General features: G+C 44.7%; 2 protein-coding genes across 2 annotated transcripts in view; both read right to left on the bottom strand.

Annotated features, from left to right (window-relative positions):
• Positions 1-17,772: 17,772 nt before the first annotated feature.
• On the bottom strand, positions 17,773-45,255 carry LOC146348439 (pepsin B-like). Its single transcript, XM_084848327.1, has 9 exons — positions 45,194-45,255; positions 31,985-32,138; positions 26,883-27,000; positions 23,589-23,707; positions 21,565-21,770; positions 20,847-20,969; positions 20,046-20,193; positions 19,042-19,140; positions 17,773-18,110 (listed from the first exon to the last, which is right to left on the bottom strand). Exons 2-9 carry the CDS (start codon positions 32,099-32,101, stop codon positions 17,958-17,960), a joined length of 1,083 nt encoding a protein of 360 aa, XP_084704453.1. The 5' UTR covers positions 32,102-32,138; positions 45,194-45,255; the 3' UTR covers positions 17,773-17,957.
• Positions 45,256-60,158: 14,903 nt separating this feature from the next.
• Positions 60,159-72,089, bottom strand: part of LOC146348440 (pepsin B-like) — a 14,565-nt gene continuing 2,634 nt past the window's right edge. The window contains exons 4-9 of the mRNA XM_084848328.1: positions 69,325-69,443; positions 66,685-66,881; positions 66,005-66,127; positions 64,182-64,329; positions 61,920-62,018; positions 60,159-60,409 (exon numbers count right to left, since the gene is read on the bottom strand). Coding sequence (XP_084704454.1) covers positions 60,257-60,409; positions 61,920-62,018; positions 64,182-64,329; positions 66,005-66,127; positions 66,685-66,881; positions 69,325-69,443 — 839 coding nt within the window. The 3' untranslated portion in view covers positions 60,159-60,256. The remainder of the gene's footprint in view (positions 60,410-61,919; positions 62,019-64,181; positions 64,330-66,004; positions 66,128-66,684; positions 66,882-69,324; positions 69,444-72,089) is intronic.

Here is a 72,089-nt window from a genome sequence, read left to right on the forward strand (position 1 = left end):
GCTTTTTTCCAGCTTAACGATGTGCCGAGGCGGTCCTGCAAACTTCACCAGTCCTGAGCTAGTCAGCATTGGGGGCAATGTCGCAGGGGTCCCAATTGCTCCAACAGTTTCCTATTGGGTAGTGGATGGTGAGGAAGGCAAAATAACCACACAGACTCAAATTCTATGGGTTAGATATGGACACAACTTTATTGGTTATAGCTTACAGAGTCTGGCATGGCATAGGGCATGGATCAGGTAATCAGTAAAGGGATGGACAGGCACCTCCCCATCTGGGTTCTCTGGGCGCTCGCCCAGCCCCTGCCCCACTAACGCACCCCTGGACCCACACTTGAGCCCCACGCTCACTTGCCAAGCTGCCTACACTCACCTGGGCCCTGTCTTCCTGTGCCACAATCACTATGTTGTCCCCCCAATGGCAATCCCAAAAGTGCACACACTGACTTATACATGAAATGGCGCCCTGAGTTGCCCATATACACAATATTACAGGCATAAATACCCTATTTATGTCTGTAATCTTGTGTATATGGGTGATTCATGGTGCCATTTTGCATATATGTGCGCATTTTTGTGATGGCCATGTTTTTTCGTAATATGGCAATCACGGCGCAGGAGGGCAGGACCCAGGTGAGTGCAGACGGCTCAGCGAGCATCGGGGGGGGTCGAGCAGGGGCAGGTGCTCGGTGGGAATGGCTCAGGGGCATGGGCATTGGACTCCCTGACTGAAACAGCCACCCACGCCATCCTGAATTGGTAAGCCTGCCTGCTGACCAGTTGTCCTCCCAGTCCATGTGCTGGGTCACATAATGGGAGGCAGGAGAGTGGGGTCCTGTTACAGTGTGGACCAGTCACATGGCCCCCTTTTTCCAGTGCTCTGGGTGGGAGCAGCAAACAACCCCTGAGCTGGCCAGTAACTTTGTTTCCTCCCCTTTAGGTTCCTGCATGCCCCCCTTTTATTGTGGTTGGGGTGACCACCTGTGGCTTGTCGCCAAGACTGAATCTGGCCCAATGCCTACCACAGCCCTTCTAAACTCTTGTGATGGTGGAACAAGCCAACAACAAATAAAACAGTGTAACATTTTGACAACATATTCGCCAGTTGTGCACCTCAGTGGCTAACCAATAGTCCATAGCAATGGAACATTTCTGGAACAAGTGGGAGCATTTCTGGGAGAGTGGCTTGGGGATATCCAAAACTGCTCTGCCAGGAGACACACAGAAGCCTGCCTTTTATTCCCTGGGCATGGAACAGAGAGGAGATTTCCTCTCTCTGGTTCTCATCCCAGAGCTCTGCCCATCAGACCTAACCAGTGATGCTGATTGGCTCCTCCAAACCTCCATGCTTGCAGAGAGCCTGTGTGGCATATTGTCAGGAATGCCTCTGCTGCCTTCTGAAATCCTCCAGTAGCCAGGATCAACACGCAGACAAAAGGGCTCCTTTCCAAGGCTTTATTTCCATTCAACCTAATGAGGCTTACAGATGCTAATTGCCTGAGACTGAGAAATACAAAGGAACAGCCTACCAGGGGAATCTAAGAGTAGGACATCAGTTGGTCTCCATTTGGAGAAAAGCACAGCAAGTCTCTGAACTTAAGGAGTAGGAGGGGAGAGTCCCCCCCATCCCGTGGGGCCTCGGGGCGCAGCTGTTGTTGTCGTACCAGTCAGGCTGAGCACCTCCTCTCGGTGCCTGCAACCTCTCGCTTGTCTCTGCACCTGCGCCTCACATCTAGAAGCTCAAGTCATCCCTCCCTCTCCATGCCAGGGTTACTGTCGCTCCCAGGAATGTGAGCAGGGGAGCTCTCCCTCCAGCTGCGCCTCTGAAAAGCGAGCAGGTTCCTCTCTCATGGATTGTATCTCTTCCTCAGAATCAGAGCTGCTTTGGGACTCTATGGGCTCAGATCCAACCCTGACACATATCAGAACTGCCATATGGTCTACTAGACAGCCACATGGCCCCAGATGCACAGCAGTCTCTTCCTCCTGGCCCAGTCTCCTACGCATTGGTGGAAAGAGGGTCCCAGGTAAGCTGGGACTTGGGCTAGTATGGAATGCCTACATACATACAGCTGCCCCTTTGCAGATGTTCTGCTCTGTAAATGGATGTGTTGGGGGGGGAGGTGAGGCCAGCATGGTGTATAATAATAGAAGCAAGGCCAACAGACACAATCCCCTTGCATATGTTCCTAAACACATGGTGGGGATGGGAGAAAAAACTTCTGAATAAGGTTTGTGTAGCTATGGCTGAAGTAGACAAGACAAGGAAGATCTGTGATTGGATCTCACATCCAATGTGCTACCTCCAGTACCAGAGGCTGTGAGCCTATGTACACCAGTTGCTGGGGAACATGGGTGGGAGGGTGCTGTTGTGCTCATGCCCTGCTTGTGAGTTCCCAATCAACAGCTGGTTGGTCACTGTGTGAACAGAATGCTGGACTAGATGGAGCCTTGGTCTGATCCAGCATGGCTCTTCTTATGTTCTTAATTAGAAACAGCTGCTGCTCTTTCTTTCTTTCTTTCTTTCTTTCTTTCTTTCTTTCTTTCTTTCTTTTCTTTTCTTTTTACAAATTTACATGTGAAAGTGGGAGCAGAGTAGTATTATCCATCCACAAACTGGCTTGTAATCTTGCTTAAGTTGGCAATGCTTATGGATTGATTGATTTGAGTGAAGACATTCTTCACAGGAATGGAATTATTTCAGCTCATACCAACAAACTGTCCTCTCTAGAGGACAGATGGTTTGGGGCATAATTGTATTATGTTTGATTGGGCACACTGACAGGATATTGTAACTTGGGCCAAGGATCATGGATTTACATCTTATCTTGTGCCCTGTAGCATTTAGAAATGTTCCCTTAGTTGGGACAAAGGTACACACACACACACACACACACACACTTTCCCAGTCAAAGCACTGGTCTACAGAATAGATGATTATGAACTGATTATTATCTCACAAGCCAAAAGCAAGCTAAAATGCTGGTATGGAACGCCCCAAATTTATCAGCACTGCTGTTGTTGTTGTTCAGTCGTTCAGTCGTGTCCGACTCTTCGTGACCCCATGGACCATAGCACGCCAGGCCTTCCTGTCCTGCGCTCTCTCCCGGAGCGTGCTCAAGTTCATATTCATTGCATCGGTGATGCTATCTAGCCATCTCATCCTCTGCCGTCCCCTTCTCCTTTTGCCTTCAGTCTTTCCCAGCATGTGGCCAAATTTTATGTAACCACTGAAGAAATAGTGAAATTCTGCTGTAAAGCTTCATTTTGAAAACAAGTGTAACATATAGGTTGGATTCAGACTTAGAGTAAATCGATTGTAATCCATGGAAATTAAATTAGTCATGGCTAACCTAAGTGTCATTTATTTCAGTGGGTCTGCTCTAGGTGTGACTAAGTCTGGATCCAACCCTATATATTCATTGAGTACTTTAAAACAGTGATCTCAGTCTGACTAACAGAGAATCATCAATACTGTCTCATTTGAACAGACAGTGTACATTTGACCTGCACCTTGGATAGCTTCTTTAGAGTCCTGACTGGTTCTGACTGAATCCGGGAGCAGATTCACAGCCCCACTGACAGCAAAGCCACCAGCCTCCCCTGCTTACAGGGGATTTGTAAGGCTGTTGGTTCCTTCCAATATTCTTGTATCAACTTTGCATCGTTGCATTGTGTTTCCACACATAGTTGGATTATTCACTGATATCCTGTAAAGATGTTTATTTATAGTTCGTAAGAATTGCATAATTGCTTATTCCGGTTAGGTGTAAAAACGTCAGGCAATAGGCAGTACAAACTTGCAGCTACCATCCTGAGCCATATTGTGCGTGTGTGCTGTGGCTTAGTAGTGGTAGAGCACATCCCTTGAATGCAGAAGGCTCCGAGTTTAATCCCCAGCATCTCCGGGCAGGGCTGGGAAAGAATCCTGACTGAAACCTGGACAGCAGCAGCCCATCAAAGTAAACAATACTGAGTTAGAGAGATAAATGGTCTGACTCAATGCAGACAGTTTCCTATGTACCATATCTCTAGGGATAATTTCAGACAAAGGGAAAAGTAAGTGCTATCTTAATATTCTTTAATCTTTAGCGGAGGTTCAAGGCCATCAACCCCATGATACTTTTATAAGATATAATCGCCAGTTATGGTTTAGAATGTATCATCTAGTTTTCTTCAGTCATCACACACACACACTTTCCCCTCTCAACTGTGTTCAGTGCAGAAAAAAAATGTGTTAAATCTACTTAGGGGAATCATGAGAGTAAGAGTGCATTTCTGCTCACTCAGCATCTTTGTACAAGTTGCTTAGGAATGAGCTGATAACAGATTTAGCCTGTGGATGCTGCTTAAAATGTGTGGTGGCCTTCTTCACACAGTTGCCATCGCAGGTAGCACAACTTGTCGTGTGATTCTTCCTTATCATATAGAATGTTTCAGCACCAGCACGGAACATTCAGAGTGATGGTGCCAGTATGAGAAAAGACCCAGTTCACATGTAACAACAATTCATGGGTTGTCTAACCCATGGGTTGCCAGGGCTTCCCAGCAGCAAGTAAGCACAATGCATCCCATCAACTTGCCACTTGTGCTTTCTATCCAGCTAACAAAACAACACAGGGATGCCCCATTCCTGGCTTGTTTGGTGGGACTTGCAAACTGAGAATTCTGGGTTGCTGAGGAGGAAACAACCCAGAGTTTTAACCCAGAGTTTCTTGTTGGGTTAAAACTCTCAGTTGTTTCCCCCTTGCCAACCTAGGGTGCTGGATTCTCATGTCCCATCAAACAACCCCAGAAGGGAGCATTCCTAGGTTGTTTTATCAACTGGATGCAGTGGTGAGTGGGCAGGAAGCAGGATACTTGTTTGCTCCCATGCAGCCCTGACCAACCATGGGGTAATTAACTCAGGATTTGTCATTACATGCAAACTGGGTCAATGTGGAAGGAGTTGTGCTACACATTGGGTGGGTGACATGAAGAAGACATCATGTGGATGACATTTCAAGTGGCATATGTATTAGGGGATTTGGAGCTAAATGCCATCAGTATGCTGATGGCACACAGCTCTATCTCCCTGTGATATCTGAATCAGGAGAGGCTGTGCAAGTCCTGGATCAGTGACTAGACTCAGTAATGGGCTGGATGAGGGCCAATAAACTGAAGCTGAATCCTGGCAAGATGGAAGCCCTGTGGGCGAGTGGTTCCAGGGTCCAGGAGATAGGCGCATTACCTGTTCTGGATGGGGTTGCGCTCCCTCTGAAAGATCAGGTCCGTAGTCTGGGGGTGCTCCTAGATCCATCATTGTCGCTGGAGGCCCAAGTGGCTGCGGCGACTTGGAGTGCCTTTTACAAGCTTCGGCTGGTTCGCCAGCTACGACCACGCCTGGACAGGGACAGCTTGACCATGGTGGCACAGGCATTACTAACCTCAAGACTGGATTACTGCAATGCGCTCTATGTGGGGCTGCCCTTAAGGCTGGTCCAGAAGCTGGAGCTCATGCAGAATGCAGCAGCTCAGCTGTTGTCGGGAGCTGCCCCTGTTCAGCATGCAACTCCTTTGCTGAAGGAACTGCACTGGCTGCCTTTTCAATCCCCGGCCAGGTTTAAGGTATTAGTACTAGTGTACAAAGCCCTAAACAACTTGGGATCAGGATACCTGAGAGAGCGCCTCCTTCTTTACCAACATGCCCAGTCACTGAAGTCATCAGAGGGCATTTTCCTGGTGGTTCCACATGGACCTCTGGCCCAGCTGGAGTCCACCAGGAAAAGAGCCTTCAGTGTGGTGGCCCCATTCCTGTGGAATTCCCTGCCTTTGGAGGTCAGGCAGGCATCAACATTTGTGTTTCCTTCTGGTGCCTCCTGAAGACGTTGTTATTTCAAGAGGTCTTCCTTGCATGACCAGCCGCGGTTTATTAAATTCCACCATATTGGGATTTGTCTTTTTAAAAAATGTTTTAACTCTTTTAACTTGCTGTTTTATTCTTTTACCTTATTGTTCACTGCTCCAAACTCTTCTGATGTGGAGCAGAATATAAATATTGCAAATAAATAAATAAATGATAATTAATGCGTAGACAGCCTCACAATCCAACTCATGACACAGCTCACTCTGTCAATGGATACAATAGTCCTGTCTTCTCCTAGCAGAGGACTTTGAGGTGCTCAGAGGTAGCATCAAAAATGCATGATTTTTATAGTGTGTTTTATCTTTGCAGCCAGTCAGTTCCGTTATCTATACACTTGCCCTGAAGAGGAGCCAGTAGAAAAGGGGAAAGAGGATAATGTGGGCTGAGGAGAATGGAGGAGGAAGGAAAGAAAGGAGTGGATGGGGTTGTTTCTTAATAAAGTTCTTAATTACAATGACACCTCATATTTTATATTTGTATGGGATGCAAGATACAAAATGGTGGTTTAGTAACAAACTGGGAATTTGGTCTGCACATATCAGTTGCATTGAATAAAGTTGTCTGATCACTAAAAAAGGGGGTTTTCCACCAGCGGTTTACTCTGAGCTGGCTGTGCACTGAGGCTGTTAGGGATACATGACATCATGGCCATCCAGCAGCCACCTTGGAGCTTATCAGGGGAAAAAATGGATTTCCTGAGACTGCTTAAAGTCTGATTCTTCTCCTTAAGTCAGGTTCCCCACGGTATAGTTGCTGTGTGCCCCAACCCCCGCATTTACCTCGGGTATGCTAGCCCTGCCCAGGGGTGTGCCTGTCACTGTGACCCCGGTCAAGGGGTGTTTCCTGTCTCCGGTCCCTGTGTTTCCCAGCACAAACCAATTAGTGTCTACTCAGAAATAACACCCATTGTGTTCAATAAGGCTTGGGGCTTGTTGGGGGGGGGGAATTGTCTCTCCGTTAATGCGATCAAGCACAGCAATGGGCTACAAAGGGGCTCGTTGGGAGGCTTGTCTTACAAATGTGCACAAGGGGAAGTAACTAGTTTGCACCTTCCTTACAGAGCCTGGAGGGTGGGGGAGCCTCTCTTATTGGTTGAGCAGCCCCTGCCACTCAGACGATGTTCACTCCAACCCCCCCTCCCCCGGAAGTAAGTTATATGAAGCCACTTAGAACAGTGCGATGTACACCCTTGTGGAGCCCTGCCTGGACCAAAAGCGGCTCCTACAAAAATGGGGAGCCACTCTTCCCTTCTCCTTCTGTTGTCGTGGAAACAGGACCAAAGGTATTCCACAGGTAAGCTGTTTTATTCTCAGTTGGATCTACTTACTCATGCTTAGTGCAGACCCATTGAAGCTGATGGGTCTTGAGTTAGTCATGCTAACATAATTCTTATTCATTTCAATAGGCGGCTCCCACCTTGCCCAGCCTGGTGCTCTCCAGATTGTAATGATATGTGTTTGTATCTGGTTGTGCTGTATGGGGGACACATTTGAGTGTTGCACTGATTGGTATAAAAGGACTCACCTGATACTGTAACATGTAATGTAAGTTTGCATTGTGACTCACTCAGTAAAAGCTGTTTTTGCAACCTTGTATTGGAGTGTTCTATTTATGCCCAAGAACACCAAACATTACATGGTGTCAGAAGTGCAAGGAAATGGATCAGTTGAAGAAGTCTCCAGAAAAACTGTTATTTGAAGGTGATGTGGCTGAAAACTGGAGAAAACGAAGGCAAGGATTTGAATTATATTGTATAACAAGTGAAGCTGACAAGAACAGTGAGAAGCTTCAAGCTGCTTTATTTCCACAAGTGGCAGGAGAAGAAGCCAGAGATATATATAAAACCTTCCATTTTGATGATGAAGCAGATAGGCATAAGATACAAATTTTGCTGAATGTTTGAATTATATTGTGCTCCTAAAAGAAATGTTACATATGAGAGACATAAGTTTTTTTCAAGAGCTCAGAATGAGGAAGAACCTATTGACTCTTATGTGACTGACTTAAAGTTTTTGGCACAGTCATGCAAGTTTAGCCAAGTGTGTGAGTCTTTGATTAAGGATAGAATTGTTTGTGGAATAAGATCAGATAATCTCTGGGCATGGCTGCTGAGAGAAGCTGATTTAACCTTGGAAAAAGCTGTGGACATTTGTAGAGCAGAAGAAGTGACTGTAAAGCAATTAAAAGGACTGGGATCTGCTGAGAAACAAATGGATATTTTGAAAAGCAAAGACAGTGTTAAAAAGAAAACTCAGCTGCATAATGAGAAGGCTGTGAAACCTGTTTGAAGTTTTGCTTCAAGCTCAAAGTTTTGTTCTAGATGTGGTAACAACCATAAGATAAGACAAAGTCCTCCGTATGGAAAAGATTGCCAAAAATGCGAAAGACCAAATCATTCTGCAAAGATGTGTAAAGTCATAGATGCCAAGTTTGTCCACAAGAAGATGCATATGCTGGAGGAAGAAGATTTGCAACATATGTTTATTGGGACCTTAACATCTAATAATGTAGCAGCCATGTCGGGGGTCAGACTAAGTGGTCTCATGTTCTTGCTGAGCTAGCATAGTTTGGCAGGAACAGCAATGTAGAGACTTCCCCTGTCAGCAAGCCGAATTGCACAACACAGTCATGATTTTGCCTTTTTGCTTACTGCAAGACTGTATCCTTGTTCTCAAGATAGAATGTCCTATGGCCCATTTCCTGTACTATAAACAACTATACCAACTGTAAAACCACAGGAGAGAGAGTGGGAGAAAGGGTCGCTTGTGTGTCATCATCTCTATAAAAGTAATGTGTGGCTATCCCTCGGGGCTTTTGGCTCTTTGGAAAAGATTCCAGCCTTAAGCCTGCGCGTTAAATAAAGAATACTCATTTTTCTTTACTCCGTGGTCTCTCTGACTCTGATTTCTGCTACAATAAGATGGAAGAAGAGTGGACTGTAGATCTCAAAATAAAGGATAAGGATGTGAAGTTTAAGACAGAGACTGGCGCACAAGCTAATGCTATTTCCTTAAGAATTTATAAGAGTCCTCAAAGTGAACATTCACAGAAATCAAATATAAGATTAGTTACTTATTCAGGTACAAGGCTGAAAGTAGGGGGGAAGTGTGTTATGAAATGTACATATAAAGGGAAAGAATTTAAGATAGAATTTCAAGTAGTAAATTTTGAAGTACAAGCAATCTTGGGTTTAAAAACAGTTACTGATTTAGAATTAGTGAAAAGAGTAAATTAACTCAGTTAACTTCTGTAAACCACCCAGAGAGCTTCAGCTATGGGGCGGTATAGAAATGCAAAAATAAATAAATAAATAAACAAACAAACAAACGTGTTAGAAAGTAAGGAAGGAAATATATAATCATTATGAAGAAGTGTTTCAGGGATTAGGATGTTTGCCAGGTCAGTATGTAATTAAAATGGATCCACAGATAACACCAGTAGTGCATGCTTCTCATAAAATTCCTGTTATGTTAAGAGAGAAGGTAGAAAGAGAATTTAGAAGAATGGAGCAAATGGGTGAGATTATTAAGGTGGAAGAACCTACAGAATGGGTAAATTTAGTGGATAAACCTAGCAAAGATCAAATAAGAATTTGTCTGGATCCAAGGGATATGAATGAAGCCATTCATAGAAAGTATTTTCAGTTATCAACAGTAGATGAAATCACTAGCAGGTTGGCAGGTGCCCAAGTGTTTCTTTGTTAGATGCTAGTAATGGATTTTGGTGGGTACAGCTGGATGAGAAGAGTTCCAGGTTATGTACTTTTAATACACCTTTTGGTAGATATAGATTTACTAGAACGCCTTTTCATATTTCATCTGCTCCTGAAGTATATCAACGAGCAATACAACAAGTATTTGAAGGATTATATGGAGTTATGTGTTATATTGTTGATATCCTGATATGGGGAAAGACACAACAAGAGCATGATGGAAGAGTTATGCAAGTTTTAGAAAGGTGTAGAGCAAGGAATTTAAAAATGAATAGAGAAAAGTGGAAATTTTTTATGACTGAAACAAATTATCTGGGACATGTCTTCACTGCAGGATAAGATATTATATTGGGATAATAAAACCCGAAAGAACTAAAATCGAAGCAATTGTTGAAATGCCAAGTCCTCAAAATAAAGGAGAGTTAGAGATTCTTGGGCATGGTGAATTATTTCGCTAAATTTATTCCAAATCTTGCAACATTGACAACTAATTTGAGACAACTTTTAGTCCAGGGGGTGGAGATTGAATGGACAAAGGTCCATGAGGAAGCATATTATGAATTAAAACAGATGTTAACAATAGCTCCTGTGTTGAGAGATTATAGTGTTGAAGAACCTGTAGTTGTATCAGTTGATGCCAGTGGTACTGGATTAGGTGCAGGAATCCAAGTCAGAGCATCTCTGACAGGTAGCTGTCCAGCCTCATCATGAATGCCTCCCGTGTGGGAGAGCCCACCACCTCCCTAGGTCATTGGTTCCATTGTGGTATTGCTCTAACAGTCAGGACGTTTTTCCCGGTAAAGGAGGTTTACCAGTGGCATATGCTTCTAAGGCTATGAATGAGTGTCAGCAATCATATGCACAAATAGAAAAAGAACTGTTGACCATTGCATTTGGTTGTACTAGATTTTATCAGTATATATATGGCAGAGAGATTATAGTTGAAACTGATCATAAACCATTGGAAGTTATTTTAAAAAAATCATTATATAACACTCCTCCAAGATTCAGAGATGGTTGTTAATATTACAAAAAATCATCTGAATTTAATATATAACCTGCTAAAGAGTTAAAAATTAATAGCTGATGCATTATCAAGGGTTTATATGAAGACAGGAGAAGTTTTCAATACTGAAGAAGCTGAAGTTGCTGTGAATTTGGTGGTGTCATGTCTAGGTATGTCAGAGAATTCCACCACGGACTGAAATGGGATCAAATTCCCTTCAGTCCGTGCCACAAAATCCTCTGCGTAGCGGCACCATGAGGTCCTGCGGAGCCAGCGATCATGCGGCTTTTTTGTTGTCATTTGCAAAGAGTCATGAAATTTTCATAAATACGCAGTATAATTCATAAATTGGAAGGATTATATGATAATAATATGATAATAAATACGTAAGTTTTCTTTTAATGAATTGTGCTTACCACCTCGTGGGTGTTTTTTTAAATTGAAATCCTCCTTCTCAGTTGGGGAGTTTACTTTCAGCCAAAACACTTCCTCTTCCTTGTAGGGGCTTCCCAAAAGAAGGCTGTCTTAGGTATGCCTGATAAACTATTTGTTTAAAGCAATGCTGTTTTAAAGAAAGAAAAAACCTTTTTAAATGACCATGCACGAAGTATTATTCTCTCTGCTAAGCTTTATATTTCCACATCCAGCATTGTTGTTGACGTTGTGAGGCTAAAATGGGGAGTAGAACCAACTCTGTGCATGTCTACTCAGAAGTAAGTCTTATTGAGTTCAGTGGGACTCCTACAGGGACCTATCGTGGAGAGCCAGGATCTGCAGGAGAAGCCACCACCCAGGGAAGAGGGCATGCCTGCTGCTGCCGCCACTGCTCTCCCTGTGGACTTCTGCTGGGCAGACCACCAGTCCCTGCAGGACCAGGCCCCCAGGTACTGAGCCAGCTGTGCTGACTACTTCCACCTGTCCCTTCCTGGAGAGGCTATATAAGCTGGCTGGCTGAGGTGACCTGGGAGATCTAGGATCTGCAGGGGAAGCTGATGCTACTACTACTGCGGGAAGAGGGCATGCCTGCTGCTTTCTGCTGCCACCACCGCTCTCCCTGTGGACTCCTGCCTGGCAGTACTTGTGAGGGGATGTATTGCTTTGATTTTTGTTTAACTGTTGGGGGGGTTGGGGGATTCTGTTGTGTTTTTAGTGGTGGGTAGCCTACCTGATAGGTGGGAATGAGGGGGCATGTGTAGGAGGCAGTGGGGGGAGTGTTGGGGGCCAGAATACATAGAGGCTGGGCGGCAGGTGCTGGTGTAGTGCTAGGGGCAGGCCATGTCAGGTAAGGGGAATAAGGGGAAGATGTGTAATATCTGTCCCCTGCTCCGGGCCTGTCCAGAGCCAAAGGATGGCTTGGGGAGGTGTGACTCCATCTTCTGGCCTTCGTCTGCTGCTCTGCAATGCTAGGTCTGTTACCCACTAAACATCCCTCATCCATGACATGATCCTGGATGAAGGTGCAGACCTGGCATGTATTACAGAGTCCTGGCTGGCTGAGGCCGCTGCTCCAACTCTGGCGGCCATGTGTCCAGCCGGATTTTTGTACGCACAGCAGCTGAGGGCTGGGGATCAGAGAGGGGGAGTGGCTATTATCTACTGGGAGTCCTTGGTCTTCACCAGACCTCCTCTCTGGGAGACCAAGGTTGCTGAGTGCATGTACTGGAGGTTGGGCCCGAAGGGCAGCCTGGGGATTCTGCTCGTGTACCACCCTCCCCGCTGCACGACAGTCTCCTTGGCTGAGGTGCTTGAGGTGGTCTCCGATGTGCGTGTACAATCCCCTAACTTATTGGTGTTGGGGGACTTCAATGTACATTCAGAGGCTGTCGTCACGGGGCCACCTCGGGACTTCATGGAGACCATGGCTTCCTGGGAGCTGCACCCTATTCCAACTGGGGCCCCCCATGCAGCCGGTCATGCGCTAGACCTTGTTTGTTTCTGGAGAAGCGGGTAGTGATCTGGAAGTCTGCGCTATATCCAACACCACCCTTGTCATGGTCAGATCACTATCTGGTGACGTTGGACTTCTCAGTTCCACAACCCCTCTGCAGGGGTGGAGGACCCATTGAAATGGTCTGCTCCAGGCGTCTTATGGATCCGAATGGATTCCTGAACGCGACTGGGGATTCTCTGGAACATGCAAACAGCCACTCAGTTGAGACCCAGGTGGGTGGAATGCTGCAATCACTGGGGCATTAGATCTGGCTCTGAAACACCCTCTCTCCCTGAACGGGGCTCGGACTGCGTCATGGTTTAATCCATGGTTACAAGCTCTTAAACAGGAGGTGAGATGGCTAGAGTGCTGGTGGAGGAAGTCTCACTCCAAAGACAATCAGACATGGGCTAGAGCTGTATCTTCAGCCTATCGTGTGGCGGTGAAGGCAGCAAAAAAGGAATATTATGCTGCCTGTATCGCATCTGCAGAGTGCTGTCCCAGGAGGCTGTTCCAAGTTGTCCAGAGCCTGGTCAGTCCAGTTGCTCCGGAACCGCTGGAGCATTCTAAGGACTCCTGTGAGGCCTTGGCAAGGCACTTTGCAGATAAAATTGATCGGATTAGGAATGTTATTCCATGCGCTGTGGATACAGTTAGCGAGCAAGAGGCGGCCTATGGCAAACCAGTTTTGTGGGATCGGTTCCAGCTTCTTCCTTCTGATGAAGTGGACAAGGTGCTTTCATCTGTAAGGCAGACCACCTGCTTACTTGATCCTTGCCCATCTTGGCTCATTATGGGTTGCAGAGAGAGGCTGGGTGAGGGGATCAGGGCGGTGGTGAACGCCTCCCTTGAGGAGGGAGTGATGCCATCAGCTCTCAGGGAGGCAGTGATAAGACCGCTTTTAAAAAAGCCCTCCTTGGATCCCCAAGTTTTGAACAACTTTTGCCCAGTTTCGAATCTGCCATTTTTGGGCAAGGTGATTGAGTGGGTGGTGGAGATGCAGTTGAAGGCACACTTGGAAGAAGCCGATTATCTAGATCTATTTCAATCGGGCTTCAGGCCTGGGCATGGGACAGAAACGGCCTTGGTTGCCTTGGTAGATGATATGGGGAGGGCTTTGAATAGGGGTCAATGGTCCTTCCTTGTTCTCCTCGCCCTCTCAGTGGCTTTTGAATTTTGATACCATTGACTATGGTATCCTCCTGGGCCGCCTGGATTGTATTGCGGTGGTTCTGATCCTTCCTCTCCAGCAGGTACCAGAGGGTAGGATTGGGGGAGGAGGTTTCAGACCCATGGCCGCTCACTTGTGGGGTGCCACAGGGTTCCATCTTCTCCCCAGTGCTATTTAACATCTATGTGAAGACGCTGGGGGCTATTAACAGGAGGTTTGGGGTTTGGTGTCATCAATATGCGGATGACACACAGCTCTACCTCTCATTTAAATCATCACCAAGGTTGGCCGTAGAATCCTCGTCCAAATGTCTGGAGATGGTGAGTGGCTGGATGGGGAGGAATAAGCTGAAGCTGAACCCTAACAAGACCAAGGTACTTTTGGTGGGAGACAACAGGAGGTTGGGGGATGTTGACCTGGTGTTGAATGGGGTATGGCTACCCTTGAAAGACCAGGTCCGCAGCCTAGGGGCCATTTTGGACTCCCAGCTGTCCATGGAGGCTCAGGTGTCAGCGGTGAACCAGACAGCACTGTACCAATTCCATCTGAGACGGCAGCTGCGCCCCTACTTTCCCGACCATCTGCTCCCATCATTGGTACATGCCCTGGTCTCCTCTTGTCTAGACAACTGTAATGCGCTTTACGTGTGGTTACCCTTGAAGACATTTTGGAACCCGCAGCTGGTACAGAATGTGGCGGCTCACCTGATTAAAGGCAGCTGCTGGTGTGATCACATCACTCCAGTGCTGAAGGAGTTGCACTGGCTACCAGTTGTTTTCCAAGCCAAATTCAAGGTGTTGGTTTTGACCTTTAAAACCCTATATGGTTCCAGCCCAGCTTATTTCAAGGAGGGCCTCCAGCAAAACCAGATAGGCCGCTCAACAAGTCCAGTCTCATATGGCCTTCTTTCTGTCCCATCAGCTAGGACAGCCAGGCTGGTGAGGATGAGGGAGAGGGCCTTCTCTGTGGTGGCCCCCGCTCTGTGGAACTCCCTCCCTAGGGAACTCCATCATGCCTCCTCTTTAATGAACAATGTGGTTGTTCAGGCAGGCATTTGGGGTGGGTTAGGGTATTTTTAGAAATATGATGTTTTAAAGTAGAATTTTATTGTTTTAAAATTGTATTGCTGTACATTGCCCAGAGTGGCCGGGTGACCAGCCAGATGGGTGATTAAGAAATTCAATAAATAAGTAAGTAAGTCAGGTCCCCACTTGCCCCCAGCTCCACTTTGTATTTCCACATCCAGCTCATTATCAAGCCTCCTGTTAGTTATCTCAGAAGACCCTTGGGTGAATGGGGTTTTTTTCCCCCCCAGGGAAACAGCTGGTTTGGGGGAGAAGCTCCCCCCAAAACACCCACATACACACACATAATGGAAGAATATAGTTTTTCGTATTCCCTGGCTTCTCTTTGTTTGAATGAAAAGCACACTCTGCACATGCTCAGGGAATGGACAAAACGAGGAATAAGCTCCTTACCTGGGTCCTCTGGATGTGCGCTGGCAGCCATCTTGTTGTTCCAGAGGGGGGGAGCTATTTTTAAAATGGCAACTCCCTGTATTTCCAGAAATGCAGGAGTTGGCATTTTAAAAATGGCTCCCTCCCGTTCCCCGGAACACGAAGATGGCTGCCAATATGTGTCCAGAGGGCCTAGGAACTGGCAGCGGCAGTGGCTCCCCTGGCGGCACCAGCAAAGCCCACCGTTATTGCAAGCTGCCTCTGCCAGCCTGACTCAAGCCTTCACGAGCTACTTGCAAGCAAGGAACCCGTGAGGGCTTGAGCAGAGAGGCAGGAGTCATCCTCCAACCGGGTGCCCTCCCTTCCTCCCAAGGAAGGGTGAGAGCACAGTTGGAGGGCAACTCCATGCAGATTAGACAGGGTGCTTGTCTAATCTGCATGGGCTCATTCTGTGCAAGGAAGGAGGCTGTGCAGGCTTGACAGGCGGCCAGCACCTCCTGTCAATCACCTGTTCTTCCCCCCCTTGCAAAGAGGGCAGAACAGACAGCTGGCAGACTGCACCAGGCAGCACTGGCAGCACCTTCCCTGGCAGCTCCCCCAGCGGCACCAGCAGCAGTGGCAGCAACAGCTCCCCTGGCAGCGGCACCCTCCCCCATGGAACAAGGGCCCAGGTAAGGAGCTGGGGTCTGGGTGGTGTGTTGGCAGGGGCGAGGCGGGATTTGGATGTCCAAATCCTGCTTCGGCTTCATAGGCCAAGGCACATCAGGGGCCCGCAAATCAACCCAACCTGAATCGGGCCCGCCTCGGAATCCATGAAGCAGCTTCCAAGTCGGATTGGGGGGTCCATGCACAGCCCTAAATGAGACTCGGAGAAATCATTTATCATTAGGGATGTACGAAAGCCACTTACCGTTTCGCGGATCTGCTTCACGGTGGGGGGGGGAGGTGCTCCGCCCCTCCCCCCAGAATCCTGGACGGGGGGGGGAGGCGCTCTGTCCCTCCCCCTGGAATCCTGCCCAGCTGGCTCTGTTCCGTGGCCGCTGGGCAGCAGGGAAGCAAATGGTGGCAGCTGTAGCCGCCGCCGTTTGCGTCCCTGTACTTAACCATGATAGGCTACGTAAATATTTGCGTAGCCTATCATGGCAAAGTAAAAAAAAACGCATACGCAGATGGTGGCGGCTACGTCGGCTGCCATTTGTGTTCGCTATTTTTAGCCGTTCTAGCCTACATAAATATTTACGTAGCCTACCACGGGGCAAATATTTACGTAAATATTTACATAGGCTAGAACGGCTAAAAATATCGAACGCAAATGGCGGCCGCCATAGCCGCTGCCGTTTGCATATGCTGCGCCTAGCCAGGAGACCAGCTGCCCCCGCTACCGCCCCTTCTGCCGCCCCGCCGCTGCACCGCCGCCGCCCCCGCTGCCGAATGCCGCCGCACTGCTGCCACCAAAGCCGCCGCTGCACCTTCCGCTGCCGCCACATCTGCCGCAGGTAAGTGCCGTCCCAGGGGGTTCCGTGGGGCGGGGGGGGCAGGAGGCCGTTCCGCCATGGATTCTGGGGGGGCGAATGCCAATGCATTCGGCCTCACTGGAATCTGTGGCAGAATTCTCCACCATCCCTGTTTATCATCCGTCTAAGGGGGTGTCTCCACCAGCAATTTGCTCCGAGCTGGCTGCGTATTGAGGTTGTTAGAGATATGTGACGTCGTGGCCATCCAGCAAATTTCCTTGGACTGCTTAAGTCCAATTATTTTCCTCAAGTCGGGTTCTCAGCGGTATAATTGTTGTGTGCCCCAACCCCCGCATTCACCCCGAGTATGCTAGCCCTGCCCAGGGTGTGCTTTTCACCATGACCCCAGTCAAGGGGTGTTTCCTGTGTGTTTCCTGCCCCTGCACAAACCAGTTAGTGTCAACTCAGAAGTAACTCCCATTGTGCTCAATGAGGCTTGTCCCCTGAATGCCCACATCAGAATTTACAGGGATCCCGCTCAATTGAAATGGCATAGTTTAAAGCACAAAGTCCCTAAATGCTCTAAAGCACGATCTCGAGGATCGGATTTTCCATTGTTTGGTTTATTGCCTTAGGAAGTAACTACTTCACACCTTTGTTATAGAGATCCTGTGCAGCATCGGGTTGGAAAAGGGGCTGTTTTCCCATCCCTGTGTTCTCCACCCCGCACCCCGCCCCGGTCTTTCCCAGCATATGTGTGTCTACTCAGAAGTAACTCCCACTGTGGTCAATGAGGCTTGCTCCTGAAATGCAGGTGCATCTGGAGCTTCAGGGGAAAGGAGAAGGGGGTGGGCAGAGAGGGAGAAGCCTCTTATTGGTTGAGCAGCCCCTGCCAGTCACTCCAACCCCCACCCCCACTGGGAAGTATGTTCTGTGAAGTAATTTTTATTGGTGCGGAGCACTCACTTGTGGAGCCCTGCATGGAACAAAGTGCAGCAAAGCTGATCCCATTTTTTAAAAATCCTGTACTCCTCCTTTCACTTCTCCTTCCATTGTTGTGGAAGCACCCCCCAAGTCTCTTCCTAAAACCAACCCCCTAGTCCTTCTGCAAACAAAGTCAAAACAGACAAGCAGCAATTTGGTAAATCTGAGTTTATTTCTCCATAGCAATGGATTTGAGGAGATTTGGTTATATCCAAGTTGAGGCAGATGGATTATAGATAGTTAAGAATGCTGTAATTTCCTTTACAAACAGTTTAGGATCCTCCAGTCAATGTCCAATGGAATAGCAGTATTAATCCAGAAAGAGATCAGCCTTTTTTTATCTAGACTGACGGTGCAAAGCCCACCATGTTGTTGCTCATGTCAAAGGCGGAATAATACTCCTTAAGAAAGACATCACCTAAGATCCATAGAGGTTGCCCAGTTGGAGAAGGCAAGTATGTGGACTCCATCTGAATTGTACAGTAGCCATTGTCCTGAGGAACAAAAAGAAAACAAGTCATACCTCTGCCAGGGAAATAATATGAAGCATTATAAGGAAGTCTGGGATCAGGACTGGTTTGCAAGAATATATTATAGGAGTTAGATCCACGTTTGGCAAGTCTATCTGACTATTCACAGGGCAATAGTCCCTATTGCTGCAGACGGGTTCAATGGTGATCCCTCGCTGGCACAGTGTGCAACATCTGTACTCTGGCAAAAACAAGAAAATGGAAGGATCTTCTTCACTTTGTATTCCTGTGTTTATAAAGGAGAAGAGCCTCATGTGGCGCAGAGTGGTAGGCAGCAGTATTGCAACCGAAACTCTCCCCATGACCTGAGTTCGATCCCAGCAGAAGCCAGGTCTCGGGTAGCAGGCTCAGGTCGACTCAGCCCTCCCTCCTCCCAAGATCAGTAAAATGAGTACCCAGCTTGCTGGGGGAAAGGTAGTCACAACTGGGGAAGGCAATGGCAAACACCCTGCTATAGTCTGCCATGAAAACGCCAGCACAAGCGGCATCCCTCTAGGGGTCAGCAATGAATTGGTGCTTGCACAGGAGGAACCTTTCCTTTCCTTTTATAAATGATCCTGTTACTAATCTTCTTGCCTCTGGCATTTACAACAGAGCAGAGGAGCTTTGAGAAGGTCTTTCAGCTGGAAAACTAGGAAAGAATTCAAATGCCTGTGACAGATCCGTGCAGGGTCAATGGTCTCCAGAAGACAACCACAAGAAAAGGCCAAGAAAAAAATGCCCAGGTACCATTACAATGGTTTTCCTGAGCAAAGACTAAATAAAGCCCGGTTATCAAGAGGTTTTGTGAATTGACATAATCTGGATATTATCATCTTTGTCTGGACACTTCAGTGATATAATTCAAAATATGCACTGTACTGGGGCATTATGTTAAGCAATATTCAATACATACATTGCTGACATAGGCAGAGGGAGACAGTGGGAACTGGGCTCCATTAATGACAAAGGTGATGGTGGGCAAACTCTGGACCTTGTTGCAGTTCACCACGAACTGTGAAAAAAAACAAATATAAAGGGAAGGTTAACTCTGGGAGCTGACCAGAGGAGAGGTTGGTAGGATCATGTCCCTTATATAAAACAGTCTCAGACACAAAATATTTTCAGTTCATTTCAGTGCAGTTCAGAGACAGCAAAAGCCATATATTTAATAGACATCTACCTGTCCACAGCAGATTCACTGGCTGCCTTGCTCAAACACATAAGGTAAGGTCATCTACATTATTTATTTCATTTCAGAACTTTTATACCATTTTTCATTAAAAAAAAATCCCCAACTGTTTCACAAAAATAAAATCAATAAAATACAATAAAACTATGCAACAAAATATATTTCAATGATAAAACAATAAAAACATTTTATAACATCATGACGGGTAACTGGCAATGCTAACAATGACAGAAACACCCAGGCAAACATGTTTGCTTTCTCTTGCTGGTGGAAACGCTCCACATTAGGAGGCCGCCTGATCTCATTGGGGAGATTAAACTACATGGTGGGTGCCACAACTGAGAAGGCCTTCCTCCATACTGTGACCAAGTAAACATCAGTAGCAGGCCATGGTATGGTAAACAAGGCCTCCCCCATCACACACTCCACCCAGAGAGTAAAGACCAGGATGTCCTATAAATAACCTTTGTGGAATAGGCTGATGTCTATCTAGTCCAGCATTCTCTTTCCAATAGCATCCACTCAGAGGCCTCTGGGTGGGACAAGTTACATGCATTGGATTGATTAGACCGTAGTCTCTTGCACTCAGTTGATTAGGCCTGGCATTACTCTGGCTTAACTTCACCGTGTTCTGATGGTATATGTTAAAATACCTCTTTCCTCTGAGGTAATGCACAAATATTTTGAGACATCACCTAAAACTCTCTGAAGTTATTTCATCCACTTACATTTCCATTGTTGTCCTCTTCAGCTCCCACATATGGCACGAAACTCCCAAGATATTGCTCTGGGACAGCCAGCATAAACGTTCCAGTGTCCACAATGCCCTGGCAGCCTGAACTGCACCAGCCAGTAGCCTGGTTGGCAATGGCAAACCTATGGAGACAAGACCAATGTTAAGGCAGTGAATGGGTTCACACAGACTCACCTCTGTGGATGTAGGTTGGGACAATAGGTTTCCTCCCCCTTCCCTATAAAGAGTCTACAGAAAATTCACTGGTTGAGCTTCGGTCTTCCTCAGGCTTCATCCTCCTCTGTTGCAAATTGTTCCAAGTTTTTTACAGGGTTAAACTTATATACCAGATCAATAGAAGCTGCCACCGAACCTGCCTTGGCTGCCACAAAGTTGTTAAAGGCCTTACTGGATTATGTGTGTGTGTGTGTGTGTGTACACACAATAAATGTGTAGTTGTTATTTGCTTTCCTTGAAGCAGCACTTCCGTCCCAGGAGTATTTCATTTTCTCAATACTCAATCTGCAATATATTACTACTGGACCGTATATATGTATGTATGTATTTCCCATCCAACTGTTACTCCCATTGGTCCAGTCATATCCTCCCAAACCCAACACACACATTTTAATGTGGAAAACAGGAATAAAGCTATCTCCGATCCACAGAAAGACTAGTACTCTGAGGGGCAAGGAAACCCTTTTTTATACATCTGGACAGGGACATGCCAACAGTGGATTAAAGCAGGAAAGTACATTTACGGATGAATGAAATGGAAATTAAATATATCACTTACTCCTCAATAGCAACCTGCCAGTAAGCTTCATGGGTAACAGGTGCCCAGGTAATTTGCCCAGAGAAGAGCTGATCATCAATACCTCCCAAGATCAATTCTCCTCCATACTGAACAGTGGGTTGGCTGGGAGGAAAAAATGGATAAAAACAGTCCAGGTTTACTATACCTATTAAGCTCATGGAGATCTATATAGGCATAGAGAAGAGTTGATTGTCAATGCCTCCCATGATCAATTATCCTCCATACTGAACAGTTGGCTGGCTGGGAAAAGGTTTAAGTGTATGTATCTGGTGGAATTCTACATGTTCAGAGGTAAGTGAACACAGAGAAGATTAGACAAAAGTATGAAAGGAGAGCCGAAAACAGGGCATAGATAAGATAGAAGAGAACAAAGGAGCAAATCAGGCACAGATTACCCTAGGTCAACTAATTCATATTCACAACTATCAGAGTCTCACTCTGCTGAAAAGCATGCAATGTAAGGCTGGGGAAATCCACTAGTCTGGTTTTATGGTTAAAGGGTGTTAAAGCTAAGAGAAAACTTAATTTGCATTCATTAGTCTTTATTATACACTCATTCTCAAATGTATGTATGATTGTAAGGCTCAGTAGTAGTAGCAGAGACGTTTGTTTATTCCAAACGAGTTCCTCTGGATTGAAAAGCATGATCTTGTATATGAATCTTATCAAAAATACTGGTTGTGGGACCTTATCTTACCGTGAGAAATAGAAGCTGAAGATGGGTTCAGAAAGCTGCCCTTGTTTCAGCATCTGCTGCATAACAGTGTCACCCCCTACATGGCCTACAACACTGGCAGGATAAGACATCCCCATAATCCCATCAAAACTGGCATAATAGAAGGGATCAGCCGGCTCACTCTCACTTAGGCCAAATTCCTGGTTTTGCACAACAATATTCTGGACCTGAGGGAGAAGGAATAAATGGATTTCACCTCTGCAATTTGCGTCATGGTAACGATTATGGGCTTGAATAACTCAAGTATCACTGGCAAGGACAGGCAGTACCCATCACATTAGGAACAATCCTGAACAGAGAGACAATGTGACCCAGCTGTGTGTACTGAAAGTGAAGTGGACCAAAGAAACTTAATTGCCCATTCCTCTGGGAGAACTATGCAGTTTCCTTTACACAAGGCTTCTTGAGGCTGGAAGTAAAAGATCTTATACTCCCACCTATACACTGAAACATTACCACAAGCAATGTATAGGGGAACACACTATGGGCTTTTCTGTTTAGGTACCCCCGACATTGGCACATTGCAACAGTGCAAGGAGCAAATGTGGTTCTAATAGGAATACAATACGCTGCATAGAATTTTGTGACACTTTAGTTCTCACATGTCTAGGGGGCTTCAACTATGAGGCGTATGTGGAAGTTTCTCTAAAGCACTGCACACATTGCTTTCTCACCCTTAATGAGCCACCGGGGCTGGCACTACTGTGCAGGAGGGTATGACAGTAGCCTCAGATTAGGCCACGGTAAATATTTTTCTAGAGCAGTGAGGCCTCTAGTAGTGATTGGTTGAGCTGGTGTGATGTTATGGAATTTCCACAAACATTCCGAGTGCTCAGAAAAAAGCTGTTAGCTTCTGTGAGAAGAGATGGTTGTCAGTTTGACTGGTATTCAAAACTCACAATTTAGCAACTAACTATAATAGGCATGAGGCTCTTTTCTGTAAAATGGAATGACTAAACTGATTTTTGGTGGACAGGTAATGCAACACAAACAAATCACTGTAATCATGTGCTTTGTCACAGCAACAACAATACATACACACACACACACACACACACACACACACGGGTTAATGCCATGTATAGACCATGAATGGGAGGAGGCTTTTGCATTTAGCAGCACAGGTGCCAAAATGGCTTGATCAGCCAAATCCACAAAGAAGATCAGGCTTTTTGCCCACCTCTATAAGCCACCTACAATTGGACAATAGTGTACCTCCCTGCAAAATCACCTATGCCTACAGTTGGCATCATCAAGAAGGGAAAGGTAAAAACACAGTATCTCGATCTGACTGTCCTCTGCCCCAACTCTCAAGGCATTTCTCCACGAGGCTTTTATCATGCGCTCGTGATTGCTCACTCATGACAGTTTGTGGCTCCTTTTAGATAATGTTGCCATCCTCCAGGGCATCTCCCGCTCTTTGCAACCATTATCGCAGTTGTTTTCATAATGAGAAAAGTCCGGTATTTTATCATCCCGCCATAGAAGCCACATGTAAAAGTGCAATTCCGCTGTACCACAGTGCCATGTAGTGGTCGTATAATTAAACATATAGAAGGCCAGAGAGAGAAAAATCCCAGAAAAGGCACGTGTAAAGGAGCTGATCTTAATCCCACAAAGAATCTGGAAGCAGAAGCCCCAGTAATGGTGCAGGATACAAGCCTCATGTAGAAATGCTCTCAGACCCCTGAGAATAATTTTGGCTTTTAAAAAAAGTTGAGAGGAGAAAAGGAAATCAATGGAATGTGTAATAGGAGCCTAAGTAATACTGAATCTGGGTATCACAAGTCACACATATGCTTTAGGACCCATTCTTTTGCACTTGCTAAGTTCAGATTGCAATGCTAGGTTCTAAGCAGGAGCTTTCTCCCCGCCCCCCCACCCCAACAATTGCTTCCTGATAGTCTTGCCTTGATCACAGTTGAAGATCCCCAGAATATAGCATAGTTAAAAATGAATGACTGCATGATGCAAAGTTCACTTACCTGCACAGTGTCATAGCCTAGCATGACGGTTAAGGTACCACTCCCATAGTACAGGGTAAAGGTCTGTCCATTGTTGGAGTAGGTAGAGGATGTACTAGGGTTGAACCTATTATGGTTAACTAGAATACAAAAAGAAACAAGGTCTACAAATCTTTTTGGATGTGTCAATGAAAGATGTGCAGTGTGAATTCCCACTCAAAGCTTTGTTCAGAAGAGGTCTGACTTTCTTACAGGCCCAGCCTTAATGGGAATAATCCACAAGTCTCATATGCTCACACACTGGAGATGAGAAAAGGAGGCAAGGAGAAGGACACATTCATGTTTTTGTGAGAGATGTTGTCCAATAATGAGGACATTCTGAGCTAAACACAGTAACAAGGACACTTCTTACACATATTTTTTGTGAGAGAAGCAGCTTCCTTGTTCCTGTGTTTAGCTCTTAATGTCCTCATTGTTGGACAACAAGGAAGCCCTCACTTTTTCAAAATGATTTGAAGTGCGTGCGCGCACCAATATACCTTTATAATGTCTCCTTGTCATATGAAAACCAGAGCAATGTAATATATAGATTTCTGGACTTGAATTTCTGGTCTGAGTTCAAAATCCCTAGAGAGCCATAAAGCTCACTGGATGCCTTTCAGGCAAGTGACTTTTTCTCAGCCCGATCCACCCTACAGGGTTGTTGTGAGGATAAACTTGGATAATCCCATGTACGCTGTTGTCATTGGAGAAAGAGCAGGATACAAACAAAAATAAATTTGCAATTGAGAATCAAAGGAGTGCTTTCCCCCACAAAATAGTTATGACCTGCCACCACCTCTGCAAATCTATACGCCACCGTCACCCCTGAAGAGTGGAATATTATTTGAGATTTATTGTGCTTCCAGGCAAGTCTGTTACTATGCAAAGACCCTGTCTCACTCATGGAATTTTACAGGGGACCAGGTGATGATGTCTTCAAACAGCAATCCATCTGTAAGCACCTTGAAAACAATGCAGTGATTACTCAAAGCCAACATGGATTTGTCAAGAACAAATCCTGCCAGACTAATCTGATCTCATTTTTTGATCAGGTCACCTCCCTTGTGGACTGTGGGAATGCTGTGGATATAATATACCTCAACTTCAGCAAAGCTTTTGACAAAGTGCCCCATGATATCCTGATGAGCAAACTAGCTCAAAGTGGGCTAGATGAAATAACAATCCGGTGGATCCACAGTTGGCTACACAATGGGGCTCAAAGAGTGCTTATCAATGGGATCTTCTCAAACTGGGGAGAGGTAATGAGCGGAGTACCACAGGGCTCAGTCCAGGGCTCAGTCCTGGGAAAACGCTCTTCAACATTTTTATTAATGACTTGGAGGAGGAGGTGCGGGGAATGCTGATCAGATTTGCAGATGGCACAACATTGGGTGGGTAGCTAATACTTTGGAAGACAGAAACAAAATTCAAAGTGATCTGGATAGACTGGAGTGCTGGGCAGAAAACAACAGAATGACATTTAATAGGGATAAATGCCAAGTTCTGCACCTAGGAAAAATAAACCAAATGCACAGTTACAAGATGGGGGATACTTGGCTCAACAACACTACAAGCGAGAAAGATCTTGGAATTGTTGTCGATCACCAGCTGAATATGAGCCAACAATGTGATGTGGCTGCAAAAAAGGCCAATGCTCTTTTGGGCTGCATTAATAGAATCATAGCTTCCAAACCCCGGGAAGTACTAGTTCCCCTCTACTCAGCACTGGCTAGGCCTCATCTGGAGTACTGTGTCCAGTTCTTTCGCCTTGAGAAGAGAAGACTGAGTGGAGATATGATATCACTCTTCAAGTACTTGAAAGGTTGTCACAGAGAAGAAGGCCAGGATCTCTTCTTGATCATCCCAGAGTGCAGGACACGGAATAATGGGCTCAAGTTACAGGAAGCCAGATTCCGGCTGAACATCAGGAAAAACGTCCTGACCGTTAGAGCAATATGACAATGGAACCAATGACCTAGGGTGGTGGTGGGCTCTCCCACACTGGAGGCATTCAAGACGAGGCTGGACAGCCATCTGTCAGGGATGTTCTGACTGGATTCCTGCATTGAGCAGGGGGTTGGACTCGATGGCCTTGTAGGCCCCTTCCAACCCTACTATTCTGTGATTCTATGATTCAATTTGTTACCCTCCTGTGTTCTCTCATTATTTCTTCCATCTTTTTTCTTACCAGCAGAGAAAGATGGAATAGCTGAACAATGCCTTTTGATTGTTAGAACTAGGAGCCCTTGGTCTGGAAGCACCATTAGTTTAACCTCATTTGCTAAGGTCACAGCGTTATGAATGCTAAAAGCCAGCTCAGTACAAAACCTCATTTTCTGTTTCCTTATAGGAATGTAGGAAGCTGCGTTATACTGATTCAGACCATTGGTCCATCTAGTTTATTATTATGACTGGCGGGGGCTTTCCAGGATTTCAAGACAGGAGTCTTGCCTTTTCTACCTGGAAATGCCACGGACTGGACCTGGGACCTTTTACATGCAAACATGGCCTCTACCACTTAAATATTTACCCCACTTCAATATTATTTTGTTTCTCAAGATAAGGGCAGAACTACATACGATCTCAGCAAAACCATGTTTCAAAACTAGCATTTCCAGAAGTAACAGAAGGGCGGGGGGGCTTAGATTAGCAGATGGGCAGGAGGGGCACTTAACCCTTCCATGATCCCACTGATTCTTCCTTACAAATGCCCCCCAAGGCTTTTGCCTCACTGCTTCCTTGGCCAGGTTTTCCCCCCTGGTTTCAAAGCCCAGCTAAATGAAAATATGATTTAAAATGGCCCAGAGAGAGATTTGAAAGAGAGAATTGTTGGGCAAGGGGAAAGTTCAGCTTCCTACAGCCCCCACATTTGCCTTATGAATGGAAAATGCTATTTCCTTCATAGCATGTGCTTCCACCCTCTGTTTGTATGACACACCTTAGCTGAGTTGTGTTCTTTAATATGCTATGGTAGTATCCTGGCTGTCAAAGCATTTTTTGTTTCCAAAAATGAAAAAATATATATAGATGCTTCAGATCTGCCGCATTGCATCCCATACTGTCTTAAAAGCGATAAAACCTTTGAACTCAAAGAATGATGAATTGAAGCCCAGAGACATCAAAGAGTCAGGAAGGTATCTGAGCCCTAATCTAATATAGGATTATTACATCGTTAGTTTTAGTTTGGAAACGGTCAGTTTTAGCAAATAAGTTTGAATTACTTCAAAACAAAATAAAATGCTCGCTTAAAAAACGATGCCGTAGAGAACTCACCACAGGCCTGAGTCTTACAGTTCACAGAAGGTACCCAGAGATTGGCAGATCCGGTGTCCATGAGAACTCGGAAGTTCTGTGGTGGAGTCCCAATACTGATCTCTCCAAAGTAGTAAGTCTGCCGAATGAAAAGCTTCAGTAAGGTGGAATATTTCACAAGGTCTTTAAATGCTGTTAAACTTTTCACTATATTTCTAGTATTTTCCCACTGAAGATATCAAAAGAGCCATCTAGATAATAAAGAACTCAGTTTAACCCAGCCTTCCACAAAGAAGGTTGTCAAAGCTACTCTTCAAGATAGTACAGGATAGTGGCAGAGCAATGCCAAAACAGAAGCAAATGTCTAATTTTTACCCTCATCTTTAACTACAAGACCCATCCTGTGATCCAAAAAAGGGATATGTGCACACAGCCACATTGAAGAACATAAAAGATCTTTTCAATTCATGAAGAATTAAGTTTCAGTGCATCCCAAGAAGCAAGTACATTACACTACTCCCCTAAGAAGAAAGGTTACAACGTTTGGGGCTATTTGTTTTAGGGGGAATTCAACTAAAGGGGACATGATAGAGGTGTATAAAATTCTGCATGGTGTGGAGAATGTCAATAGAGAAATGTTTTTCTCCAGCTCTTATAATACTAGCACCTAGACTCAACCAATGTAGCAGAACAGTTGAATAATCTGGCAGACAAAAGGCAGTACTTCATATAACACATGAACTATGGAATGCACTTCATCAAGATGTGGTGATGGCCACCAACTTACATAGTTTTAAAAGATTAGAGAAAATCGTGTAGGATATGGCTATCACTGGCTACTAGTCAATGGCTACTAGCCATGCCTCTGACTAACAGTTGCTGGGAGTCAACAGTGGAAGAGGGCATTTGCCTTCATGCCCTGCTTGTAAGCTTCCTATAGACAGCTGGCTGGCCGTTGTTTTATTTCTATCTGTTTCCCTTCATAAATATCTTTATAATAATTAGTTTGTAATAATTTTCCCATTTCCTTTTGATCATATGTTTAATTCCTTCTTTTGTATTCAAATCTAAACTTCTGTTCCTAGTTCTAGTTCTCTTTTTCTGGATTCTTTTCGCCAACAATTTTGAGGTTTTTCCTGTAAACTCATAATACCTTTGCTTGACATATAACATGTCTATCATTGTTTTATTTATTTGTAATGCCTCTCTTTCTTGTTGTCTTGCCTGCTTCCCATCTCATTGTTTCTGTTGTTTCCCCTGTTTTATTGTCTTCAAAATATCTTTCTATATTCCTTTTTATGCTAGCTTTAATATCTTCCTTGGTTAATAATATGGGATTCAATCTCCATATATAATCCTAATTTATTGGTCTATCTCTACATACATTTTAATTGGGGCATGGGTCTCAGGTAGCTGGCTCAGGTCGACTCAGCCTTCCATCCTTCCGAGGTCGGTAAAATGAGTACCCAGCTTGCTGGGGGAAAGGTAGTCATGACTGGGGAAGGCAATGGCAAACCACCCCGCTATAGTCTGCCATGAAAACGCCAGCGAAAGCAGCATCCCTCTAGGGGTCAGTAATGACCCGGTGCTTGCACAGGAGGACCTTTCCTTTCCTGTTACTTTTATTTGTCCAATTTCCATTTTTTAAGTCTTCATAAGAAAGTTTCTGTCGTTAAAACTGTGTCCAACCTACTGAAACTGTTATATACCTCTGAAAAATATGTATGACTATAGTTATTAGGGTTTATTTCAATCCAAGCATCGTAAATATAGTATTTTTTTCAAAATCTCCATATACTGGGATTAGGGATGTACGAAAGGCACTTACCTGGTCCCGCAGCTTGCTTCGCGGTGGGGGGGAGGCACTTCGGTTCTCCCCCCAAAGTTCAGGCCGGGGGGGGAGGCGCCCCGCCTCGCCCAGCCGAAATTCAGGCCGGGGGGAGAAGCACCCCATCTCCCCGGCCGCGAAATAAAAAAGGGGAAAAAACCCCAAACACCCGTGATAGGCTACGTAACGATTTACGTAGCCTATCATTGCTAGATTTCCAAAGTCAGCTGTGATAGGCTACGTAAATCGTTACGTAGCCTATCACAGGTGACGTTGGGGGAAAAAAAAAGTGCGTACGCAAATGGCAGCGCCCATGGGCGCCGCCATTTGCGTTCCTTATTTGGTCCCGGTAGTCTACATAAAGATTTACGTAGACTACGGCGAAAATAAGGGCAACGCTATTTGCGTTGCCCTTATTTTCGCCATAGTCTACGTAAATCTTTACGTAAACTACCAGGCCCAAATAAGGAACATAAATGGCGGCGCCCATGGGCGCCGCCATTTGTGTACGCACTTTTTTTTTTTTCAAAGTCACCCGTGATAGGCTACGTAACGATTTACGTAGCCTATCACAGCTGACTTTGGAAATCTAGCCGTGATAGGCTACGTAAATCGTTACGTAGCCTATCATCGGTGTTTGTTTGTTTTTTTACTTTATTTTGTAATGGCGGCGGCAGCAGCTGGTCGGAAGACCGGCCGCCGCCCCCGCCCCCGATGAACCGCCGCCGAACTCCCGCCAGGACCTGCCGCCGAGAGGGACATTCGAGGGAGGTAAGTCCCATCCTGGGGGGTGGCGGGGGGGTGGCGGAGAATTTCACCAACAATTTCGGTGGGCCGAATGCATTGGCATTCGGCCTCCTCGAGATTCGTGGAGAAATTCTCCGCCATCCCTAACCGGGATACTCTTCTGTCCTGCTTTAACATTGTTCTTCATTTCGTACCGCCCATTGGTGTTGCCCCCTGCAGATTCCAGTTTAAATCTCCTACAATTATTTTTTTCTGATTTTGAGAATCTGTTAACTTTAGCTAAGATCTTCTGTAGAAAACTTAATTGATTCATGTTAGGGCTATATACTGATGCCAATGTTATTAACACGTTGTTATTATATATCCCCTCTACAAATATGTATCTCCCCTTTTATCTTTCATCATGCTTTTTAATTGAAAATGTATCTCCTTATAACTTAATATCCCTACCCCCTTGCTCTTCTAGTTCTTGCAAAAATAGTATCTCAGGCTTCATTTCAGATATCGATTTATGCATTCAAGTTTGTTTTACCCAACCCCCTTCTCCTCTTACATTCAGAGATGTAAATATACCATATTTATTTTAAATTTTCTTCTACTTTTCTCTTTTCTCCTAAAAGCTACCTGTTATTTCCCATTCCTCCTAATTCCTTCCCCCCTTTCCTGGCACGTTCTTTGCTCCTGCTCCCAAGAGCCAATGGCTCTTTCAGTTCATTTTAATTTCCTCCACCCTACTCTTATCGCCAAAGCTTATCGGTATAGTGTCACAATACTCTCTTATATAAACACACAGGATATTTAGACAAATTTACAAGTTTACAGAGAAAAGTTGTGAGACAGAAATACACACACACACACACACACACGCACACACAGACAAGAGCAAAACTGGAACAATATGAGAGGATAACTAAACTTCTTTATCTTCTCTGGGGTACTCAGCCAACGTCTTTCTTCCTAAGCTGGCTCCTTGCCTTAGATTCCCTTGCCCTCAGTGTGTTTGTTTTTCTTTTCCTTTTTTGCCAATAATTATTTCATATCCTCCTGTTTATGACTCAATCCATATTTATTCATTTCATTGTTTTTTTCCTTCGTGGCCGCTCCCTTAACTATCTTGTAGAAACATATGCTATCTTTTTCTCTTTCTTATTTCCTCTTATGCTTGTAGTCGGCTGCCATATCTCCTCCCCCTCGCCATCTGAAACATCTGTCTGGTCATCTACAGTCCTTTCTTCCCCTTTTTCTTCTTCTGGGATTTCTGTCTTTAAGTCTCGGAACAGTCCCTTGATCCCAGATTTAGTTGTTACCAGATATGTTTTCCCTTTATATATTATTGTCAGTTTGAAAGGGAAGCCCCAGAAATATTTAATTCCTTCTTCTTGAAATTTTCTTGTAAATGCACCTAGATTTTTCCTTTTCTGTAGCATCTCTGGGGCTAAGTCTTGTAGAAACATCACAGGCATGTCCATATACGTTATTTCTTTCATTGGCCATATTTCTTTCATTATCTTTTCCTTTAGGGAGTAGTTTACAAAACAGATTATAATATCTCATGGAATGCTTGTTTCTAACCTTCTGGGTCCTAGTGCCCAATGAGCTCTTCCAAGATTGTCCATCTGTATTTTACATGCAGGCAATAGTTCTGTAAGCCATTTCACTATAAATTCTTTAACAGATTCTCGTTCTGCAGTCTCCATAATTCCACGAACACGCACATCTTTCCTATGATTCCTATTGGACAAATTTTCACATTTAAGCTAATCTCTTCAATTAGCTTTCTTAAAGATTTAATTTGTACCTCATGTGTGTCGGGTCTGTCTGCGTTCTCTGAAACTGCCACTTCTGTTTCCCTCATCCTCTCTTGTAGTTGCTCCAATTTATCTTCCAGTCCTTCCTTCTAAGCAGTCAATAATTCTCGTTTGAGTGTTGTTAATTGCTTGGTCAGTTCTTCTTTTGATACCACCATTCCACTGATCTCAACTTCTTCTCGCAGCTTCTTTGCTGATTTAAAGAAGTATTTTATTCTGCTCTCCTTTCTCCCCAATAGATTCATTACCGGCTGTCTGGAATTTCTTTCCAGGAGCTATTTTCTTTTTAGATAACCTTTCTCGGCTTAAAATATTTCCTGAAGGCAGGGAGCTCTAAGATCATGCCACCATTGCCTTCGGCATCCAAAGTCCACCCCCACTGGTTGGCCATTGTGGAAATGCTGGACTAGACAGGCCTTTGGTCTGATCCAGCTGGGCTCTCCTTATGTTCCTATCATACAGCAGGCCAAGGGGAGGGCTATGCAAGAAGAGAATCAATTTAAATTAATGTCTTAATTTAATCCTCTTCTCTAACAACATGACCAGTGCTGGTGTCCAAAGAAGAGACATATGTACACAGCTATAGGTTTGCTTATCATATTCACCCCAACTAGTGGATGGGTTGTTCATCGCTTGCTGAGCTCAGCCATGAGCACTCAATTAGCAAATTCAGTTATTTCATCAATCACAAATATGAAACAAAAGAACGGAGATCCAATTTACATTGTTACAATACTCACATTCAATAAATTGGTTATTGGTTCATAAGCAACATTGTATTCATTGAAGTGGTATTTCATCACAGGATCAACACGGTGCTTCTTCAGAAATTTCTCCAGCACTCCTTTCTCCTTCATGTTCTCCCGTATGGATTTCCCTTTCTTCAGAATAATTCTGCACAACATGAAATGAGTTTATAGGATAAGCAGAAATATGTTGGAACCTCACTGTACCTCTTATGTCCTTTTTGTTCACCAAGTTTCCTCTTCATTTGGTTCTGGAAATTGCTGATCGCCCACCATGCTAGTTGCTACTCAAAGCATGGATGTCTATGAAGGATGAGTAAATGCAGAAAGCCTGAAAAGCTAAGTTTTCCTACAAGTGATACTTTCATCTCATTCAGGACCACTAATGGGGATACTCACCTCTCCAGCCCCTCTGACAGGTGAAGATAAACCAGTACCAGGATCAACCACTTCATGGTGCTCAGAGACTTGGCCAATGTGATCTACTAGAGAATCCACAAATCCTGTCCTCAGTTGTGGCTGTGCCGCACCAACTTTTATACTCAGGGCAACTGTCCTCTGCTGGCTTATCTGTTTACTCTTATTTTCCCATATCATTAAGCACACGAAATATCTACACATTCTATTTTTTAAAAAAGGATGATAAGCTGTCCAACTCCTTTGTTAAAAAGTCTTTTAAAACCAATTTGTGCCCTTGATTTAAAAAAATGTTGCTCTTAGAAAAAATATCAGCAGTAAGATAATAAACCAAAGTATAATCAGTTACTTTGGAAAACTGATACTATTCTTTTCAAAATTAATAAAGGGCAAGTTAATAATCACAATGTGAATATTTGTTGGAGCATATTGTACAATTGAGAAATGATCACCTGCCCCATGGTTTCTTTTCTGCCAGGTATTGTACCACTTGGGATATCCGTACGTAATATTCAGGAGAACATTGTTTTTTTTTTACCAGACTTACTCTCTCCTAAATTGTTGTCCAATGTAAGAATTTTAAGTTTAGGCCAAATTACTATAAAGTTCTTGCTCAGTCCCATGTGCACTTCACTGTATAATGCACCTAATACTTAAAGAAGGGTCAGCCTTGACTTGAGACATTTCATTTGATATGCACATGGAAGAGCCATTGCTAACATTTGGAAACATAGAATCATCATAGAATCATAGAATAGTAGGGTTGGAAGGGGCCTACAAGGCCATCGAGTCCAACCCCCTGCTCAATGCAGGAATCCAAGCCACAGCATCCCTGACAGATGGCTGTCCAGCCTCATCTTGAATGCCTCCAGTGTGGGAAAGCCCACCACTTCCCCAGGCAGTTGGTTCCATTGTCATATTGCTCTAACGGTCAGGACATTTTTCCTGATGTTCAGCCGGAATCTGGTTTCCTGTAACTTGAGCCCATTATTCCGTGTCCTGCATTCTGGGATGATTGAGAAGAGTTCTCCATAACTTCATGTTCACCAGAAGCATTAAAAAGTGGCCTGTTAATTTCTGATGTACTATTTCACAGCTTCAAGCTAATGGAAATCAATAGATGTGACATCACCTTACTTTGCATATGCCTCTTTAGAAGCATTGATTTAATGCTCCTTTAACAAGTTGATGAAACCTCCTATATGCATACACGACCATTCCTAAGGACATGTCGGCAGGCCAAGCTGGTGCCAGCTTGGCAAACCACATGTCTCCTTCATTGCCCTTTAGCAACAAGATCAAGAAGCAATCTAGATCTGATGGTTGGGTATGGCTGAATCAGTTATCCTTATCTGGTAAAAAATTAGCTGGGTATGCAGAGCAGTTGGAAAGAATTTGGCATTCACATTTACATGGTGAAGTGGGAGAAGTTTCGATAGTGTTATCTATCGATAAGCTGAGAGTTAATATATTGTTTGACTTGACTATGTAATGTCATGTTCTAACACAATCTGATTGGGTGTATGTGGAAACATAGAATTATTACATCTTCTACCAGTATCAGTACTGAACCTGAGTCGAGGTTTGGGAAACTGAGGCTTTGTGCTTCCCATTGACAATCATGTGTGAAGGTAGGCTCGATTAGACCTTGTAAGTAGTTTGGTTCAGGAGAGGTGCCTGATGGGATTGAGTGTGTGTGTGTGTGTGTGTGTGTGTGTGTGTCTGACCATGAGAAGGTAGTGTAACTTGCTCAGTATAAGCAGAAGATTCCTATCTACCAAAGGAGCTCATCCCTGAAGATAAGCAGGCAGCTGTGCTTATAAGACTGCTGTGGAGTTAATTTAGCTCTTGAGCATGTGTAGTGTGTTTTCTTTGTTCTCCAACTTTCAGTCTGTATATATACATCCTGTTTTCTTTTTTTGGTGAGACACAGTGTCGTCTGCCTCCCCCTCAGCTGTGAACCTGCCTTGGATATTTCCTTAACAATTTGGTGCCATGACTCGGATCCCAAATGCTGAGGAGAATCAAACCAATTTGGACCGCCATTCACTGAACATCCCAGAACAGCACACCAAGAGAAGGGACCTTTTGAAATCTCTAAGTCTGGGACTCAGTATGAGGCTGGCTGTGGGACGATTCTGCCTTGGCTGACAGGATACCACCTTTAAAAAGACAGTCAGTAATTTAAGCATTTGATAAGTTTTTGTTTTGTTTTTGTTTGTTTGTTTTTGTTTTTTGGATTATAGAGGTCTGTGTGATATGGTGCCAGGTGAATGAGAGTTGCCTTGTGTGAACTGAGGAAAAGAACTGAACAAGAGTTGCCTGGTATGGACTGAGGTAAAAAGGACCACGGCAAATTATACTCACTGGAACCTTGTGTGAGTGAGTTTTCCTCTTTCCCTGCATGGTATGAGCCAGCCGGCAAGGCACGGACCTTCTCAATAAATCATTCCTGAATGAATGGAGATTGCAGTGAGTGACTCAACCTTTCCTTCACTCCCTGACATGGACCATGGTATGAGCTCCTTTGACCGTGAGTGACTGATTGTGCCTCCAATTCAGTGAGAGTTGGTTTCTGAGTTTGGCAGTGCCTTTTGTTTCTCACAGCCTGTGGAGACCTCCTGATTGTTTTCCTGTATGTTCCTGTGTGAATTGAGGATGGGGTCAGATTCTTCCAAAGAAATTCCACAACCCCAAAAGGGACACTTTCAGTGTATATGTACAGGAATTATGGACCTAAGCCTTGCAAGATTTGGACAATTAGAACTTGACCCGTCCAAACAATTTCCCTTGGTTGGGACCTTTGATTTGGACAGATCGTGCATTTAAAGGGAGCCTTGGAATCTTGAGGTCCAAGGCGGCACAGAGTCAATGAGAATGCATTCTTTGACTGATATGTTAAGTCCCAGGGAGTGGAGTCTTAAGGACTCCCAAGAAAACCTGAAAGACCAGGTCAAATTTTGAAACATCAGAAAAAAGCCACAGAAATTTAGAGCAGAATTGCAAGCAGTGATCACTTGTTAAAATCCTAATTGGGCTAGCATGAGCCAACTGATGCAAGTTATTTTGCCCCAAGAAGTGTGCACTAGATTAAAAGAACATGCAAACTGGCCAAATCAAGAATCAGCTGATTTTGATACTTTAGACCAAGTGTGCATCAGACGCCTAGGAATAATGCCTGAAATTTGTCTGCACAAAACAAAAGTGAGACTACAGCAGCCTATATAGATTGTCTAAAGACATTTTTTTGAAAAACATTCTAGCACTGCTGCCACTTTTTGAAGCCAAGTTGAGCATGAGAAAATTAAGTGTCCCCACTGGCCTGGCCAGCCAATCGAAACACTTCACACCTCCGAGCGGCTTCCCCCTCCTCCCCCTCTTCCTCAGAACTTCTAAGACAGCTCAGAGGTTTGTAACTTCATCAACACCCATTTCTTTCTATTGACCAGAGACCTTTTGTGTCAGCTTGGTTCCACTATCTTTGTTCCCTGACAGAGTATATTTAGATATTCCTGAGCCACTTCCCTGGTCTTCCGAAGCTGAATCTGCTTCCACTGCTCCAAAACAAGCACTGTTCTAAAACAACACTGTTTCCTAATTATTCCGTTCACTCTCTTCTGTTACGAAAAAAAATTACTGTGCTCTTAGTGTACTTACCTAAAAGTATAGCGATAAGAACTTACTAGTAACATATTACAGTACTTTCCTTGATTCTGCCGCCCTCCTTGTTCAAGCCTCTAAACAATATTGTGTTAAGTTCTTCTTTAACTCTTTGTGTACCTCACAACAGCAGCTCTTTTACTTAAAACAAAGCACCTATCTCAGTCATGCCTCTTCAGGTATGAAATTTTGCTTCTCTCCAGCAGTCATATTACAGTACAACATTGTTCCATTCTAAATCCTGCTTCTTTGCTGTCTGATCCTTCTGAAAGTATTCCTTATGATTGTTTAGAAGTGGTTGAGCACCTAGCAAAGCCACATCCAGACTTGTCAGACGAGCCACTGATTAATATAGATTGTGTATATTTTGTAGATGGGTCTTGTGAAAGAAATGCTGAAGAGATAGGCTGTCTGTACTTTCCATACGGCAGTAGGACAAATTCTTTTGCCTTACTGTACTTCTGCTCAAGGAGCAGGACTTTTCGCCCTCACTAAAGCTACTGCCTCATTCCTTTCAGCAATAAACCAGTCTTCCATGACAACTTTTGAAGATGTTGCACAACTCCAAAATCAGGCCCAAGTGTTAAAAAAGAAAAGTGGAGACTGGCTGGTTGTTCTCAATACACTGGCATTTGTGGCGCTCCCCAGATGGCTGCCTGGTAGTGCCCACGGTCCTTCTTCCTCACCTTCTAATAGGAGATAAGACGGGTAGAATTGATTGAGTCATTCCCCTAAGAGGTGAAGGTGCCACAAAGATTTAGATCAAGCAAGCTGCATAAATGTGAATAATGTGTTTAATGTACTCAGTAACTTCGTATTTACTTTTGCTTTTAGAAAAAATGTCTTTATATCTGTATTTGTGCCTATTGTTCCTGCCATGTGAGAGTGTAAGCTTTTTACTCCTCTTAGACATCAAATGCCTGTCCTTTGGGTCTGCTGGACAGATTACCCTATATGCCACCCAAAAATTACAATAACAGTAGCCTCTCTCATTCAAAGATCAAGATGCAATGTTTGTGTGTGACTGGCAATGGAGAGTGAGTGTTGGCTAGAGACCGTCTGTATGGTCATGTATTGGCTAACATGTTTGAACATGTATTGCAGCTTAAGCCCAACCTTCTGTGTGTACCACTAAGAGTTACTGCACAAAGAACATGCAAGCTAAACTGAATGTTTGTTGAGGGATGCTGCATGCGTTAGAAATGATATTGTCGAGATAGGAATGAGATTTTAAAGTAGTCTAAGCAAGTTTACTGAAAGTCACCAGTGAGATATATTTGTACACTGAGGTAACAGTAGATTTGAAATCCTATGTGTTGTGCCTTATCCCATTGTTATATTAGTTATTGTTATTTTCTTGCTTTGTCATTTTGTTTTATATGTAGCCTAGCAAGTGTAATGATGTATGATTTGTTTTAATTGTTTAATGAAAAACTGCATATGAAATCTGTGAAAATTCAAGAAGTGGAGTGTATTAGATTTGGTTTCAAAAGAACGGCAAACAGTCAGGTGTGAATTTGCCCAGAATCATATGCAGTAATCATGCAGTAATCAATAGCACAAGTATGCTGATTTGCTAGAAAGTTGGTAATTTTCATGATTTTAGAGGTTTTTTCCCCATAGCTGTATTCACAAACAGTGAAAGCCATGCTTTTTGCTACTAACAGAAGCTAAAACAATGCACCATAATTGCTCTTCACACTGCGTACCTTCTAACTGATAAGGAATGCTTCTGTACTGTAAGAAACTTATTTCTGTACTGTAAGAAACTTATTTTGCTTCCAAAAGAGAAAGACCTTGGTGAAGGGGGGGCAGCAGTGTGTGTACTTTCTGACAGTTTGCTAACTTAGTGAGACTTGCTCTATAAAATCCTGAGTGAATTAGCCTGTTCTCCTCTGAGAGAAAGAAGGTGCACCATCTGCTCAGATAACCAGCCCCAAAGAAGGTTAAGGGACATGTAAGCTTTCTTTTAACATACAAATAGATTTCATTCAGATGAAGAAATGTTGTTCTTTTAAATATGTATGAGTAGTTGTTTGTACAAAGCTCTGCAAAATGTAACAGCATTTCCAGTGCCCCTACCATCCCCAGCCAGCAGGGCTGATAGAAAAAAAAGAATAGTCTTAAAGAACAAATTAGCCAAAATTTGTGTTGAAAGTGGACTTAAATGGCATGATGCTCTAACTTCATCCCTGCTGAACATGTGTGCCACTTTGCACCTACAGACTGGACTCAGTCCCCATAAGATCCTTATGGGAAGACCCATGAGACTCCCATCTTCAGCCCCTATTAAAGAACATCTTACTAACTTGCATTAAAGTGATGAGACTGTGTTGAACTATTGCCAAGCATTAATGAAATGTGTGAAGGCTTTCCATTCACAGGTTAAAAAGCGCTTCCAGAAGTTCCTATGATACAGTGTCACAACCTGTGGCCTAGACACTTGAGTCTATATCAAAGTATCAGAAGAAGTCTTCCTTTGAGCTTCACTAGAAAATACCCCATCAGGTGCTGTTGACCACCCACACCACTGTGAAGCTGCAAAGACAGCCTACCTAGATCCCTGCATCCCACTGCAAGGAAGTGTTGCCGCCAGGAGACAACGTGCCCCAGAACCAGACAATGCTGGATGTACCCTAGCACAGAGTTCATCAGCCCTTTGAGTCATTTTAGACCCAAAACAGAAGAACATCTCTGGTTACCATCGTGGTACTGGCTTGTTGCCGTTTTTCCTGCTATTGTGTGAAATCTTCTTAGACTTCCGGCACTTTGGCCTCCTCTGGATTACAAAATAGCCACCTCTGAAAGACCAGTAGTGAGCCAAGCACTCACTGGCAAGGTGAGCATAAGCCTAGCAGTAAGCCTAGTGACTGTTAGTGAAGAAAGAGTTGTCTCAGCATCCACCAGAAGCACATTCTCATGATGTGGCCCACCTGCTTCCTGCTGTTGCTTGGCATCTTTTGTTGCATGAAAGCAAAGAGCACTTCCCTGAATAGAGTGAACCAGATTCAAGTAGACTTAAATGTATCCAGCTGCTAGATCTGCAGCCACATGCCCATATAGGAACACCAATGATCTCAATTCCACAGAATGAGACTGAAATGACTAAACCCTATTACCTAGATCTACCAGAAACAGCCACCTAGCAAGATGTATAATGTAATAAGCATAATTGTTTGTATTGTTTTATTCCAGGTAACCATTGCTTTGATTAAATGTTGTATCAAATTCCATACTAAAAGTATACATAAAGCTGAACTGCACCAGACAGCCAGTAAAACGCAAAGAGAAATGTGAAAAGAAGAGAAAGAGAGAGATAAAGAGATTGAACAACTGATAACAATACAAGCATAGATGGTGAGCCTAATAGGCCCAAAGGGGAGATTGTGAAGGTAGGCCTGACTAGGCCTTGTAAGTAGTTTGGTTCAGGCGAGGTGCCTGATGGGATTGAGAGAGAGTATGTGTGTGTGTCTGACCATGAGAAGGTAGTGTAACTTGCTCAGTATAAGCAGAAGATTCCTATCCACCAAAGGAGCTCATCCCTGAAGATAAGCAGGCAGCTGTGCTTATAAGACTGTTGCGGAGTTAAATTAGCTCTTGAGCATGCGTAGTGTGTTTTCTTTGTTCTCCAACTTTTAATCTGTATATATGCATCCTGTTTTCTTTTTTTGGTGAGACCCAGTGTCGTCTGCCTCCCACTCAGCTGCGATGTGCTTTAATAAATTTCTGACTGTTCAACCTAACCTGCTTTGGATATTTCCTTAACACATGGGGAAACTAAAAACAGCTATAACGTTTTTCACTTGGAAAGACCAGGTCTTTGCTTCCACCAGCTATTTACTCCAACATGGCTGCATGGTGAGGTCTCTGTGTTTCCATGACATTGTGGTCATTCAGCACCAGACCCCCATTTTATCACAGAAAAACCGGTTCTTCTGAGTCTGGTTACAGTCCAACTTTTCCAGCTTACTTCGGCTCCATTACTGACCTGTTTCCACAACCGCACTGGATTCAGTATCATAGTCCTGCCCATGGGGCAGGTAGCCCAGCCCTTGTGGGTGTGTCACTCACCTGCTCGTGACCTCAGTGACCCAACCCTTTCCCTCCCTGTGTTCCGGAAGTTTCATCACCATTTTGGAGCAGGATGCCGAGTTACCAACTTTTAAAATGTCATTGAAAATAAGTGCTAGAACACTGGTGCATATAAACCTGCTATCATGGGCAAGCAAGTACTCCCACTACAGCCTGAAAATCAAGTTTATCTCAACTTGCTTCCCCAGAACTACACGTGGGGAGGATCCACGACTAATATTTCTTTGTGTCCTTTGGACCAGGGAAACGATGCCGCAAGCATCATAGTCTAGTTTTCATATTACACACTAAGTCACTATCTCATTATCACACTATTGTGCAGGTCTTCCATCCATATGCATATCCTTTATGTCAGTTTCTTCCTATGACTCTATCACTCAATTGCAAAATAGCACTAACATGTGTTTGCACTATCACATGATAGTGCTGTTGCATGATGGTGCATTTTCCGGAACAACCCTACTTGACCTCAACAGGAGTCAGCAGGCACCCCTGGACTAATGCGCTATCGCGTCATAGTGCTATTGCGCGATAGTGCAAATGTGTGTTAGTGCTATTTCATGATTGAGTGATAGAGTGATAAAGTCACAGGAAGAAACTGACATAGAGGGTATGCAGATGGATGGCAGACTTGCGCAATAGTGTGAAAATGAGATAGCGACTTAGCGTGTGCCTGCTAATGTGGTAGCCTGCTATTTAGAGGGAAAGGGAAAAAAATGGGCGGAATCGGGTATATGTCCAGGAAGTCTACTTAGAAGTAACTCCCATTGTGGTCAATGAGGCTTGTTCCCAAGATTGTCATTAAGGGGAGTAGAGCCTGGAGGGGTGAGACTCTGATTGGGTGAGCAGCCCCTGCCAGTCAGATGACGTTCACTTGCAATCCCCCCACCCCACCTGTCAGCGACCCACCCCACCTGTCAGTGCAGAGAAGTCATAACTGGAGCGGGGCACTATGGGAACAATAGGAAGGATTGCAGTGCCTGTTAACATGCAAGTGCGCCTTTGCTTTTTCACTCCTCTTCATTAAAGTGCAATTGCACTTGAAAACTCACTTTAAAGGGGGGAGAAAGGGCTCAGAAGGCAGGGAGACGACTGGCCAGAGTGGGAAACTGGAGCGGAGCACAAGGGGGAGAGGGAGCAGGGACTCAGCAAGAGGAGGAGTGGGAACACGGATGAGATCATCAGACCCAACCCAGATTCCACCCAGCCATCAAGAAAATAATTTGATTAGAGCTCAGTGGAAACAGCACAGAGCCCCAGGCTACTGTGATGATAAGCACTGTGGAAACTGTAAAAAGAGCAGATGTGATTGGGGAAACATCACAACAAAGTTGCAAGCCAGGTGAAGCCAACAGGGCAAAACACACCCCTCGATGATAGTTCCAGGAATACTAGCCCTTAGGAGGGAATTATGTTTGCCCAGTGTCATAGAAATAGGTGCAGGGGAGGACGTCGAGCTACAAGTCTTTATATTGTGATTTTTTAAAGAGAGGGAACTGCCAATAACATTTTTATTTCTTAGAAGAATGTGATGAAAATTGGAGTAAAGTGCCCCTTTTGAGGGAATGACCGGTTTCAAATGTCAAAATAATAGACCAGGGGAGGGGGGGTTGTGCAAGAGCCTCCAAAAGAGGACATGCTATCTGAAACATATTTTGCTTTTTCCTGGGAAAATATTCTACCTTGCTCTTCTCATGTAAGCAAGCTTAGAGGTCAGTAAGAAGTTCAGACAAAAGTCACATCATGTCAGCACAAATGCTTTAGTTAGAATGACTCTGTTTGAATCAAACTGATTAAAATTTCATGCAGGAATATACCATAATATTTCCACTGCTTCTTTTTTTGTTTTTTAAAGTATTTTATTTAAGAAATACACGGTAACAATTATATAACAACCAAAACATCAACACACGCAGGGCATTTTGTATTATTCATCACAGATTCTATACATATTCTAGAATCATTGTCCCTGAACATGCTGTTGTTGTATACTTTTTAAGCTCTGTTGCAGCCACAAAATAATCACTTTTCAATTATTAGCCTTACTAGTTATTACACCCTTCCAAAAATTGGACTGCACCCTCAGTGGATGCTGGTCTGTAGACCCTGCATTAATGCTTCTTTATAAATGTATAAGAGAGGTACACTTATGATAAAAATGTGGAAGATCAAATAACTACTTTGGATAAATATTTGTGAGGTAGCTTATTATGCAGGTTGGTGCCAGAGTCTTACCAGATGCAAAGGCTTCTGGGGAAAATATTTGTCACACTTGTGTTCTGAAAATCACATGTGGCCTAGAGTTGACCCTAAGTAATAAACTCGTAAAGTTTCAGAAACATGGATGCAGTGGTTCATGTGCAAGGGGAGTTCTCCAATTTGGGGAGGGGCTGATTCACTCTCTCCACCGCCATGTAGGTTTTGGGTCAATTTGTATGAAAATGGTACATGTCATAGCAGTGTCCCCAGTCAAGAAACCTACAAAATCTTAGAAGGATAGATGCAGGGCCTAGGAAGTGTGATGCTTGAAAACCTGTTTAAGGCTTTTTTAATAGTGAAGTGTGGTGGCATTGGAAAAATCATCGCTATCTCAGGGTCCCACTGTTGCCTTTCCCCAAAGCACAGTGATTGGAGCCAATGGTAAAATGTGCCCTAGGATTAGAAGGTCCACCTGTCAGTCATTGAATGGCACTCCTTCCCTCCCCCTCATCCTGCAGCATAAGAGAAAATAAACCAAGGTCCAATCTACATGGCCCATTTACTGCAGAGCAACAGTACATCGGGGTCATTTGCAACAGATGACACTGTCACCAATCTGCAGCAACCCCTCAGCTTCCCTGTGGAAAAGGTGCATTTTCAGAAAGATCTTTTAGTACATCTTTCATCCTTAAACGCAGCTCCCGCACAGTTCTGCTGCAGTGTGCCCCATTCCCTCACAGTAAATCCTGGGCATGCCTATTTCTGTGACCTGGCTGTGACCTGGTCAAGGGGTGGGGCTCCCCCGCCCATTCCCTCTTTTTCCCCATTCGCAGAAGGGCTGCTTTCCCACTGACTATATCTAGCCTCTTTTTCCCATTCACAGTATCGCAGTAGCGCTGTTTCAAGCACTCACAATATTGGAGTAGCTGCTTTCCCCATTTATGGTATGCAGCCTTGATTTCCCATTCAGAATAGCACAGTAGCTCTTTCACAATAGCAGAGTAGCTGCTTTCCCCATTCACAGTATGCAGCTTTGATTTCCCATTCAGAATAGCGCAGTAGCTCTTTCACAATAGCAGAGTAGCTGCTTTCCCCATTCACAATATACAGCCTTGATTTCCCATTCAGAATTGCGCAGTTGTGCAGTTTCAGACATTCATAATAACAGAGTAGCTGCTTTATCCATTCACAGTTTGTAGCCTCTTTTTCCCATTCAGAATAACTCAGTAGTGCTGTTTCAAGCATTCACAATATCCCAATGATGGATGAGAGGGAAGAGATGTGGGGTAAACTCCAGGGGCTTAATTAAGTGCGTCCATTAACATTCCCTGAGCAAGGGAGTGTGGACAGGGCAAGGAACAAGCCTCTCACATTTGCTGAGCAGCACCTATGGGGTTGATGACATTCAGTTCTACTCCCTGGACTCCACCCACCCAGCCCCGAAGCTTCAAGTGCTGTGTGACCTGGGAAAGCAGGTTTTTAGGTAGTATATTTAGGTAGAAATATTCTCCTTTTCTTGCTTCATATGCCACTGACGGACCAAGGTGATTTCATGAAAATCCGGATATAACTATAAAGTGCTTCTCATTCTGTTTCCATGTAGATTTGGCCCTAAAGACATTATTTGGAGTCATAAAGTCTGGGAATGCATATTGTATCCGAAACATGAGTCGCAAACAAAGCATTGTTCTCTAGCAGCTTCACTTCTGTTGGCTTCAGAGCAAAGCCTGCTTCACCAACAGGACAGGACCAAAGCAGCACAATTCTACTCAGGCTTCAGACTTTGTCCAAGTCCTATGCATAGCCCCAAGTCACGTAAGTTGCTTCCAGATGAGGCTTTTATCATCCAATTACCCTGCCTCATTCATGAAATATTACAGGGGGTCCAGTCATTATTGTCTTGCACTTGCAACCCTCCCATGCTTTTCCACCACTTCTTCCATCTTTCTTTCTTTTCACAAAAAAAAACAATTGAGGAAAAGATGGTTTCACTGCACAGTGTCTTTTGACTGGTAGCACTAGGAGCCTTCTGTCTAGAATGGTTTGAAACTACAGGCCTGTCTCAGGAAGGGCTAAAATATCTTTATAACATTGTCCTCACAATTTGTTGTTGTTTATTCGGTCAGTCGCTTCCGACTCTTCGTGACTTCATGGACCAGCCCACGCCTGAGCGTCCTGTCGGCCGTCGCCACCCCCAGCTCCCCCAAGGTCGAGCCTGTCCTCACAATTACCCCATGAATTATGCTGTCAAGAATCAACTACTTATCCAAGATCTCCAAGCAATTTCCATGTTAAAGTGGGGATTTGGATGGGTTCTCATATGATAGTCTCCCAGCATAGAGATTTTCCCTAACAGGGCAAATACAAGTGTGTGTGTGGATTCCTCTTATGACCTGGACCCCCTGAGTAACTCCTTAAGGATCGCTTGCCTCCTTAAGAGTCCCACCTTCCTTCTTTTAAACTTCCCCTTCCCAGTAACATGGGGTTCAGGCTTTAGACATGGGGTGTCTGACACTCTAGACACAGGGTTTAATCACAGCAGTTTACTGATAATAAAGCAAGCAATCACAACTAAAGATACTTATACAATAGAGCTGAGCAATACAAAAGGCCTTAAAAGAAAATAAACATTGCAAAATGCAAGTTCCTTTACCCTAGCTGTCCTTAGACTCTCCTAGGCTGCTCCTTCCTGCTCTGGTCTTCTGGCTGCTCTCATTCACTCTTGCTCTCCTTTTATACCCTCCTCCCTCAAAACCAAAAATACTGTTTCAGATATGAAGAAATGAAACTTAAGTAGGGAATTGAACAGAAACTTAACAGTAGAAATGAAACTACCTTTCTCAGGGTTACACCCTCCCAACAGAACACTCCGCCTGACCTTTCTTCTTCTTGCCTCTGTAGGCCTCAAACCTTCACAGGGGGTGTTACACTGTGAAACAGGCAAGGGAGAAGATTAACGCACCCTCCCGAGCACCATGGTTCTAACCTAAGACAGGGGATAGCCTTTTCGGGAACGGGTCTTTTCTGTGATAGCCCTACATATACGAAAGGCTCTCCTGAAAGAACCTTGCCTGGTGCTAACACTGTCATCTTTTCGGTGCCAGGCAAAGATGTAGTTATTTTCCCAGACATTTGGACATTAGTTATAGCCCAATTGTTGTGGGCTGCTGTTGTGGGTGTTCATTCTAGGCTGGGAGGTGGTGAGGAGAGATTTTGTGTATTGTGGATGGACACTTTTCATATTGTGTTGTTTTTAGATTATTATTTTTTTATGCTGTTTATTGTTATTGGTATTCTTGCTCTGATTATGGTTTATATTGATGTTGCGGGTTTTTCCTGTTACATGAATTACAGATTTCTGTATTTGTGTGTGTAAGGGAGCAATCCTATGCGGATAGGTGGCCGCCTCCAAACTTGGAGGTGACCGCCTATCCAGTGCAGGTGGGAGGAGCGCGGAGGAGATCTTCTCCTTCACACTGTAGTAAAAATGTAACCTAAAAGCCATTGTATGTGCCTTAAGCACCACGTAGCATTGTAAGAGCTGCGCATGCCTGGAATGAGCAGACAGTAACCCTAAGATAAGGTTGCTAAGCAAACCGCTGGCAACCAATCAAAAGTAACACGCTGGCTGAGGAATGCAAGCTAAGTGATAAAACTGCAGCGCGGGGGTTGCCAGGGGTCGACTCTGCTTTTGAGCGTGAGCTCCTCTGTCGAACTGTTTGCAAACAATAAAATCGAGTTGGACCCAGCCTGAAGTTGACTCTCCTCTTTGGGGCAAATTGGACTAGCCTCCAGGGGGCGAAACTAGCATTTTGTGCAACAAACTGACGAGCAGCCAGGAGTCCCTTGGACCACCCTGGGGTCAAACGACAGAACCGGCAAAGGTGCCTGTGGGGCGCGCCGGACCGCCTTTGAGGTCTGCCACGGCACCAGAGAACGGGGGTCGGGACACCCAGGAGGTTAAAGGTGTGGACTCCATTGATTGAGTCAACCAGGCTGAACGGGTCTGAAGAGACGGCACTAGGGTGTTGGGCAGAGTAAGTACTTGATTTCCCTTCTGTCTTTCTGTTTGAGTTGCCTTCGGAGCGTCTGAGGTTTGTCAGACTCTGTGTAAACGTCTGAGGTTTGTTAGACTCCGTGTAAGTGTCGGAGGTTTGTCAGGCTCCGTGTATGGTTTCAAACAGAGGTAGGCATAATGGGGGCGGGTAGCTCCCGTTTAGAAAGCTCTGCCACTCCCTTGGGATGCATGCTAAAGAACTTTAGCAAAGTCAAAGAAAGCTATGGCACTAAGATGTCAAAAGGCAAGCTGGTTACACTCTGTCAATTGGAGTGGCCGTCATTTGGAGTCAACTGGCCAGATATCGGCTCCTTTAATGAGGCCACAATTAGAAAAGTGCATGTTATAGTTGTAAATGATGGGCACTGGGATCAGTATCCCTATATAGACTCATGGTTGAGTTGCGCTTTGAGCAACCCTTCCTGGGTGAAACAATGTAAAGGAGAGATGTGCAAACAAATGCTGGCTGCAGACCCTCGGAGAATGAAGGGAGGGAAGGGAAAGCCAATCTTAGAGGGAGAAGACGAGATAGACTTGGCGCAAGGTTTGAGGGGGCAGGATCGTGATCATGCAATTTCGCCTCAACCTCCAGTAGAAAGTACCCTAACGGTGGCCACAGCCTCTCAACCCCGGCCAGCCGGGTCCACATCGCAAAGTCTCTCTCAACCACCACCCTATGATGGAGAGTATAACGTGACTCCCTCATGCCCTGCCGACTCCTCTTCTGACCAAGTCCCAAGACAAGTGGCCCAACCCAGCTCACCAAGACCCCTGCGGGACCCATCCCAGTTAGCAATACATTTTTCTCCTCTGGCTGAGCCAAGGGCTACCCGAAACCCGCACCCTAAATACCAGTGCCCGATGCGAGAGGTAATGACAGGGGAGGGGCAGACTGCATTTGTATATGTGCCCTTCAGCACCGCTGATCTGTTCAATTGGAAAAATCAGAATCCTTCCTTTAGAGAAGACCCTGATAAGATGCAAAGTTTATTTCGATCTGTGGGGCAGACGCATCGTCCCACATGGGCAGATGTGCAGATGATGTTGCAAACCCTACTAACATCCGAGGAAAGGCGCCTAGTGCAAGGCACCGCTAATAGGATTGCTGAGGAGCGAGTAGCAGGAACTACTAGGGACCCCCATGAATTATGCCCCCAAGTAGACCCTGAGTGGCGTCCCAACGACCCCAGGGACCGAGAGCGGAGTCAGGACTATTTGGGAATAATAGCGGAGGCATTGGGGAGAGCTGTGCCACGTGTGACTAACTTTTCAAAGTTGTATGAAGTCCGCCAAGAGAAGGATGAAAATCCCTCTGTGTTCCTAGGACGGTTGTTTGATGCATTTAGGAAGTTTAGTGACCTAGATCCTGAAGCCTCAGAAAACCAGCGCATGGTAAATACAATGTTTATAGGGCAAGCAGCACCAGATATAAGAAAGAAGCTGCAGAAAGCCGAAGGAGCCGTGGGCAAGCCACTCTCCGAGTTGGTAGAGATTGCATATAAAGTGTATGGCAACCGAGAGCAAGTAACAGAAAGAAGGGAGACAAAACGCGGCGAAAAGCAACTGGCGATGCTAGCAGCCACCTTGAGTGGCAGCTCAGGACGCATAGAGTCTCAGCAGAGGCAAGAGGGGGGGCAGAAGAAGGGAAAGGGCCGCCCGAGGTTTGATGAATGTGCATATTGCCGAGAGAAGGGACACTGGAAGAAGGACTGCCCGCTGAGAAGGCAGAGAGAGAAGAGCCAGGGGGAGGGGCGCCAATTGAGAGCAGACTCCTCTGAGGAATGTAGCTGAAGGAGACTGGGATCTAAAGCCACCACCCTACGAGTAAGTACTCGGGAAGATCCCATGGTAAAGATAAGGGTTGGTGGCAGAGACTATGAGGCTCTGGTAGATACTGGAGCCACCTTTTCCATGATCCCTGCAAAAACCCCCCTCGCCAAAGAAAGCGGACGACACGTGACAATAGAAGGAATTGAAGGAAGAAAGGCTAGATTGCCTGTATGTGAGCCCCTCCTCACAAAGATCGGAGACAATAGACTAGAACATGCCTTTGTGGTCTCGCCCACATGTCCGGTTGCCCTTCTGGGGCGGGACTTGCTGATGAAGCTGCAAGCTGAGATCTTCTTTCGTGGGGATCAAATTGTAGTACAGCTACCAGTGAAGCAGAGCTCAAATTACCAGATGGCCCTCCAGGCAACTGAAACTGTGTCAAAGGCCAAGGGGATTGAGCTCTTAGAAAATGTTGACCCGTGTGTATGGGCAGATGGAACCCCAGCTCGGGCAAAGTATGTAACACCAATCAAAATTCCCCTAAAGGAGGGAGAGCTGCCTGTGTGTGTGAAACAGTATCCTTTGAAGAGAGCTACTCGTGCAGGCTTAAAACCGCTTATTGAAAAGTTTAAGAAGTATGGCTGGCTAGTAGAGGGCTCATCCCCCTTTAACACCCCAATATTGGGGTTGCTCAAACCAAACAGCGCCTCCTACAGGCTGGTGCAAGACCTGAGAGCCATAAACAAGAAAGTTTTAGTGGATCATCCCCTGGTTCCGAACCCCCACACCATTTTGACCCAAGTTCCAGCAAATGCAAGGGTGTTTTCCGTCCTAGATTTAAAAGATGCTTTCTTCTCTATCCCACTGCACAAAGACAGCCAGAAAATATTTGCATTCGAATGGGAAGACCCAGATACTTATCATAAAACTCAATTGTTATGGGCTGTGTTGCCCCAAGGGTTCGTTTCAGCTCCCCACATTTTTGGATTAGCATTGCAGAAGGATTTGGAGCAGTGGAAAGACAAGCACCAGGAGGTGGCGCTGTTGCAATATGTTGATGACCTGTTGATAGCGAGCCCTAGTATGCAAATGGGGAAGAGAGCAACAGAGTCTTTGCTGAACACCTTGGGAGAAAGGGGGTACAAAGTATCACGAGAGAAGGCTCAAATATGCCAACCAAAGGTCACTTTCTTAGGTTATGAAATTGAAATGGGAACAAGAGCCCTGAGCAAAGATCGAATTCAAGCTATACAAAATATGCCTGCTCCTAAAAGCCCAAAGGAGTTACGAGCCTTTCTAGGTCTGACAGGGTTTTGCAGAATGTGGATTCCTGATTATGGGGGAAAGGCTAGGCCCCTGTATGAGTCTCTTACCAAAGAGGGCCTCGCAAGTTGGAAATGGACTAAGGAAAATCAGCATGCATTTGAACTATTGAAGACTGCCCTCTCACAACCTCCAGCACTCATGATTCCAAATGGGCGCAAGCCCTATAGATTGTACGTGCATGAGAACAAGGGAGTGGCCTCGGGAGTCTTGACTCAACCAGTGGGCCCGACATGGAGGCCTGTGGGCTATTACTCCAAGGTCCTGGACCCTGTAGCAAAAGGGTGGCCAGCATGTCTGAGAGCCGTTGCGGCCACTGCTACCCTTGTAGAGGAGGCACAAAAGATTGTCATGGGAGCTAACATGGAGATACACACCCCACATGGTGTACCCCAAATCCTTGGAGCAGAGGGAGGAAAGTTCTTAAACCCTTCCAGACAATCTAGATATGAGATCTTTTTGTTATCTAATCCAGGCCTCACCTATAAGCATACCACGGCCCTGAATCCAGCCACCCTTCTGCCAGAACCAGGACCCCCATGTCATGATTGTCTGGAAGTGTTAACACAAACAGTATTGATTCGATCTGACTTGACAGATGACCCACTTGAAAATCCAGAAGAAGAGTTCTTTGTAGATGGCTCAAGCAATGTAATCGATGGCACACGACATACAGGATGCGCCGTGGTAACGCTGACTGAAACTATGTGGAAAGAGAAACTCCCCGCAAGTTGGTCAGCGCAAGCAGCAGAACTCACTGCCTTGACACGTGCACTAGAATTGGGGAAGGATAAAAGAGTGAACATATTTACAGACTCACGCTATGCCTTTGCCACCGTACATGCCCATGGACTACTGTGGAAAGAACGTGGGTTCATCACAGCCTCTGGACAGAAGATTGCAAATGGACCGCAGATTGTGACACTACTGGAGGCTCTCCAACTGCCAAAGGAGGTAGCTGTGGTGCATGTAAAAGCGCATGGCAGAGCCACAGATGAGCACCAGAGAAGGGGAAATGCGAAGGCCGACATGGCAGCCAAAGAAGCAGCGCAGATGGGAGGAGAAGTAGTGTTTCAAGGCTTAGCCCATGAGATACCCCTCCGCTTGGAAGATTATAAAGCAAAATACACCCAGGCTGATGATAAAGCTGCCGAGGAAAACAAGGCCACAAAAAATCCCCAAGGGTGGTGGATAGTCCCAGGAGGAAAAGTCATGCTACCCCGATGGCTGGCAGAAGAAGTGGTAAAACAACTTCATGCGAAGACCCACATGGGAGGCACCGCAATGGGAGACTTACTTGTTCGACAGGTTGTGGCACCGGGATTGTATGTAGAAGCCCAACGAGTCGCAGCAAGATGCCCCACCTGCCAGAAGGAAAATCCAAAAGGGGCCCGAGTGCCACCGCCAATGGGAGGACGACAGTGGGCGCACTACCCTGGACAGGTCTGGCAGATTGACTTCGCAGAGCTTCCAAGGTCAGGCCGACAACAATATTTATTGGTACTGGTGGATCAGCTAACGGGATGGGTAGAGGCCTACCCTACAAGGACAGCTACAGCATCAACAGTGGCACGCTTCCTGCTCCAGGAGCTGATACCTCGGTTCCTGTTGCCTGAGTCTATTGAGTCGGATCAAGGGAGCCACTTTGTGGGAAAGATAGTGCAAGAAGTGTCTAAAGCTTTAGGCATTAAATGGAGACTCCATACCCCATGGAGGCCTCAGAGTTCAGGTCAGGTGGAGCGCATGAATAGGACATTAAAGACAATGATAACAAAAATTTGCATAGAGACCCACTTAAAGTGGCCCCAGGCGCTCCCACTGGCTTTAACTCGCATTCGTAGCACTCCACGTAGAGGGATAAAATTGTCACCTTTTGAATTAATGTTTGGAATGCCTCCTAGGGTTCTGCCAGCAGGGTGGAGGGAACAAGTCACTGTCGATTTGGGAAAAACTGAAATTGGAGAACATGTTATTGCCTTGCAGTCTGTTTTGTCATCCCTTCACAGGTTTGCTGCACCATTCCAGAGCCTACCGCTGGATGTTCCAATCCACAACTTCCAGCCGGGGGACCAGGTGCTGCTCCAAAAGTGGAAAAAGGGCCCCCTAACTGAGAGGTGGGAGGGACCATACCAGGTGTTGTTGGTAACCCATACAGCTGTCAAGCTCAGCGGAAATGACAGGTGGACTCACTGTTCCAGAATAAAAAGGTATAACCAAGGTGAGGACACCAGCTCCCAGGGCGTGGTCACTCCGGAAGCTGACCTCCTCTCGGAAGAAGAAGCCTGCAAGCAGCGGGATAAAGACAACTGGCATAGTTATCCTATTTCAGAACTGAAATTAAGATTATGTAAAACAAGGACCAAAGATTAAGTATGCAGCAGCTGTGTCTGTTAGTAATAATCCTAAGGCTAAATCTAGCTGTAGGAGAAAACAGCATGCTGTTTCTAGCTGAAGCTGTAGCCAGATACTTGAACCTCTCGAACTGCTGGGTCTGCATACAGGCCGAAAATGAGGGAAAGGTAAGCACATGGATCCCTCATCCTCTGAACCTGACTGAATTAGTACACACCGATTATAGAATACATAAACAAACAAATGTTACTTGGGAAGATGATTTTATCTTAAGTCAAACTCCATCATGGGAAGTACGGCCTCAGTTAGGAGAATGGTGCTTCATGCAAAACAGGTCTGACACACATACACACTTTGTAGGAAATAGCAGCTGCAGGAATTATATAGTAAAGGGAGGTGCATGGCATAACAACCACACCTCAAAGAGAACTTTTTGTGCAGGATATGCAGATTACATCACCCTTCGGCCCGAGGTTTCAAGGGTGATAGGTGGCCACAAGTGTGTGTTGTGGTCAATCCCTCATAGTAGCTCACAATCCTTGTTCTATTGCATTCGAAACCAGACAAAAGATCAAAATGCTAGAGCATGCTATATGAATGGAACTCTAAGCCCACGTGGAGATTCAACCCTATATTTGGGATTTTACAATCAGTATTTGGATCCCCAAAAATATGGCCTAGCAGACAGGTCTTGGCCTGCTTTGACTGGCCATTATTGGATCTGTGGGACTCACGCATACACCCAGTTGCCTGCCAATTGGACTGGCGTGTGTTATCCTGGGATATTAAGGCCCCCATTTACGCTGTTGCCTCAAAGGGCCTCAGTACTGCACCGACTATACGGAATAGATAAAAGATCCCTGAGCATGGAAGACTTGTCTGCTACACAAAGATGGGGAAATGATGAGTGGCCGGCAGAAAGGATAATAAGGTATTATGGGCCTGCCACTTGGGAACCCAACGTGGTGGGAAGAGAACCCACGTACCTTACTAACCGCATAATCCGGCTTCAGGCAATAGTGGAAATCTTTGCAAACGAGACTGCAAGGGCCATAGATTTAGCAGCCACACAGCTAACCCAACTCCGCAATGCTGTCACCCAAAATCGGATGGGACTTGATTACGTGTTAGCAGCAGAGGGGGGCCTTTGTCAGAAGTTTAATTGGACAGACTGCTGTTTGCAGATTGATGACAATGGCGATATCCTTAGGGATATTGCAACCAAAATTAGAAAAATAACTCACGTCCCAGTACAAACCTGGAACGGGTGGAGTACTGACTGGCTGACTTCATGGTTGCCGAACTTTCGCTGGTTGAAGACTGGATTTATGATATTCTGCTTAGTTATGCTAATTTTGTGCTTATTACCCTGCATACTTCCCTGCATTATAGCCCTAGTCAAATGTACAGTAGAATCTGTAGTCAGCAGGGAAATGTTTGTACATTACCAGAGATTAGCGATGGCTGAAGTAGACTAAGTGTTATAAGAAGAAAGCATCTTGAGGGGGGAATTGTAGTAAAAATGTAACCTAAAAGCCATTGTATGTGCCTTAAGCACCACGTAGCATTGTAAGAGCTGCGCATGCCTGGAATGAGCAGACAGTAACCCTAAGATAAGGTTGCTAAGCAAACCGCTGGCAACCAATCAAAAGTAACACGCTGGCTGAGGAATGCAAGCTAAGTGATAAAACTGCAGCGCGGGGGTTGCCAGGGGTCGACTCTGCTTTTGAGCGTGAGCTCCTCTGTCGAACTGTTTGCAAACAATAAAATCGAGTTGGACCCAGCCTGAAGTTGACTCTCCTCTTTGGGGCAAATTGGACTAGCCTCCAGGGGGCGAAACTAGCATTTTGTGCAACAACACTCCAGCTGTCTAGCCAGAGCAGGGGGTGGGGAAGGCCGGACAGTGCATAGGAGCCAGGGCCTGTAGGGCCTGCAGACCCAGGGCCTGCTGGAGAAGCTACCACCACCGGGGAAGAGGCATGCCTGCTGCTGCTGGGCCTGCTGCTGCTGCTACTTCCACCACCACCACCAATACCAGGCCTTCCCTGCGGACTTCTGCCTGGCAGACCACCAGTCCCTGCAGGACCAGGCCTTCAGGTACCGAGCCAGCTGTGCTGCTTCCACCTGCCACTCCCTGGAGGGGCTACATAAGCTGGCTGGCTGAGGTGGCCTGGGAGAGCCAGGGCCTGCAGGAGAAGCCACCACCAGGGAAGAGGCGCTGCGTGCCTGCTGCTGCTGGGATTGCTGCTGCTGCCGCCGCCGCCACCACCGCCACCACCACCAACAACAACAACAACACCAGGCCTTCCCCGCGGACTTCTGCCTGGCATTATTTTTAAGGGTTTTTTTTAGTTGTTGTTGTTGTTTAATTTCTGGGGGATTCTGTTGTGTTTTTAGGGGTGGGTAGCTTGCTTGATAGGCGGGAGCGAGGGGGCATGTGTCCACCTGATGGAGGCAGTGGGGGGAGTGTTGGGGGCCAGAACATACTGAGGCTGGGCGGCAGGTGCTGGTGGAGCGCTAAGGGCAGGCCATGCCATGTAAGAGGAACAAGGGAGAGATGTGTAGTATCTGTCCCCTGCTCCGGGCCTGTCCAGAGCCAAAGGATGGCTGGGGGAGGCGTGACCCCATCTTCTGGCCTTTGTTTGCTGCTCTGCAATGCCAGGTCTGTTACCCAGAAAACCTCCCTCATCCATGACATGATCCTGGATGAGGGTGCAGACCTGGCATGTATTACGGAGACCTGGCTGGCCGAGGCTGCTGCTCCAACTCTTGAGGCCATGTGTCCAGCTGGATTTTTGTATGCACAGCAGCCGAGGGCTGGGGATCAGGGAGGGGGAGTGGCTGTTATCTACCGAGAGTCCTTGGTCTTCACCAGACCCCTCCTCCAGGAGACCAAGGTTGCTGAGTGCATGTACTGGAGGTTGGGCCCGAAGGGCAGCCTAGGGATTCTGCTCGTGTACTGTCTACCCCGCTGCACAACTGACTCCCTTGCCAAGGTGCTTGAGGTGGTCTCTGATGTGTGTGTACAATCTCCTAACTTATTGGTGTTGGGGGACTTCCGTGTACATTCGGAGGCCATCCTCACAGGAGCACCTCGGGACTTCATGGAGACCATGGCTTCCAGGGAGCTGCACCATATTCTAACTGGGCCCACCCATGTAGCTGGTCATGCACTAGACCTTGTGTTTGTTTCTGGAGAAGCGGGGAGTGATCTGGAAGTTGGGGGTATTCCACCACCACCCTTGTCATGGTCAGATCACTATCTGGTGACGTTAGACTTCTTGGTTCCACAACCCCCCGCAGGGGTGGAGGACCCATTGAAATGGTCTGCCCCAGGCATCTTATGGATCCGAATGGATTCCTGAACGCGCTTGAGGATTCTCTGGAGCACGCCAACAGCCACTCGGTCGAGACCCTGGTGGGTGGCTGGAATGCCACAATCACTGGGGCCTTAGATCGGGTGGCTCCGAAACGCCCTCTCCCTCTGAACGGGGCTCGGACTACATCATGGTTCATTCCGCAGTTACGAGCTCTTAAACAGGAGGTGAGATGGCTAGAGCGCCGGTGGTGGAAGTCTTGCTCCAAAGACGATCAGACACGGGCTAAAGCTGTATCTTCAGCCTGTCACGTGGCGGTGAAGGCAGCAAAAAAGGAATATTATGCTGCCTCTATCGTGTCTGCAGAGCGCTGTCCCAGGAGGCTGTTCCAAGTGGTCCGGAGCCTGGTCGGTCCTGTGGCTCCGGAACCACTGGAGCATTCTAAGGCCTCCTGTGAGGCCTTGGCAAGGCACTTTGCAGATAGAATTGATCGGATAAGGATTGTTACTCTGCACGCTGTGGATACAGTTAGTGAGCAGGAGGCAGCCTGTGGCAAACCGGTTTTCTGGGATTGGTTCTAGCTTCTTCCTTCTGATGAAGTGGACAAGGTGCTTTCATCTGTGAGGCTGACCACCTGCTTACTTGATCCTTGCCCATCTTGGCTCATTATGGGTTGCAGAGAGAGACTGGGTGAGGGGATCAGGGCGGTGGTGAATGCCTCCCTTGAGAAGGGAGTGATGCCATCAGCCGTCAAGGAGGCAGTGATTAGACTGCTCTTAAAGAAGCCCTCCTTGGATCCCCAAGTTCTGAACAACTTTTGCCCAGTCTCAAATCTGTCATTTTGGGGCAAGGTGATTGAGCGGGTGGTGGAGATGCAGTTAGGGATGTCAGAGAATTCCGCCACAGATCTCAGGGAGGCCGAATGCCAGTGCATTTGGCCCCCCGAAATCAGTGGCGAAACAGCCTGCCCCCCTCCCCCCCCCGGGACGAGACTTACCTGGGGCGGATCTTCCGACCGGCTGCCGCCACCGCCATTTCCAGTTAAAAAAAAAAAAAAGACGTGATAGGCTATGTAAAGATTTACATAGCCTATCACAGCTAGGTTTTAAAAAAACAACCGTGATAGGCTACGTAAATCTTTACGTAGCCTGTCACGTCTGACCAAAAAAAACCCAACAACAACAGAAGTACGCAAATGGCGTTCCTTATTTTGCGTTCCTTATTTTGCGTTCCTTATTTTGCGTTCCTTATTTTGGCACGTCTTGACGTAGACTAAGGCATGCCAAAATAAGGAACGCAAATGGTTGTTGTTTTTTTAGTCAGACATGATAGGCTACGTAAACATTTATGTAGCCTATCATGGCTGACTGCAGGGACGCAAATGGCGGCGGCTACGGCCGCCGCCATTTGCATCCCTGCTAGCCAGCAGCTGTATGTCTGGCTGCTGGCAGGGCCAGCCGGCGGCTCCGCAGAATCCCTTCGGTGTGGAGTGGATCCAGCTGGCTGGGATTCTGGGGGGGAGGCGCTCTGCGCCTCCCCCCCCAGCGAGGATTCCAGGGGAAGGGACGGAATGCCTCCCCCCCAACATCAACATAATCCACGAACAGGTAAGTGACTTTCGTACATCTCTAGTTGCAGTTGAAGGCACACTTGGAAGAAGCCGATTATCTAGACCCATTTCAGTTGGGCTTCAGGCTTGGGCATGGGACAGTAGCAGCCTTGGTTGCCTTGGTGGATGATATGAGGAGGGCTCTCGATAGGGGTGAATGCTCCTTCCTTGTTTTCCTCGACCCCTCAGTGGCTTTTGATACCGTTGACCACAGTATCCTCCTGGAATGCCTGGAGGGGTTGGGCATTGGAGACACCGTATTGCGGTGGTTCCGGTCCTTCCTCTCCAGCAGGTACCAGAGGGTAGCACTGGGGGAGGAGGTTTCGGACCCATGGCCACTCACTTGTGGGTGCCACAGGGTTCCATCCTCTCCTCAGTGCTATTTAACATCTGTGTGAAGCCGCTGGGGGCTATCATCAGGAGGTTTGGGCTGCGGTGTAATCAGTATGCGGATGACACGCAGCTCTACCTCTCGTTCAAATCTTCACCAAGGTTGGCCGTAGAATCCTTGTCCAAATGTCTGGAGACGGTGAGTGGCTGGATGGGGAGGAATAAGCTGAAGCTGAACCCTAACAAGACCGAGGTACTTTTGGTGGGAGACAAGAGGAGGCTGGGGGATGTTGACCTGGTGTTGAATGGGGTACAGCTACCCTTGAAAGACCAGGTCCGCAGCCTGGGGGTCATTTTGGACTCCCAGCTGTCCATGGAGGCTCAGGTGTCAGCTGTGAGCCGGACAGCACTGTATCAACTCCATCTGATACGGCGGCTGCACCCCTTCCTTCCCGACCATCTGCTCCCATCGTTAGTACATGCCCTGGTCCCCTCTCGTTTAGACTACTGTAATGCACTCTACATGGGGTTACCCTTGAAGACTGTTCGGAAGCTGCAGCTGGTACAGAACGTGGCGGTTCTCCTGGTTAAAGGCAGCTGCCGGCAAGATCACATCACTCCAGTGCTGAAGGAGTTGCACTGGTTACCAGTTGTTTTCCAGGCCAAATTCAAGGTGTTGGTTTTGACCTTTAAAACCCTATATGGTTCCGGCCCAGCCTATCTTAAGGAGCACCTCCAGCAACACCAGACAGGCCGCTTAACAAGATCAGCCTCAGATGGCCTTCTCTCTGTCCCATCAGCCAGGACAGCTAGACTGGTGGGGATGAGGGAGAGGGCCTTTTCTGTGGTGGCCCCCACTCTGTGGAACTCCCTCTCCTAGGGAACTCCTCTTTAATGAGCTTCCGCCGTGCATTAAAAATGTGGTTGTTCAGGCAGGCATTTGGGGTGGGTTAGGGTATTTTAGAAAATGTTTTTATTGTAGAATTTTATTGTTTTGAACTGTTTTATTATATGTTGTACATCGCCCAGAGTGGCTGGGTGACCAGCCAGATGGGCAATTAATAAATTTAATAATAAAATAGGAAGCCTCTTAAAGAGGTGTCCGCCATCCCCTCCCCTCTGCAGCCCCAGGAATGCCCCCTTTTCTCCCAGTCCATGCTGCTCTTATGAGCATGGAGCCAGGAATAATCCATGCCACCTACAAGGTGGCAGGGGTGGGGAGGTGGTTCTCTGGGAATCAGTCTCGGCGCATTGGCGTTGAGGTCGGTTCCTGAAAACTAACCAATCTTATGGCTATCTAGCTGCAGTCTAGTGCCCATAGGATTGCACCCTAGGTCACTATGAGGCTACTTTTTTCAGTGGGGAGCAATGCATATATTTACCAACAACAGTGCAGAGTGCTCCTGCTCAAGGTTCCAGCCAGCTAGCATTACTCTCTTCCAGGATAGGTCCACCCCCACCCCCACGACACAAACACTCAGCATTCCATGCCAGCGACAATGCTCAGACCTAATTTAGGGGTTAGTGTATGGGGGTGGGGTTTGCCCTGTATGTCTGTATGTATATTACATTTCTATACCACCCAATAGCTGAAGCCTAAAAATAAAAATTGTACTTCAAACCTCAGGGTTCCTTTAGGCATGCTAACATCTCCCTCTTTTTTCTCAAGGCATCATTTTGGCTACATAGCTGTTGGCACTCTGCACATGAGATCACAGTTAAATCTCCAATGGGCCAGTTCACACAATCACTGCAGCCCACTGTGGCTTATTTAAGACACAGTCGGGTGGGGCGCATTCCGGCAGACAGTTTGAATATTCAAGCAATGGCTTATTGTGTTGTGGGAACCTGGCAAGGGTTAAACAACCCTCACATAACCCTAAAACAGCCCATGGATTTCATGAGGTTGTTTACGCCATCCCTGCCAGGTTTACATGACGTGATAAGCCACAGCGACTGCCTGCCATGGCTTGAATATTTAAAAGGATGGGTGCAACAAACCATGACCCGCTGTAGCTTCCATAAGCTGCGGTGGGCTGTAGCAACTGTGCACACTTGGTCAATGTCTCATCTTACATGCAGTTATACTGTAACACACTGACGAGTATGATTTTTGTACACTGTTAAAACTTTAAAAAAAATCCTTAATGATCAATGGGAATAAATGTGGCTTGTGCCACAGTCCCTCTCTCTACACTGTTCACATGCTACTCATAATTTTTCATGATGCTTCTTTCTAGATTACTTTTATCAGATGGCAACCATAATCAAAACTATCAACCCCCAAATGATCAAAAATCATGGCTGGCCAGGTTTTGAGATTTTTGATATCATCATAGGGTTTTAAAGTTATTGATGATTTTTGAAATCATCATAGGTCTATCAGTACAGTTATTGTTTACACATATTTTAAGCTTCTCTAGGCAACAGCAAAGGATGAAAAAGCTGAAAGGTGGTAATTGAAGCTAGCAGTTGGTGGAAACAGGCCCTTTTGTTATCCATAGTTAGAAACAATGCCTGACATTTCAACAATGCCACCACAGACTGATTACTCCTCAGAATTCATGATTTAAATATGAAATGTCACTGAAGAAACAACTCAGAAAAAGCTCACAAGAATTGTCAATCCAACTTACTTTGTAAAACAAGCCTCAGCTCCTCATGCAACCCACAGGATCTGAGAACATGTCATCATAAAGGAGATTATGCAAAAATCATTTAAAAAATAATTTTGAAAAAAACGAATAGAATCACTCTCCAGTCATTAGATAATAACTCTCAAATTACACGTCCAACACTACACTATAAAATATACCCTTTTGTTTAATGTACATCATTGGTAAGATTTACCTTGTTGTTCACTGAATGTGAATTTCTGCATGACATTCCATGCCTCCCCCACCTTCCCTTCCTTTTATTCTTCCCCACCCCCTGTTTCCCTTAGTTCTTCCTTCCCTCTTGCAACCCCTCACCATTGTGAAACTTTCAACAATGTATTAAAACATTTGTAAATATTTCTTTTAAGAAAGACAAGCAACAATTCAGCATATTAGAGTTTATTTCTTGGTCGCAATGGATCTCAAAGTAACTGATTATATGCAAACTGTGGCAGATTGGAAAGGAAATGAGTTTTGTGCAGTCTAAGCAGATGGTGCAAAGCCCACCCTGTTGTTGGCCATGTCAAAGACAGAATAATACTCCTTAAGGAAGACATCGCCGAAGATAAATAGAGGCTGTTTAGTGAAGGAATTCACATATGTAGGTCCAACTATAATTGCACAACGTCCATTGAACTGTAAAAGAAAAGAAAATACATTAAGTTCCACGTCAACTTTATTGATTTTAAAAATTATTTTAAGCTTTCCCAAGGATGAACTAATTTTTACATTCTTCAAAACTGATAGAAGCACAAAATAAAAAGCTTGTACAAATGTATTGGCAATATTTACCCATAATATACCTACTATACATAATAATTCCAGTACATAATAAATAGGTACTGTTTCGCCATAGGATAGTTTTGCTATCTTCTTCCTTCTCTTAATCTAATAATATTATGCCATTTACATTTAGAGGGTATAGCTAATCATGTAGCACTTAGTAAACAACACATTTCGATATACTCCAATTATAGCTCTTACTCAGTCCTGTTTGATCCTCACCTATATATCTCCAAATTATTAAATTTAAGATCTTTGCAAGAATATTTGTCTATATATTAAAATCTTGATTCAAAATGGGTACCCGTCTATATGATTCTGGGTTAAATAAGTCTCATTTCATATATAGATTGGATGATATATTAATAAAGGCCTTACTATATTCTCATGTATATCCATATGCACCTGGGCTTCATTATATTTTAGATTTGTATTTATTCTGTAAAGTGTACCCATTGTAATAGGGCCCTGCAAGTCTTTCATTTCTTGTGGGGAGGGGGACAGGTTAATCAGGGCAAATAATTTTTTTCTAAAAAATTCTTTATTCCTTCCTGAGACGGATGATCCGAGGAGCAAAGAGCACTTATTTTTTATATATTTATTAGCTATATCTTTTGAGAGAGTTATGATTTTATCCTCATCTCATGTTTCTGTTCCAGCATAGGAATCTGTGTATGTAGTTCTTTAAATCTTTATCTCTCTTCCTTTTCAAATAAATAAAACCTTAATTAGAAAACCTTGATCGCAGCCTTGGAAGCTACCCATATTTTATGAAGCCCTTTTAAAGACATTTGAAATCAGGTGCTAATTGGATCACATGACAAGAAAGCAACTGTCCTTCTCTGGGTCTGCTCATTATAACCAAATCACTGTGAGAATCTACTATTTCCTGCTTGCAAGGACATAGTGCGAGAATCAGATCCACATTACATGTGCTCCAATGTGTATCTGGCTTAACTGCATGTGCAGGTTCAGAGCTGACCCCATTGCACGCAGGCCAGTAGTTATGCCAGTACAAGGAACATCATCTGTCAGAATTCCTGCTCTCGTTTCTAGAGATAAAAGCAAGAGCAGATGAGTCTTTGAGAAGATGTTTGCGTTTGCAAATCTAAGAAACCAGTTCAGATGGCAATGACAGTTTCATGCAAGATCAAAAAGATGATCAAAAGAAGACCAGGAGAAAAATGATCAGATAACAATTTTCTTGAGCAAAGAAATGCCACCCTGGAGTATAACACCCATATGTCAGATTTATTCCTTAAACCGAAACCCTGTAATCAAGACTACGGGAAGTGTAATATTGCCACAATCTCTAGATAGCATGCCGTAAAAGATATACCATGAAGCAATATAGTATACGTACATTGGAGACATAGGCAGACGCAGGCAGCGGAAATTGGGATCCATTAATGAAAAAGGTCATGGTGGGCATATTCTGGACGTTGTCGCAGTTCACCAACAACTAAAAAAGAATACAAAAGTAAGCTTCACTCTGTGAGTAGACCAGGACAGAAGTTGGTCAGATCATCAGACCCAACAGCAGGGGTCGTCTTGGCTGAGCAGCTGCTGAAGGCACAGAGGCTCAGGAGGTGCCATCCTTGACCCTGAGCAGCCTACTGCCAGTGTGCCTGCCATGGCAGCGCTTCTGCATGGAAGCTGAGCGAGGCCAGTCAGAGCTCAGCTCCACTCAGTGCCAGCTGCCTCCCATGGAGGATTATCTAAAATGCAATGACAGACAGCAGCATTGCTGTCAGGCATTCAATTTGGATAATCTAACATGGCAGCCAGCCAGTATGGTGCAGAGCCAAGTGCCACTGTAGTTCTTATTCAGAAACGCGGAATGTCTGGTCTCTCCATGTGCAGGAATGAGTGACTGGAGGCAGCAGGGCTCAAGTCACAGGGTATGGCTGTGGCAGAGGCTGCGATTTGGAGAGGGCATGAAACTCTGATGGATGGGGGAGCCCTTTGGCAACACCATGACCAGGGCTCACCGGAGTCTAGTGCTGGCCCTGAGTTGGATTCTGTTCCCACAAAAAAAGGGATTGGGGATCAAAATATGCTGTGTTTGTTTGTTTCATTACTATGCTGCCCAATGGCAGTTCACAAAAATTTCTGTTTATTTTCAGTGCAGTTCAGAAAGAAGAAGCCTTTTAGGTTCTCACTGCTGTTTTTAAGCTTGTTTATTATTAGCTGCAATCTACTATTTTAATGTAAGCCAAAGTGAGGTGATTTTTTAAAGAATACATAAATACAGTATATAAATACCTTTAATATATTCATCCATGCCTTGCATGACAGCTTTGCCAACTACCTTCCCCACAGGCATAAGCATTATTGTCTGGCTTTATCTAGCCTATGCCTATTTAGTCCAGCATTATCTTTCCAGTTGCAGCTGGTTTGATGCCTCTGGGAGCGAGATTAGCACATGTCTCTTGCCTTCAACTAGGCCTTCCTTTAACCTGGGTGTAGCTTCCATTTTCTGATGATACATGTTAGCACATCATGACATCAGTGCTTTTTAACTTGCACATAAATGATCTAGCATTGTGAGAGAGCTGTGAGATGACCTGGTCTGAGTTGGATAAAAAAAAAAAGGGGGTGGCAAAAGAGTTTCAAAAGGATCTCTCCAAACTGGGGAATTGGCATTAAAATGTCAAATATGTTTCAGTGGAAACAAGTGTAAAGTGATGGACATTGGGGCAAAAAATCCTAAATACACATATGCACTGGTGGGGTCTGAGCTGGCAGCAACTGATCAGGAAAGAGATCTTGGGGTTGTGGTGGATTGCTTGATAAGAATGCTGACCCAGTGTGTGGCTGCTGTGGAGAAGGTAAACACCCTGTTGGGCACCGTTAGGAAAGGAACTGAAAATAAAACTGCCTGTATACAAATCTATGGTGTGATCACACTTGGAATACTATGCACGTTTATGGTCACTGCACCTCAAGAAGGATATTATAGAGCTGGAAAAGGGCAATCTAAATTCACAAGATGCTGGAGCAACTTCCCTATGAGGAAAGGTTACAGTGTTTCAGGCCGTTAAGTTAGAAAAAGGGCGAGTAAGGGCTGGCATGATAGAAGGGTATACATTTATGCATAGCGTGGAGAAAGTGGATCGGGAGACATTCTTCTGCCCGCACCATAAGGCTAGAACTTGGGCCATCTAATGAAGCTGAAAGGTGGGAGATTTAGGACAGATAAAAGAAAATTCTTCTTCATGCATTGCATATCTAAACTATGGAATCCACTTCCAGAAAGTGTACCAATGGCTTCCCACTTGGATGGCTCTAAAAGGGGATTAGACAAATTCATGGAGGATAAGGCTGTCAACTGATTCTAATCATGATGGCTATATACTACCTCCTGTATCAGAGGCAGAATGCCTTTCAGTACCAAGTGCTAGGAAACATGGGTGGGAGAGCCCTGTTTCACTCATGTCCTTATGGGCTTATGGGCTTTCCATTGAGGCATTTGCTTGGCCACAGTGGGAACTGAATTCTGGATTCTATAGGCCTTTGGTTTGATCAAGCACAACTTTTATGTTCTTGTAGTCCTTCCCCTCTGAATTGCAGAAATACTTTGAGAGGTCATAAGCAGATCCCTGAGATTCCCTTCTCCACTTACCTCACCATCGCTGTCTGGTTCAACGCCCACAGCCTGCATGAAACTGTCCATGTACTGGCCTGGGATAGTAAGCTGATGAGTGCCAGTGTCTACAACTGCTTGGCAGCCTTGACTGCACCAGCCAGTAGCCTTGTTGCCAATGGTAACCCTACAGAGACAAGAGTAAATGTGTCAGGAGCATAAAGTTAGCAACAAAGGAACAAAGCAGATGAAAGCAGAAAGAAACACATGGACATTCCAATCCTTAAAACTGGAGTGCCCGAGGATCAGTAAACTATAGATACAACTCCATGATGTTTCTCACTTTCAAATGTGATAACTATTGAAAAAGAAATTTGACTCAGTCCAAAATTCAGGACTCTACTACACCGTGATAAGCAACCCTCTATCAACAAAGCTGAAAGTTCTGAAAAACCAAAATAGCGTCCAAGAATTCAACACACAGATCTAGTTAAAAGGATCTCATAAGCAGGTGCTAAGAAAGGTAAAGCTCTGGAGAGCCAGGCCCAGTCCAAGGAGACAATTCTGAGCAGGACAGACTGATCCAGTTAAAACAATTCTGAGTGTGTGTGTGTGTGTGTGTGTGTTGGAATATATGTGTGTGTGTGTGTGTGTCTTCCATGTCCTGTTCATGCTGCACTGTATATTATAGCCAATGTAAGTGTAATGTGCAATTTGGCAGGGTTAGGAAGTTCTGGAAACACTCCTCTACAATGTGTGTGTGTGTGTGTGTGGGGGGGGATATATATGTGTGTGTCTTCCATGTCCTGTTCATGCTGCACAGTATATTATAGCCAACATAACTGTAATGTGCAAATTTGGCACGGGTAGGAAGTTTTGAAAATTCTCCATCATTTATGTCCCAGTACCAAAACTGCCAAGTTGGGGATAAATGCACAGCAATGTATGCTTAATGGGTTAGTAAGGTTTGCCTTTACACATTAGGGTAAGAGGTGCTCTTGACAGTCCCACTATTCAGCTTTTTTCAAAACATGATAGTGCAGGTTATGGATCCATGCCCCATTCTAATCATAAGATATTGTTGCCTCAGTGTTGCTACTGAATACAGAAGAATACTTTCTTGGCTGCCATAAAATTGCTGAAGGACTTTCAGGAGGGTGTGCATGTGTGTGTGCAATAAATATGTAGTTGTTATTTGTTTGCCTCCAAGTGGTGATCCAGTTGCTGGAATACTGCATTTTTGTAGCACTCGTGCTGCGATATCTTCTTGCTGAGAAAGTTGTTGTTTGTATTTGGCCTGATGGTTCATCCATTGTGACCTAGAGTGCTCTGTGAAATATGGTTACACAAGTCTCACTGTTCTCTGATGAACAAGGATGGGTGATGTGAGTCATCATGTGGCCATACCTGAATGCTCCTCTGTTGTACCACTCAAAGCAGCAACTTTCATGTAACATTTTTTTTGTTTAAATATTCATTATCATTAAAGTTACCCTCACCCTTTGCAGTAGCGACTACCATTTTTTACTCTTTTGCACGTTTTAATTATTTTATTGGTTCATTATTTTATTGTACCATCCCACTGATATTAATAGTACTTCCAACCAAGTGCCTACCTTTGACTGGCTACCTGTGACCTTGGTCCCTGAAAGTTAATTTGTAATGCCGGAGAAATAAAACACCCACCCGCCAATACACATACATGTTTTAGAGTAGTGGAGAGAATTATTATCCTCCTCTGCAGAAAACGTTTCCTCCAAAGAGGGGGAAAACCTTTTGTTTTCCTCTGGAAAATAACAGGAGATCAGAGCACAAAAGGACAGTTAGGTATAGATGAGATGGGAATTATGACAATCACTTACTCCTCAACGGCAATCTGCCAGTAATATTCATAGGTGACAGGTGCCCAAGAAATTTCCCCGGTGAACAGCTGTTTGTCAATACCTCCAAAGATCAGTTCCCCTCCATACTGAACAGTTGGTTGGCTAGAAGGGAAAAAATGTACAACAGTTCAGGTTAGCTATACGCGTTAAGCTGGTAGAAGTCTATATAGGCATAGATATAAGTGAGAGCAGAAGCAGGGATAAGATAAGGAAGAAGAGAACAATGCAGACAGTTGGGCACAGATTACTGCAAATAAACTAATCCTGAATAACCAAAAGGGTTGTTTCCACAAAGATGAGATTCTCACTACAGTGAGTAAGATTTTAGAGACTTCGAAGCCTGGGTGAAGTGTGGTAGAGATCAAAACACAAGTAGATGTTTATTGAGTGATCATGAGTTTATACTCATACTCTGGGGTTGACCCTTCAACTTGTGTTTCAACCCTTACAATCACAATGACAAAATCAAGAAAGAAACTATTTCACCCTCTCCTCTCTCTGTAATGCTCATGGCTGGAAACCAAACACAATTAGATTTGTAATTGTAAAGAGTAGTAGGAGTACTACCAGGGAGTAGCCATTTAGTTATTCCAGATTATGGTCTCTGATCTTGATATTTTATTAGCCCCCTGACAAATTTATAGTTTTTTTAATCTTACCGTGAGAAATAGAAGCTGAAGATGGGTTCAGAAAGCTGCCCTTGTGTCATCATCTGCTGTGGAACAGGGGCTAACCCTCCTGAAAGGTAACTATAAGCCAACCCCATAATTCCATCAAAACTGCCATAGTAGAATGGATAGGGGGGTTCGTACGTACTCAGGCCAAAAGGCTGGTTGTGAACAACAATATTCTGGACCTGAGAGAGAAATAAGAAAAAGGGATTTCACCCTTTTACCATGGAGTTGTGGTAATGATGGTGAACTTGAACAACTGAAGTATCAACAGTAAGGAGAAGAAAAGACTAGAGGTGTTCATCAACAACAAAATTTGGTATGGATCCCAATTTGGTGATTCGGTGAAACAGCCCAATTCAGCTTGGACCAATTCAGGGGCTGCCCGATTCAACTTGGGTCCGAATCCAAATCTCAGTTCAGAAAACCAAATCTTCTTGCTTCCCATTCACATCATTGGAAAACAGCAAATAGCTATAACATTTTTTTCTGTTGTTCAGAACCAGATGACATTTTCAGAAAGAGTAGCCCCTTATGCGGGGATATTGTTGGCCAATTTCTCACTAATAGGTGTATGGCCTTTTGTGCTATGTGTTTTTGAATTTTGATTTTTTTTTAAAGGGGACTGTCAATAACTTCTTTATTTCTTTGCAGAGTTGGATGTTATTTGCTGGGTTAGTTGCCCCTTCTGAGGGAATCAAGCTTGTCAAGTTTCAGAAGAATAGGTACAGGGAGGTTTGTGCAGGAGCAACCCTTAAGTTTGGGATTTCAAAAAAGAAGGATGCTCTTATCCTCCTATTTTTTTGTAGTCAGTTGTAATGAAAATGACATGCAGCATAAAGGTGTCCTTACTTTTTTTTTAAAAAAAGGATATTTTTTGTAACATTTCAGAAGTATAGGTGCAGCATTTTTGTGGAAGAGAAATGTTCACATGGGAGGGAGTGATTTACTTTCTTTACGCTCCTCCATGTTTTTGTTTTTTGTTTTGCCCATTTGTATGAAACTGCTGTATGTCATTGAGTTGTCCACTGGCAAGAAACCTGCAAAATTTCAAAAGGATAGTCCCAGGGGCTAAGGAGTTACGATGAATGAAAAACAATCTAAGATGTTTTTGTACTCTGCGCAATTGGTACTAACATCACAAACGTGCAATAGGATAGGGGTGGATGATGGATGTGGAGCTACAGTGGTAGAGGCAGAAGGATTTGAACATCCAGCATTTTCCAAGTAAGCACCCAATGCTACATTCTCCACCAAACCTCTTTTAATGTTCCTGCTGCTGGGACAGAGAACTAAGAAACAGCACTGAACACTGGAACATAGAATCATAGAATCATAATCTCTATCCACTTAGAGATTTTATTAGATTAAGTATTATTTAAAAATAAATAAATAAATAAATAAATAAATATTACTTCAACAAACCTGTCCCAAAGCACTGGGATTGAAGAGTCCAGGTAAAATGATTCACTGTGATTAGAAGCTAGAGCATCTTGTCACAAAACTACACCCCCTCCTCTCCCTCCCCCTTCTCCCCATTCAGGTGTTTTCCTTATAAGGAAAGCATGGAGAGAGATGTATCAATTTTTTAAGACACACTGTCTGTGTCTCTGTGTCCTTCTGAATCCAATTTGTTAATGCATTTTCAGGAGTGTTCAGATTCAGTCTGCTTTGGAGAAGCTCTGCTTCAAAATCTCCCAAATCAGTGTGATTCAGTTCTGCACTCGGGATTTAGTGGAATCCAAGCACACCCCTAGAAAATACACAGCATTTCAGGGTTCAGTATTCAGATTTGGATTCAGTCTGCTTTGGAGAAGCCCTGCTTTGATTTGGACATTTCTTGAATCTATCCAAATCAGCCTAATTTGGTTCTCGATTCAGGATTTGGTAGAATCCAAAGCACAACCCTAGAAAATACGCATCTTTTAGGGATAATGCAAACCAGAGAGGCAGGAGCCCTATTCAGGAGTTCTCAAGATGGTTAAAATAAATGCATGAGGAGAGGGAGTGTGCTAGCCCTGCCCCCTCCTCACACGTTTCCATCACCTTCTACTCATGGAGGGTGACTTTCTGAAGAGGACAGCCTTCTCTATCCATTGAGACTCTCCATGTGATTGAGAATGCTGACTTTCCAAAGATTAAGAAGCCTGAACAGGGCTAATGGATTGACTGTAAAGTGGAACAAACTTAATTACCCCCTCCTTGTCGAGGGCTTATGTAGTTCTCCTTAAACGAGGCTTGTTCACATTGTAAATACATAAATAAATAATGGTGGGATCATAAAAGTGCCTTTTTGATTTTCTGTGTTGGGTGACAAAATGGCTTGAACAGCCATCAGGATGAGATTATTTGCCCACCGCTGCAAATCACCTACAGCATAAACAGTTTTGTGTGGTGTGGGGGGAAACCTTCTATTCTGCATACCCTAGTAGTTGCACATAGCCAGAAGTATGTGGGTATCAAAAGTCACTTGCTTCCCTCCTAAGCTTTGGTAGTGGGACTCCATCTTTTATACTTGTAGTGTTGGGTTCTGAACAGGAGATTTTCTGTTTTCCATAACATGACCAGTGTTTGAAGATTCCCAGAATGCAACACAGTGGGTGACTGCAAGGTGCAAAGTTCACTTACTGTCACTGTATCATAGCCTAGCCTGACGGAAACATCACCAAATCCATAGTACATGGTAAAGCTCTGTTGTGTGCTTTTGTATGTAGAGGATGTACTGGGGTTGAAAACGTCATGGTTACCTAGAGTAAAAAAGAAACAAACCACACATTTCTGTTTACATATGGCAATAACAGTTGCCCATTTGTATGTAGTTTGCATTTGCACTTCAAGGTTCCAGTCACAATAGGTCTGACTTTGTTAAAGATAACAAAGACATGGAATCAAATCTCTGCCCAGCCATGAAACTCACTATTTAGATTTGATCAAGGCCCTAGCTCCCAACCTAAACTAATTACAGGTGACAACCCCTTGGAGTGCATTACAAAAATATATTCGAAATCAACAAAAATACCAGTGGACTGAAAATGCATGTCTGACAGGTGCACACAGTCCTATGAATGAGTTCACTGGGGCTCACTCCAAAATAAGTGTGCATCAGATTGCAGCTGTAATGAAATGTAGAAATTCCATGGTTACAGAATTTTCTAACCCTCCATCTCTATTTGAACAAATTTTGTATTTACTTCTCTTAAGCATTTCTGTTGCAGAGATCTAATAGCATAAGCATGAAAATAGATGTTCTTGGGAAAAGAGTATTGGCAAACCCATGTATGCCAAGATCTTGCAAATGTGGGATGAGAACCCAGGTGGAATAAAATAAATATTTAAATTCATCAGATCAGTGTTTACAGGGAAGAATCTCTTGGTAGGAGAAGGGTTAACTACCCTCCAACCACCATCAATGCACACATACCCATACACCCACCTAACTGCCACATTTGCCTTTCAATGGAAATGCAGTGTTTCCTTCAAAACATGCAGTTCCAGACACTGCTTCTATGAAACTTATTTTCTGAATCATCTAATCTGGCCATGTCATAATCTGGCTCCATTATTTCCCCCCCCCCATATTGTCAGTGTTGAGAATTATAAAGGTTGTAAACAAAAGGGAAAAAGGACCCATGTCCAGCCATCCCAAAAAATGATCTGAGGGACACTAGCCTAAATATGGCTGTTCCATTCCTCTTTGAAAACTGTCTACTTGGGACATCTGGTCGGAGCCATGTTGTCCTGGCAGTCACTTGCGGAGCTCCGCAGGTTGCTTATCTCAAACAGCTATGAAAAGGTTGAGAAACCTTTTTATCTTCCCCTGGAATTAAAAGGGGAAGCTTGCAGTACCATCCGGGGGAAATCTTGGAAGAACAGCTGCTTCTGCAGAGAAACAGAGGGGCTGGAATCTAAGGTTAGACACCAGTGTATCATCTACTGAACACTGTTTGAAACTCCTAAGCAATTAGGAGACATAAGGACAGACGGCTCCAAATAGAATTTCTGAATTTAAACTACCAGCAATATCTGAGGACTTGCAATTAAATCTGCTTAAGTGTTTGTTTTTCTGTTTCTGCAATCATACTTGCTTGTTGTGCTTTTGAAAGTGGAGGATGGCAGTACCAAAGGAAAAAAAGAACGGCTTGGGAATGCCATCTACTCCCCCCCCCCATCACTCCCCCGACAAAGGTTTCTAGAAATGCCAGAGGTGAAGAGGAGTTACCTACTTTGATAAAAACTATGTCTTCTCAGCCATCAGTGCAGTCAAAGAAGCTTGAAACAATTCAGGACTCAATCATTGCCCTTCAAGGGGCTGTGGACTTAATTACTATCTCTTTTCAAAAGATGGAATCGAAGGTTAATGCCCTCAAAGATCAGGTTAATGCTCATGAAACCGCCATGGAAGCTTCTCATAATATTTTGTCTGTTTGAATTTCTCAACTGGAGGCCTTCACACATAGAGCGAATCTTTGTATCCTTGGTATTAAATACATGGCTACTGATATATGTTTGGCTGAATTTATGGATAAACTTTTGCATGAGCTATTGGTTTTACCATCTGATCTTCTACTTGATATTGAGCATGCATATCGTGTTCCTGGTTCAATACGTGGCATTAAAGGGACTTTTGGGACTGTTATTGTTCAATTTTCACGAGTCTCTACAAAAAATTATCTTATGCGTCTGGCAAGAGATCGAGGTGAGCTTCAGTGGGGACCAGCAAATGACAAGATTATGCTCTTTCATGATTATACTAAAGAAATCACTGACAGAAGAAGGCAATTTACCAAGGCTAGAAGTTTGGCAAAGCAAATTAACCTGCAATATCATATTAAATATCCAGCTACATTTTGCATTCTTTTTGAAGGTGATACGAAAAGGTTTTTAAATCCTGATGCTGCAGAGACATTCCTTAGTGGTATTAAAAATAAAACAAGGGAATCAACTCTCTCAGCGTCCTGAGTTGGACTTTAGCCATCTTTACTGTTCTTTTGAAGCTCTGCTTGGGTTATAGTTGATAAGATGTCTAGGCAGTATGCCAGAGCAAATGTTTGCATATTTCTGTTTTCTTTCTCCTTTTTTATATTATATTGTAATAAAATGCCTGTTGGTGTGTATATGTGTGTGTACACATATAAATATATTGTTAGATATGATATTACTTAAAATATACAAATGGTTTGCTTTTGTTTTTTATCTTTTTCTTTTAAAAATTATTATTATTATTATTATTATTATTATTAACATCATTATGGGATTATGATTATTACTATTCCTTGTTGGCTAAACCTTTAATGTTTATTAATACGTGTTAATTGAATGGTAATATATGGCCAATGGAAATGGATTGTTTGTTCCCATTCCTTTGCTATAAGACTGAGGTTATAACACTGAAA

This window comes from Heloderma suspectum, chromosome 4 (assembly GCF_057233095.1).
Source record: "Heloderma suspectum isolate Gila_16-S chromosome 4, 16-S_ref, whole genome shotgun sequence".
Taxonomy (NCBI): domain Eukaryota; kingdom Metazoa; phylum Chordata; class Lepidosauria; order Squamata; family Helodermatidae; genus Heloderma; species Heloderma suspectum.

What these genes read in the sequence shown, in the direction of transcription:
- LOC146348439 (XM_084848327.1), bottom strand. Translation starts at nt 32,101, where the DNA reads ATGAAGGAGAAAGGAGTGCTGGAGAAATTTCTGAAGAAGCACCGTGTT. An exon ending in TGGCAGGTTGCTATTGAGGA is followed by an intron (nt 20,194 to 20,846) that starts GTAAGTGATATA and finishes TTGTCTCCATAG; the next exon opens with GTTTGCCATTGCCAACCAGG. An exon ending in AAGAGGACAACAATGGAAAT is followed by an intron (nt 19,141 to 20,045) that starts GTAAGTGGATGA and finishes TTTTTTTCACAG; the next exon opens with TTCGTGGTGAACTGCAACAA.